The sequence below is a fragment of the Carya illinoinensis genome, chromosome 1 (assembly GCF_018687715.1).
Source record: "Carya illinoinensis cultivar Pawnee chromosome 1, C.illinoinensisPawnee_v1, whole genome shotgun sequence".
In the NCBI taxonomy this organism is placed as follows: domain Eukaryota; kingdom Viridiplantae; phylum Streptophyta; class Magnoliopsida; order Fagales; family Juglandaceae; genus Carya; species Carya illinoinensis.
The window spans coordinates 51,804,021-51,876,109 of NC_056752.1; the positions used below are offsets into that span (position 1 = coordinate 51,804,021).

The window sequence follows — 72,089 nt, forward strand, 5'->3', positions numbered from 1 at the left end:
TTTTTTAATTATTTTTTGTTTACATTTTCATAATTATTTAAATTATTTTTAAAATTGTTACTTAAAACTATAATAAATATGAATATGAAAAAATGTAAATAATTAGAGGAAGAAATTATTTTATTTATCAAAATAAGTTATTTATAAAAAATTATTTAAAGACGAATAGTGACTTCTCATATTTTGAGAGTTATTATCCATATCCAAAATTTTTTCCCGAAAATAAAGAATGCAGATCAAGAAGGATTAAGGTCAAAAATTTAAATATTTTTCTAAACAGTTCTTCTAGATGCAGTCGTTTGCAGGAGTTTACATAGAGTCGGCTGATGTGGATAATCAAAAAATTAAATATTTTTCTAAACAGTTATTTTAGATGTAATTATTTGAAGGAGTCTGCGTACAGTCGACTGACGTGAATGATGTCACATCAAAATTAAAAAAGACAAAAACAAACAAAAAAATAAATCCGAACATACAGAGTTCATCAAAGAATAATACGCATAGAGCCTTCAATCCAAAGCCTTCGTCCATGGCATTTTCTTCCAAATTTCATCGCAAACACATAGGATTTTCATGACATTTGCAAATATGCTAGTTGAGAAAGAAATGATTTTTTCCATTTGATTGACGAGGTATTTTCTTTCCTATTTTATTGAGTTTTCTCCATTTTTTTATATATATTTTGTTAAATGGGATTTTCATAGTAGGAGATTTTTTTCCTTTATTTTTTTCGTTCACATGGAATGAAATTGTAAATGCAGTATTCTTCAACTTTCATTTTTTTCCTTCCCTTCATATAGGATTTTCATGGTAGTGGATTTTTTTAATTTTTGAAAAACTGTAAATACAGTCATCAACCTTCAATTTTTTCCTTCAAATGGGATTTCCATGGTCGGATGTTTTTGGAAGACTGTAAACAGTTTTCTTTCAAACGAGATCTCCTTCTAATTTTTTTTATTTTTTGTTTGTCCTTCACTTTGCTGCATTCCAAATTAAATAAAAGGAATGGAATGGTTTCACTCTGGACCAATGTAGACGAGACACTACAAGACGTCTGTTAAAGCCGACTGCATTAGAGTTTTCGTTTTCCAAAATTTAAGAGAATAGTGACTTTAGGGAAAAACGAAAAGTCAGATAAAGAAAAGAAGGATATGCCATTCAAAGTTAGTTAGAAGAAGGATTAAATTTTTTATTTTTTATATTTTTAAAAAAAGAAACTAAGAAAAGTTCAAAAATAAAAATAAAAAAGAAGTTAAATCAATAGTGCGCCACGAGGCTACTGGGCCGTTCTCTAGACTTTTTCTTCTAAGAATCTTTCTTGAAAGCATATGATATTGTTTTACCATATGTATATTAGGTGAGACTAGTAGGAAGTGGCATGAATATATATATATATATATATAAATATTTTAACTATAAATAAATTAAGTAGAAATAATTTTATAAATTAAGAATAAAATTATTTTTAGAATAAAATAATTTAACAATAAGATAAAGCAACCTTAATTTGTTATATATATATACACACACTTCAAAAGCTGTGCCTTTAATTAATGAAGCAATAAAGGTTTCGGTCGGACCTTGCGGTTCACGTTGATGTGGGCAGTGAAACCAAACTCGCCTTAAAATTGATTTTGGAGATTCAGTCGGGACTCAAATTTCAAGCTTTTCTAGAACGTAAAAGGTTTTCACATAAATTATTTCAGCAGCATTCTTTATCTTTCATTGGACTTGACAGAGTGTGTTTAGATCAAGAAACTAGAATGGTCTGGGGCACCTTTTTGTTGAAAAAACTTGTAGTATTCTGCATAAATCATACAACCACCCATTTTATAACTTATTCAGTTCTGGTTGATCTCATTTTTATAGGACCATAAATTCATATGGTCTTGGGAAGTTTTGCAAGAGATGGACTTATAACTTATCTTAGAGCATCCACATTAATTTTATCAAAATCATCTTTAAAATTTGATAAAAAGTATAAGTTTTTCATAAATCTAAAACATTCATATCCATAATCCCACGTTAAATTAACTATTGGATTCATCAAAATAATAATATAATATTATTTTTTTAATAATAATATAATTTTTTTTTCATATTTTATAATTAAACTAACTATATGTACATTAATAATTTAATTTGATATTTAAATTATTGATTTCCAACTAATTTTTGCAACTAACTATTTGTGATGTATTAGTTTAAGGAATGCATAATTTTTGCAATGATTTCCAACTAATTATCATTGCTCTACTTCCTTGATCTCAAATACTTGATCTATGAATAAACTACACAAATGCAAGCTTCTATATGACAAAATAAGGACGTATACATCATAATAAATCAATTCTCCTGTATGATAGTGCAAGTACCTGGAAGCTAGAATGGAGAAACCAAAATAAATCCATAAATTCAGCCAGTGCTCATCCAACAACTGGAGTTAATAAATGAATAACAAATCCAGAATCTTAAGTTAATAAATTCAGACTCAAGTCATAAATCAAGTAAATAACAAAGACTATTATTCATCCTTAATAAAAGCTCCAAAATATAACTTCCATTCAAATTTTCCTTTCCACAAACAGCTCCAAAATACAAGTTAATAAATAGCCCACAAACACTTCCAGTTATACAAGATACTTCACAAGTTTTCTAACCACAAACTGCACCAAAATACAAGCTACTTAACAAGTTTTCTAACCACAAACTGCATCAAAATACAAGCTACTTGACAGGTTATTGTAAAACTTTCTAAACCAATTATGCAGTTATAGGATTGCTGACATTATTCATTTCAACCTTTGAAACATGATGCTTTTGGTATATATGGAGCCTCCCTGCATATGGATAGACAACCAAAAAGGATGTTGGAAGCGTGAAATATATATACCATGCATAGTTCACAAGTGTCAAGCTAACAATATATGTTTAAAATGCCAAGCTAAATTGTAATTGCACAACTCTACATATGGAGATTGTTGCTTGGAGTTGAGATAAGGTAAAAATCAAATCTTTTAGATATACTTACGAAAATAATTTGTAATAATCAAATAAAAGATTCTTGATTTGATTTCATCTCTAACAATAAAAGATTCTTGGGTTTTGTCACTTGTCTTTTTTTTTTTTTTGGATATGAAAGTGAAATCTATGTAAGCTCTTCCCGATGAGAAAGCTCCTCTGTTCAAAATGCACAATGCACTGCTAATTATCAAACTGCGCTAATTATACCATTCAGTATTTTCAGAGACACCCAATTTTTTGGTTTGCCAAACAACCGGTAGTGAATGCTTGTGGAGTTATAAAAAGAATTGGCTCTTTGTTTCAAATCCTAGCAGCGAAAGGAAGTAATTTTTTAGCTATATATGTTTGAGATGCGCCGTTATGGTACACAATATATGTTTTGAGCAAGAGAATGCTATCTTTTAATGCAAACACTGAAAACAAAACTGTCTTATGTTAGATCACAGAAGGACGTATAAATGAATCCCTTAGGTTAAATCAGATCACTAAACCTGGTGAAAAAAAAAAAAAAAAAAAAAAAAAATCCCTTAGGATGCCTAGTATCAACCTGGGGGGGGGGGGGGGGGGGGGGGGGGGGGCATGAAACCATGGGTTCCTCAACCTCTACAGTAAGCTTGCAAATGGGAGCCCCCATGCTTTTCCTGAATTGTGAAATCCATTTCTATGCACCCATTTCAGATTAGTAAACTCTTCCTCATTGGGATCAGAAATTACAGAAACCTAAATACTTTGACACACTGAGAGAGAGGGAGAGATAGTACCGTTACAGAGAAGAAATTATAGCAACCCAGTAAATCACTATGCTTCTACGTGAAGAAAAGAGAAGTGGAAGAATCCGTAAGGTTACCGTTACAGAGAGAAATAGAGAAAGGGGGAGAGCAAAAAACAGGGGAGGAAAATGAGAAGAAACCTTACCGATTTTGAGGAGAGAAACCATGTGTTTGATCTGATTTTGAGTGAAGGAGAAGAAGAGATGAAGAATCTGTGCTCGATCGAGAGAGAGAGAGAGAGAGAGAGAGAGAGAGAGAGAGTAGGGAGAAAGACGCGGGGAGGAAAGGAGAGAGAGCGAGAGATGAAATAAAATAAACCTATTCGTATTAAAATTACAATAAAATATATAGATGAAGGTATAATAGTAGTCTTTCAAATTTGAAGGAAAATGAAGAAATACTGTAGCTCAAAACTTGAGATAGAAGCTTTTACCGAATCCAATGAAGGTGAATTTCATCTATATTTATCAAATTTTGAAGATACATTAACTTTTGATGAAGCCAATACTAGTGCTCTTAGGGTGTCTGGTTTGGTGAGCCACGTCGGCATAGAAACGCCTCGACCCACATCTCTATACGTACTTTTCTCTTTCTTTAGAAACAGCCGGAGCAAATACTTGACTAGAGAAAAAAATAATACATCCAATCAATCAGCCTACTCCTATCCCTTGCGTTTGCGGAAAAAGAACAGTAACAAGCATTTCTAGTACTTCTATCAAAATGATTACATCCATAGGGAACATTTTATCATAATGATCAAAGTAGTGGAGGCTGGACATTTAAATTAAAGGCTCGAGTCTATCATCTTTCAACTTTCGATAGCAGCATCAACGTCCAAATATGGTACATACTTAGAACCAACTCGAGTCAGTATTTATCAAGTTTGTTGAAGTGGTGGAGCTTTTACGACAGTAAAGTGGTACAAAAATGTGGAAACCAGCATGACAAAAGATAAATCGATATGGATGGGAAAACATGTTTCAGTAGTTACTCTTTCAGAAAGCAGTATTTCTTATTTAACAACAGTAAGCAACCCATCTACTTTTCATGTTTGTCTACAACAAAATATTCTTCACATCATTTGAAATTTTTTCATCTCATTCTACATCATTGCCCTCTTTCTCAAGAGCGGTCTTACCATTGACCCCGGAAACGAGCTCAGCTTCAACTGTTTGAGAAGGTAAGCGCTCGTACATTCTGAACCTTGATGGAAGAAGCTTACAACGACCCAAAGTAAGAGTCTGCCTAAGCTTCTCATAATTCCATCTTTGCTGAATATAGATAGCAATTGCAAGAATAATTGCTGTCACTGGTATCGCAATATCCCCAAACTTTGAGTAAAAATCAAAACTTGGGTTGACAAACTCATGATCTTCGGCAAAGTATGGATTCCGAATGGGAGCTCTTACATAATCATAAATGTGGGGGAACAGTCTGACAGCTGTGATTCCAATGAAATAAAGTTTCCTGAGTGGTTTACAATCAATCTGCCACACAAAATTTCCAAGAAGTTGGGGGAGCAGGAAAAAATCTTGAACAAGACCCACATATTCTTCTAATACTGTTTCCCATTCCTGCAGCAAGTGGGAATTTCTTTTCAAGATTAGAGTATGTGTTTTTGCCCGGAGAGATCTCTGGCTGGTCTTCGTATTATGAATGATTAGAACAATCATGAACCCGATCACATGGATGCTGAAGGTGGTAATAAGTATGCGCTTATCACTGGGGACACGGTGCAGTTCTAAAGGGGGGGCTTGTGTTAATAATCTAATGCGAGATTTCCACACCTTCTGACAAAGCCTTAAAGTCAATATAAATGAGAACATTACAAGAAGCTTCACCGTGTAATCAATCATACGGAACCACTGATTATTCTCGAATTCATAAGATTGCATCTCATAAGAATCAGAAGCCATTCTCTTGAAAAGAGCTTCTGCCCCTGTGATCAGAGGAAGGCTATAACCAAGAGCTTGGATACCTAGCATGACAAGGGACACATAAGGAACAGAAACCAAATTATGCTTCATGTAAAACAGCTGGCTTGAAATGCAAGCTATTGCGAATGAAAGGGTCAAAATCTGGAGGATTCCCTCAACAGCCCTATGAGACAGGATGTCTTCCCGCTGCTTCCTGTACATAACTGGAAACGTTTGGAGCTTGATTATACTAAAGTGGAGGGGGTCATCTTCATTCCTTTTGCTGTTAATGGAAATCCTTGCCGTTGGATCCACTAACCAACGAGCCGTAGTGGGAGGGTATGACACGACCACCTCAATTAAACAGTCCATCCCAGCTTCAAGATCCATGCTTGCAAATAAGATCTTCCATGATGCTCGGACATCCCTGCAACCAACTAGATACATCTTCCCAACATGTGGATCATAAAGACCCTCCAAGAAAAGCACAGAAAAATTGTTATAAGCTTTTCCAGTAAGTGTGAGTTGTGCTGATACATTGAGAAGGAGCTGCTTTTCGGTGTATTCAGCCTTGGTGTGGTAAGGAGTCTCCGCTTCTGTGGTGGAACCATTTGACCAGTAGCGCCCAAACAAGGGACCAACTGAAAGAATTTCCAGTTGAACTTCAGTTTTTGGAAATCGAGGACTAGGAAATGGATCAGGAACTGCAGAGACATGAAGGGTGAGATCTTCTGAGAGAAGCGAAAGACTCACTAGGAATGCCTCTGTGTCTTCCAGTTTGGGGAATTGAAGCAAAGATTTCTTGATGACAGTTCCAAAGGTGAAGGGCTCATTCTTTTCTAGGATAGTACCGGCAGTATCAAGTTTTGAGTAGCTGTAATATGGATGGGAGGCTTTAAAATAATTCCACAACTCCGAAGGCTGCACTATCTTTTCAAATGATAATGGGAAGTATGATGCGTTGTTCTTATCAAGGCTGGAAAAACTCCCAAAAACAATGCTTCGTTGCTTTATGGAAAATGAGATAGGTACATACAAACAGATCCGGGAAGTACAGCCAGTCCCTTGACTACCAATGAGTCCAAGGCAGCCAACCATGCAAAGCTGCCCACTGGAAGACTTCCAAACACCCTCAGCAGCAACAGTCATGTTGCTAACCCCAGACCTCACTGCTGCAGTATATTGATTCTCCAATGGAGGAACAGCTCTAAACACAGCTGAAACCATTGCAGAACTGACATTTCCCCGTGCAGCTTTTTGCTCACACTTTAGATTCTGGATATATATTTTAACATCTTTGAAACCTCCATCTGTTGCTTTAATCTCCTTATCCGATATATATGGACCCAGCTTACTGCAAAATTCATCTGTGCCATTGCATCTCCAGTTTGGCACAACTGTGAAAGCTTGGTCCCGAGTAACTTCTTCAAGAATTTCACAAAAATGAGAACCTTTATAGACACTAATGCCACCATTCATCAAGCTATCCTGGAATGGGTATCGATCACACGCTTTGGACACAACCTTTTCAGAGGCAAACTCATAGTCCGTTGACGTGCCCAGCTGGGACAAAATTTCAACCTCATCAAAGTACTTAGGGTTGGATTTTGGGTTTAAACTTCTCATTTCCCCTCGGATCACCCGGCTTGTCAATGTGAATGTCATGGGAAAGCGAAGAACCAGCAGAATTCGATCATCTTGTAAAAGAGGAGGCTGGTCATAACGCGGAATAGAAACCTTCACCCATTCCCATGGATCGAGAGTATTGGGCTCCCTAGATGGCAACATTGCACTCCCCAACAAACACAACACCCTTTCCCCGCCATTTTTCTTGGATTCGGTGTAAATCCCTTCGAAGGCAATAGAGAGCTGGGAATGACCGGGCCATATCTGAAACTGTGGATTTCCATCAAACCCACTATCAGTAAATGAACCATCTCGTGTTATGCCCATACTTAACAACCCGCTGACACTCACTGACTTCCTAGATCGACGAGCATGATCGACATCCTTTACCCAAAAAGAAACCAAATTTAATGGATCCGGAGTATCAGATGAATTCTTCGGAACTTCTCTATCATCAAATGGCATAATTGGAGCCTTACCTACCTCCTGCCTCCAATCCCCATTAATAAAAAAGAGCTCTTTTTTAACACTATAAACCCTGCTTTCTTCAGGTCTCAATTCAGAGGCAGAAGATAGAACAGAAGCACATTCTTTTTTCACTTCGTCTATTCTATCATAATTGTAGTTTATGGGATCTGCTTCGAGGAGTTCTGGATTTGCATAACCAAATCCGAAAAACAATCCGCACACTGACCAGACAATAAAAGCAAACGATGCAACTTTCATGATTCCAATTACTCTGCCAGAAATTTCTATAAGACCAGTTCAGTTTTTGCAACAGAAATCACAAGCACAAACATAAACTTAGGTACTTAATTCGTTCCAGATGACCATGAAGAAGATTAGAGTAAATAAGAGCTATTTCAAAAGGTCAAATCCAAGTTCATAGTTTGGATGCGTATGGAGTCAAATTAATTTGACATTTTGCTTGAGGAAGGCTAACCTGAACTTGGAGTTGTTCCTTCGTGTCTTGCTGCTTAGATATCTCTGAATCTGAACCCACTGCCAAACTCTGGATCTTAGGCTTGTAAAACCGTATGGTACCCGTTAGAACTTTACCTCGGAGTCTGGATCTCGGGGAGACCGTGGAAGAGTGAAGTTGAAGTGGTTCTGGTGCAAGCGTCAAGTGTCTTCTACAGATGTTGAACACACGTCCGCACAACATTCCGAAGCGCGTGTGAATCAATCGAGCAAATGAGAAATTAAAGAAGATATCGACAAATATTTCACTATTTCTTTAAGATAAAAATTTAATAAAATTCTTATTATAATATAAGTTTTTAATATTATTATTTTAAAATTTTAAAAAATTAAATTATATAATATATTTTATAAAAAAATTTAAAAATTTATAATAATGATATTAGATAAAATAAAACACTTTTATCATCCAAACGAGTTTTAAATTTTAATAATTCAGCTCCAATCTTTCATAGAATAGAATAACTATTTTCTATAAACTACTAGTAGGAATGAAGCTATGTAATTCAAAATTTAATGTTGTCATATATTTATTCTTAATCAAGCTAGCAAGAAATTAATATAATATTTGATATTTAACCTACTTATAACAATAATATAGTCCCATAAGAATATTATGATTCTCCATTTAGAGGTATCTTTAAAATAATAATTCTAAAAGCTTCAATAGAACTCATAGAAAAATAAAACAAAAATTGATTTCCATTTTGGTTCTCAACAATTAATATTGAGTTGATTACGTTGGGTGGTTGATATACATGGATAAGGACTTAGCAGGGTGCTTGTTGGTGGGATGTCGTGGTCGACACGGACTTTCTAACGCGTGGGCAGTATGTTTTGAATCTTTTCTTAAAGATCTGAGGATAATTTAGACATTTCAAGTTTCCTATTTTAATTTCGACTAATCGTGACACTTGGGTTTTTTGTCCGCTTGATATGTTATTAGTGTTAGTTATAATATTTTTTTTTAATTTTAAATATTTTTAAAAAATAAAAAATATTAATACACTAATAATTATTTTTTTAATTATTAAATTAAAAATAATTAAAAGAAATAAATTAAATTAAATGAGTGATCGAATTGAAAGCACAGGACACAGAGCATAGTTTTTGTTACCTATTAAACGTGAGTGTAGTTCGGGTAGAATAAATTCGTTGACAGATAACCTAACGTAGGTCACGAGTAATTGCCAATCAACACCACTAAACTCTCGGGAAGCGGTAAGAATATAAAATAAATTACATATTTTATTTTGGCATTCATTTTATGTATTTATGCTCGAGTCTACAAAAACTTTAGAAAATTCAACTAGTAGAGATAAAAATCTATTTACAAGCATAATTGTACACTAATATGTGTATCAATTTAATGCGATTAATCAAAAAGTAAATTTTATTAAAAACAATACTAATTTAATTTTTAAATATAAAGAAATCAATATTAATACGTAAATTAATAAGTAATTTTGTTACTATATAGCAAAACTCCCTATTTTATAGGGAGCATGCATAGTCTATAAGCTTATTAATTCCTGTTTTGGATAGAAATACTCTTCTCATCTTATTTTATTTTAATATCTAAACATAAAAAATATAAATATTTTTTTATTTTTTATTTAATCATTATCTAAGCATTATAAATTTTCAAAACTTTCAAATAATACACTAAAACTAATTCAACATTATTAAATATCAAAACAAAAATAATACTAAAAAATTATATTCCAATAATATTTTAAATTTATAATATTTTTATTCAATTTTTTCTCTCATTTTTTAAAATTCTATCAAACATCTTAACTCAAACTATTTCACTATTATTTACTGATTATTTAATTATTATTCATATATTATCTCACTATCAATACGAGGACTAAGTTTAAGAAAATGATACTCCGACCAATAAAGTGTACACACAAAATGTAACAATTAGTATTTTTTTTCTCTTAAGTGTTTGTTATTATTTTTTTTTTTTGGTATTTTCTTTTTAAAGAAATATACACAAAAATGCTTTTAAAAAAATATAACACTGATCGTACCCTTCTTGGTTCGGATCCTCCGTGGATGTAGCATCATACTTTAAAGTTCATATTTCTGGTTTAAATTCCAGTGCTTTTAGAACAGTGAGCCATATCCTTCTGTGAAGGGTACAACACATAAATGTACCAGCATACTTATGTCTTGCAATCTTGGTGCTGCAGTTTTTGTTGTCTATGACGGGGTCCAGATTCTCTTACCAACTGCAATTTATGGCGAGTTATATTGGTTCCTCGACACGTGACACTTGAACCGAACCAAACACTGGTCTAAGCAATGGATCCAGTTTCATCATATGTAGAAAACTCGACTCCTAGTGTCTCTCTGCCTTTTTCTTGGCACATCTGGTGTCTCTGCAGGATAAGCCAATTCAATCCAAGCAAACTAATCGGAGACTGATTCAACATTTCTAGCTGCAGAATACACCACAGCAAGGTACTGGCCAGTGTTCGGCTCCAGTGATACTTCTCCACTGGTTTGCACCAAACCACTGTCCAAGGAAATTCTCCATAACATAAACCATGACTTGGATTAATAGCATGCCTACGTACAAGCTATTTCAAGTGAAAAATGACAATCACAAAACGTATGGGAAACCAAATAGGAAAGTTACAGAAAATGAGAAGGTCCCACAAACTAAATTACATTATGTGGGAATCGACCTGGCTCTACAAATGTCGTCCCTTCGAGGAGAAATCGTAAGATTGCGCAGCCTAAATAAACACAAGTTCTTAAGGAATTATGCCCGTAGTCTCATCATCATCTGAAGATTTGGAAAAAACAAAATTACCAGAACACTCCATTTGCCTCAGTTTTAATAGCAGGAAGAGCAAAATCCCACACCCAAACCCCAGAGCAGCACTAGAGCCGGTCAAAGAAACCGCAGCACAGACCAACATCACAAAAGATTCTTCCTTCGTGTTCATATCTCTACAAGCCATAGCCAACTCAATCCCAGCAAAAAGCAATAGCACCCCAAGAATCCCAATCGGAAAATGACCCAAAATCCTCCCAAACGAATTCCCAAACACCAATCCAAGAATCAGCTTCCCCATCCCCAAGAACACCACAGATAGGCCACTCCTACCCCCGAACCTGTACTGCCCTGCAAGCCCACCAGCGCCATGGCACACTGGCATTGCCCCAAACCAGCACCCTACAAAGTTCATAATCCCAACACTAACCGAAACCTTCATCGCCGAGGCCTCACGGTCAGGGAACAAGTCCCCGGACAATTTACACACCGCGATCACTGAATTCAATATGGATAACGGAATTTGTGGTATTGCTGCGCGAAGAAACCCGATCTTCCAGTCCTCCCACGTAATCCTTACCAAACTTATCTTCGACGGACCAAATTCAAGACCCTTGAAGGCCGAAGGGTCGCGAAGAAAACAAAGAAACATCCCGATCAAGAACACAATGAGGGCTGAAGGAATAGAAGAGAGAAGCTGTAACCTTTTAGACACTCGACGACGTCGAAAACTTTCGTTTTCAGATTCTTCGTTTACAATAGGATTGTCACCAGCGCCAGTGGTTACCACAAGAAATAGGAGAGCAAAGAGAGCAACAAGGACACCATCGAGTCCGAGCCAGGAACGAGGAGCTCCTGATTTGGAAGTGGCTAGGTCTTGGTCATAGCGGATGTATTTGATGGCGGAGAAGGCGAAAGAGAGGCCCTGAGAGAGCTGGACGCCGCGTACGACGGGAAGGGGAAGGAAGCGGCAGAGGAGGGACATGAGGCCAGTGGAGCCGAGGATGAGAAGAACGGCAGCTGTGGAGAGGCCGGCGGCAGCGAGCTGGGGGACCGAGAGGTGGGGGTACTCGGAGACGGCAACGGCGGCGATGGACTTCATGGGCTGGACGGGCATGGGGATGTCGAAGAGGAGGCCTGTGGCGACGTTGTAGAGGGCGGTGAAGACAAGAGTGGTGCCGAGATCAAGGTGGGAAACGAGGGTGAGCGTGAGGACGATGGGGATGTAGGTTCCCAGATCTCCCACGGCGCCAGAGAGCTCCGAGGAGAGGGTGGTCTTGAGGCGAAAGCGGCGGTGCCATGGGGTTGAAAGGAGAGGAGTGGTGGAGGTGCTTTGATCCATTGAGGCAGCGGAAGGAAAGGACATGGATGTTGCGATAATTGGATTTGCGGGTAGGTAGAATAAATAATAACAGGAAATGAAATTTGTAACAGATAAAAGGTTAAAAAACAGGTTTGAGTCACTGTCATTTACATAAGTAAAGTTTTATGTGCAGTATTTTTATAGACTCTTTTGTGCATTCTAATGATATAATTAGTTGTGTATTAAAAAAAATTAATCCAACCAATCATATCAGTGAAGTACGCAAAGAGTACGCAAAAATAACTGTACGTAACATTACTCTTCCTATAATTATAATGAATATATATGGCTTGGTGGAAGCATATACTGTTCTTCCCATCCCCTTCATCGAGAGGATATCCTCTCCGGTACGCAAGTGATGCATGGGGTGTAATCGGTCTTGTTTTATCTAATTTTAGATAAATTTTAAAATTGAATAGATATAAATTAGTTTTTAATCTTTAAGAATTAAGGTCGATCGATTTATCATCAAAATTAAAATTTTTAATTTTTTCATTTTTGGTCCGATTTGATTTTTTTTATTTATCATTTAGACACGTGGCATTTACATAAGTTGAGACTTGAAATCTAATTCTTTTAAGGCCTATTTGAAATTGTGTTAGGAGTATTAAAAAGTACTTAAATATTATTAAAATCTCTTTAATGAAAAAATTAAATTGTTTAGATGTTATATATTAAAATACTTTTAATCTCAAATAAGTTAAAAAATACGTTTGAAGAAAAGCATCATTTTAATACTTTTTTTCAAAAGTATTTTTTCAGATAATACAGAATGTAATTCGAATTTTAAAAAGATTGTCAATGGAAAAAAATATCTATACAAATTTAAGATAATTACAAGTTTTAAACTTTCAAGAATATGATCATAATTTTTAAAAATTCAAATAATCGTCATTTCTACCTCAGAAAGTATTTTTTTAATTTGTTTCCAAATAAAAATAAAATGTTTGAAAGTGTTTTAAACATATGATTACCAAACAGTAAATAACTTTTTAATAGTAGAACTTATTAGTTAAGTTATAAGTTATAGGTACTAAAGTTATAAGCTATGTTTCGCATCGCAATTCCAAACATGCACTAATACTTGTTCCCCACAAAAAAACTTCTCATTTTACGGTTATAAGTATAAAAAATAATATATATTATAATTTATTATGCTAAAAATGTATTTATCTTCTTTATATATATAATTTAATTTTATATTAATAATTTTATATTAATATTTATGTTTAAGATTAAGATTTTATATTATATTAATTAGAAATGTATCATATAATATATATAGAGCGGTACTACTCTGCCGCCTGAGTAGCATCGCTCATTGTTACTGTTAGTCATTTTGGATTTTTTTTTTCATTTTTTTCACATTTTTTAACATATTTAAATATTTTTTTAAAAAATATATATTAATACACTTAAAATCATTTATTTAATCATTGAGTAAAAAAAAAATTAAAATAACGAGCGGTACATTTTGGGTGGCCAAGTAGTGTTTCTCATATATATTTTATAATCTAAAAATTATTTTATAGAAAATTAAAAATATATATACTCATCTGATTTGGTTGGTCTCTAAAATATGAACATCGATACCAAATACCAGTTTGGTATGGACTGAACCGAACACGTTGATTTAGTTGGTTGAACCGGATTTCCGATTTACCTTTATACCCCAACCTATATTTGGTCCTTTAGTGAGCATCCTTAAAAGCGGCATCAAGTCCTTTAAACAATAGGGTTTATTTGAGAAATAAACAAGAGAATTCCGCCTAACTAATGATAGGGTATTCTTTTAATTAATAAGTCAAATAAATAAATGCCATTATTGGTTAGTCTGATTAATGTAACATATAAAACCATTTAACAGTTAAAATATACGACGGCGTAATTAAAAAATAGATAAAATGCTAAGATAAATGTTAACATTGTTGAATCCATTCTTATTGCATCGATTCCATCGGATAGAGTTACAAGGAGCAATTATTATAATGGGAAAGAAGCCAATCCACCTCAAATATATCATATAGTATATATGGATGCTCCTATAATTAGAGATAAAATTCACATATAGTAACTATCGAATAGGCTATTTTATTTTTTTAATTTTTTTTATCGTATATTTTTTATATTTTTTTTCACAACATCATTTAAAAATACTTTCTTAATTATTAAATAAAAAAAAAAAAGAATCGGTGCCTATCATCTGTTGCTTTTTTATATGGAAATAGCTTTATCCATCGTATATCACCATTACCATACAAAAAAGTGAATGCCATAATTATTCATGTCTTAACATAAATAGTGAATGCCATATTATTAATTTACACATCTGTCTCCTATATTAATTTCTTCCCTATTTATAACCATTCATAATGGCAATGAATACCGGATTTATGGTGTTAGATATTTCTTCCTGTACATTGAGTCTACGTCTTTTGAATCTGAGTTGGACAAATAAATAGATATTCTTCTTCTTCTTCTTTTTCATGAATTGAATGAATTTTGAGTAGCAGATTGGGCTGTTATTTTAGATAAACAAATTTACCAGTTATTTTAGATAATCACCAACACTTGGCATCATCAAATTACTTTCAATTTTGGTCTTTTATATCCTTAAACTTCTGTTTCTTCTCACATTAAAATTTTTCATTTATTGTCATTACTAAATTGGATAAAAAGGGTACACATTTAAGAATAATTTTCTATTTAAAAAAGATTTTGTCTATTATTAAAAAAATTAATTAATTTATATATAAATCTCATATTTACACTTTAAAAAAAATACACGAGATTTACATAATTTAAAATTTTAAATATCATTTCTTTATATTTAAATAGCTTATTGTTGTATCATTATTGTTTTGAACATTCATTCTACCTATGATCGGTGGTGAAAATTATTGGGTAATCGGCTGATGTAGATGAATTATACACAATTTTAAATATAACAATATTTTTTTATTATATTTAAACCCATCAAATAAAAAAAAATCAAAGTAAAATTTAAAATAATATTATTTTATTACATAATTGTATACAAATTGTTAATTAGAAGGAAGTTTATCATTTTCGGACTTCGAAATATTAAAAAAAATCAGAAACCACTTCTCTTCGGGGTCTGGAGTAGCTAGATTTCACACTTGCAGGTGACTGTATAGTATATTCCACTTGCTTTTGCAGGTCAAGAGCAATAGCAATAATTTATTTATTTTTATTTTTATTTTTAAATTTAAATAAACTTGTCTTAAAATCATTTATATTGGTTTATCTATTTTTATAATTTTAAATAATTATGAACAGTAATTATTCATCTTTAAAGATATCTTTTTCCTTTTTTAAATATTATTTTATTATTTTTTCTCTCTCATCCCAACTCTTTTTTTTCTCTATTTTTCTCTCTTTTCTTTTTTCTCTTCTCTCTCTTTATTATTTTATTATTATTTGATCAAAAAAATACATAATCTAATATAGTAATTTTTTTTCATATTCAAAATTAATCTTTAAAATATGTAATTTTACATATAAAAATAAAAAAATCCATTGTCAATGCTATAAGAAGCAATCGCAGATTTCACACTTGCTTATGCTTTTACAAATTTTAGATTTCACACTTGACTGGGCAGTAGACGAAAAATACAAAACGCTCGGAAATGAGTTTTTTTTTTAAGCCAGAGTATGTTTAAGCCATGCCTCCACCTGTTGCTATTCTAATTATCTGAATGAGAGATGAACCGATGACAACGAGGATGAAGAAGCCAAGAAGAACAAGACCGACGAGATACGTTTGCCGATATATTTAAGAAGGAAAAAAACAGTCTAAAAAGGCAGATCAAAACACCCCAATTAAGCATCTTCGTCTGCGCTTGAAATATCTCAGATTTCGTTTTTGCCTCGTCTTCGTCTTCGTCTTTGTGTGGGAGTGCCACTGGTTAGTCTTCGTCGGTGTTTTAAAACCTGGACTTTTCTATCCTCCATAGGCATCCTCTTCTTAAAGGTGAATCTGTAAATATGGATTTAGTAAAATCTTCCACCTACAAAGATGAATAGCTTATAGAAATAAGGAAAAATGTATAAACGATATAGCGGAAGAAGATTACAATATATATACACATCAGGTCAAAGTAACATGCAAAACACCTTTACCTAATTAAATTAAAGAAAATTTTAATTATAAGTACAACTAATATGTGCATTAATTTAATGTGATTAGTTAAAAAATAAATTTTATAGAAAACGGCACTAAATTAAATTTTGAATATGAAAGAATCAGTATTGGTACGCAGATTATTACACGACTTTACTTGTACATAACAAAACTCTTAAATTAAACAGTTGTTTTACAAAAATAATATGTTTTTTTATAAAACTTATAAACATAATTGATAGCATATATAGCTTAGAAGATACTGCTTCAACTTTTATGAAAGTAATATAATTAATAGAATATTACAAATAAACTTTAACAAACAAATTAATTATTATGATTAGTATTTTAATTCTTGCTGCACGTGCAGCAAGAATTTACCGAGAAACCATTAAGGGAAATATAAAATTTCTAACATACTTGTGATATCCCATATTTTTATATGTTTTAATTAAATAATTATTTTATTTATTAGTAATATTGGTTCTATTGTTTTAAATTTAACATGATTTTCATTGTATTATTTTATGATTACTAAATTATAAAATTTATTTTGACGTACTTTTTTTATATTAATTATTGTTTGGTATTTAAATTGCTCTCTATTTTAATTTATTTCATTGTTGTGCTTTATTGTTTTATTTTATTAATTTTTAGTTGTAGTATTTTTATTTGTTTTTTTTCTATTTTTTGTGTATTTTTATTTTATTGGACCTAGATTTTTCGAATAGGGTTTGTTTTTAGTGGATTTTGGACCCAGTTCGTTTGACTTTGTGAAGCCCAGTCTGTGGGCTTGATTTCAACCTAGCTCTCTCTATTTAGATAACTTCATAGACATTCGAGATAAGGGTTCAAGAAATGGAGGAAAAGGGAACCAAAAACTCGATAATTTTTGAATGGGACCCACACAGAAATGTCTGTAAAAAAAAAAGTAAAAAGAAATTCAAGTGAGTTTGATTTGGACATGACAGCCAGTTAATATTTTCCACGTAACAAGATCTAAACATTGGTGGCTGGGTCTAAATAAACGGATGGAAGAGAAGTCACCATCATGTCACTATAGCCGACATGGTTGACAAGATTGCACGTGGAGGTTTACATGGTTGTGGGGTCTATTAGATATATAGACAGAAAATAAGAACTATCGTTAGTGGCAGTTAGATAACCACTTATATAGTAGAAATATATATATATACATTTATATATATATATATATATATGTATATATGAAACTGTATAAAAGAAGCTTCATCAATGAGCTAAGATGGAGATGGATGGAGGGAGGGAGGGAGAGAGAGAGAGGGGGGGAAATGAAATTTAGAGGACAAAGAGGGGGAACGAAATGGGGAGGGAGAGGAAGTGGAAAAAAAAAAAACAAAAAAACATGTTGCAGATGATATGCACACATGGTTACATGCCGATTGCATTAGGTGGTTGTATCCATTATTTTTCTTTTACAATAAGGTGGTATTTTTCCCCCAACAATGTACTGGAATTTTTTTAAAAAAATTTGCCATTTTCATAAAGATGGTCCCAATATATATAAGGAAAATGCTAGGCAAATAGCTTGGAGCCACCGCTGTAAAAAAATTATTATTATTTTTATTTGTTATTTTACTTAGTGATTAAGAAAGTATTTTTTAATATGTTATGTATTTTTTTTAAAAAAATATCTAATAGTGTTAAAAAATACATCTAAAAAAAAGTTTTTGTAAAAAAATCTCATTTTACATTAAAGGTAGCTCCCAGTGGAAGTTGGGAATGGTAGCCGTAGCATAATCCTATATATAAATATCCCTTCGCATAAGATGGAGTTGGGAGTGGTAGCCGTAGCATGATCCTATATATAAATATCCATTCGCATAAGATACCATATATTTCTTTGTTTTACGCCATTTTAATTTATAATTTGATTTACTCATTTTTTATTTTTTGTAGAGTCATTGACACACTTGCAGTTTGAAGGTAACCAAAAAAAGTTGGGAGGTGATGGGAGGGGAGGGTCCCAATTTAGCAAGTGCCAAAAAAACAAAAAGGCACCAAAAGGTGGTTCAAGAATACTTGATGTCATGTACATGCAAGATGTTATTGCAAAATTAAAGCGGGCCCTAAGCCTTTCTATAGAGAGAATCTCTCTATAGAAAACCATCCATGCGTCATCACATAGGAAGGTCTGTTGTCGCCATGTCCAACGTTTTTGGGGTTAGCAACTTCGGCATCTTCAGGATGGATAGTCCGGCATACTCCTAGAGTGGCGGACATGCACCACTATAGCCTCCTTTGCTTCAGTGTATTTTGGATTCTAATGTTTTTTCCTAGTGTTTTTAAAGTCTTTGTAATTTTGTTGTGTTCTATTAATAGCGTTAGGTAACAACAAAAATAAATAAACTATTAGACTTGTTATCCATAGACTTGTTATCCATAACAGGAGAACCCTCTCTTTCTTTAGAGGATGGGGATGGTTTTCCCTCTCCTCATTTAAAAGATGGAGATTGGATACCTTCTCCTATTTTGAAGATTGAGATGATTATTTTTGTTTTTATAGAGTGTTATATTCTCAAACAAACCGAGATTGACATTTTTGTTTTTACAAAATATTAAATCTCAAAAGGTTTTTTTCATTAAAGAGCTTGTAGAAGTTAAGATAATGCATGTTATAAAGAAATTTGTGTGAGAAAAAGCTCTAAACAGATTAATAGTTTAGCTTGTAATATGAGTTTTTTTTTATATTTATCAGTCATAGCTTTAACTTCAATTTTATTGAATAAAATGAACTCTATTTCCTATAAAAATAGATGTTCTTGCAAAACACTAGTAACTTATAACTCATTTAGAAAAGTTGCAAGTAATAAGATAATAAAAATAGAATTAATATTAAAAATTTAAATTTTCAGATAAGTACCAATTTTTTTTCAAAAAATTTATACAGGGTTTTTTTCTTAATTAAATACTTATTGTATCGAAATCAAATTATAATTATCTTAAAACTATGTGACTGATTAAACTCATTTGGGATGGAGCATTGGTCATGAATGGGACAAGTACCACATAATGAAAAATCTTTTCCAATCTTAAGCCAAAATGGATAGCTGAGGGTAGGTAGCATGCCACGTGGGATCAAGATTCTTTAAAACTTTTTAACATTTATTAATGCATATTTGAATTCTTAAAATATAAGCAAATTCTAAATAAATTATTAGTATACACTTATTTTGTAGATCAAATCATATCATATGGACTATAGCTGTTGGAAAGTTTTTATATCATATATTATTCACATGGTATAATTTAATTTATAAAATTTAAATTTTAAAATATATCTTATAAATCAAATTATGTCATATAAATAGTATATTATAAAAATTTTTAAATAAAATTATCCCATCACGTAATATAGAGAATATATCATCTGCATTACCTGAAAAGTAAAATGACTTATATTCTAAATTTTTAAATTCAAACAACCCAACAAAATTCTAATCATGACATTAAGCACGTATCATCTAGAGGATTTGCCTGAATTCCATATAAGTAATCTAAAAACATCAATAGGTGAAAAGACATTAGAGAGTACACAACAAGAGATTGTTAACTTCTTTCCTTTCAATCCCTTCTTATTCTAGTACTATATGTAGTATTCAATCCTAAAATCTCTTATTCCATGATAAGAATCTTTTCCAGTTAAACCAATTGACATCTTCCAAACAAGAGAAAATGTCTTGAAAAATTGATGCCATTGGGGTCCATATGTTGGGTGTGACGCCCCCAAAATCCCCACGCCCGAACAGGGGGAAATTGAGACGTCCGGATGGTGACAACCCGGGTCACCACCCCAACGACGGGTGCCGAGTGTGTGCAAGGCAGCAAAAGTGTACAGAGAAACACGCAGCGGATAAGATAGTCATAACTAAGTACCAGAATTTTTCTTAACATAATACAAGCTGTTTAAAACGTACATAGATAAAATATTACATATACCACAAATACAGTTTTAAACAAATAAAAAGATAACATCAGCAACCCGGCGGAGCCGCATCCTCGGGCTCAGCCTCTTCCTCCTCAACCTCATCTTCTGCACCAAAAGCTACGGAACCACGAATGGTACCGCAGGTAAGTAAAACCCAAACACTACCAGATAAAAACACATATAACTCAAACAAGATGCATGAAACATGCCCAATGCACAAACCCGTAAAACACAAGTTTTCCACGCACGCCAAAAGACACATTTGACATCTCAAATCATTATCCAATTTTAACCGTATGCACCATGACCTCCCCTAGGGGTCATCCGCACACCCTGGCTCCAGTGTCACACCGCAGAGTACCGCCACGCATGTGACACCCAACGAGCGATGCCCAGTTCCGCGCCCCGCGCGTGCGTAGCCAAGCATCCTCTAGCCCTCGCCAGCGAAGGGCCACGGAGTCGGTGAGTAGGCCGATGCCCGGTTCCGCGCCCGGCGCGTTCGTAGCCAAGCACCCCCTAGTCCCGCTCCCATTATCGCTTTCGATAACTCAGGGGACATCACTCAGTTTATTCCGCTCCCGAGTGACCAGAGGAGCTCCACCGAGATAATAACCCATCCCGGCTTGGGCTCGTGATACACACGCACCCGCAACACACTCACGCCAAAACACAGGCTTTTCTCATAAACCCACAACACACGTGCATGCATCATGTAATGCCATAACAAAGCACATTAAAATGATCCAATCACATAAATCAAATAATCAAGCAACTCCATCCTCCATCCATCCGACCCCCGAAACTCCTCGGACTCAGTCCGGAATCAACAACCAACAACAGATAATAAATAAATTGAATGAGCAATATATATTTAAATCTGAAAATAGGGTTTGGAAAATACTTACAGCGCTATACGGCAATTTTAGAAAACACGAGGCGTTGCAAACGGCGGAAAAACAGCAACGTCACAGTGAAATTTCACTGTGGCCGTGGGTCCGAAAAACCCACTTTTGAACGGGGACAAACTGGGACACGGGATTGATAGGGAATGGTCTAGGGATGGTTGTGAAGCTATTGGAAGTGACGGACGGCCGTGGGTGGCGGCGGAATGGCCGGAAATGGCCGGATTACCCAAAACGGAAACTAAGCTCGTAGGAGCTGTTCCGGTGGTCGTTGGAGGCCGGAAATAGGTGGGTTAGGACGGCAAGGAGTCGGTGATGAAGTGGTGAAGAAATGGTGGCCGGAGGTGGAGCGACGGCGGCGGATCGGAGCAAAATCCGTGCGCCCTTTGGAAGCTTTTTCCGGCCAAATGGCCGGCCGGTTGGGGGTGGGTTTTGGAGGGAAGGTAGACCGGAAGGAGAGGAAGAGAATGGGACCGGTGGGAGGCCGAACGGTGGCCGGACGGCGGCGGTAGGGCTTAGGGAAGGTGACGCCGGCGTAGGGAGAGAGAGAGAAGAGAGAGAGAGCACGGGGGGGGGGTCCGAGCCGAGCGGGAGAGAGGAGAGAGAAAAGAAAGAGAAAAAGAAAAAGAAGAAAAAAGAATAGAAGGGAAAAAGAAAAAGGAAAAAGAGAAAAAGAAAAAAAAAAGATGTGAAAAGAAATGAGGTCCAGTCCTCATTCCGGGAAAAGAAACAAACCGCCAAAAAGATAAAAACCACAAAAACAACTAAAAGAAATAAAACACAACCTCAAATAAATTAAAATAAATTAAAAACCGACTTTAAAACCGCAACTAAAATAAAATAAAATATCTGATATATTAATTAAAATAAAAACAATTATTTCAGCGAAAATACACTTAAAAGCGGGTCATCACATTGGGACCCAATTTTAAAGCCCTCGGCTCCATTTCAAACGCAACATTTAGGTATTTTTTTTTTCTTTCTCCTTTCCTCTTTATTAGTTGCCATTTTAAAATTTATTATTTTCAATCACACTATTAATATAATATATTTCTTATGCTCGTTCATTTAAAACGATTTTTAAAAGTGCTGCATTAATAAAATATATATATATATATATATATATATATATATATATGCGACTAAATATGACAAAATATATGATGAAATAAACATTTAATAAAGATCAAATTGAGAGATAAACTCACAAAACTATTATATGCCACCAAACCCAATCTTGGCAAAAGTTGTGACAGAGCACTTGGAGGGCCCAAAATAATGAATTATTAGTGAAAAAGGGGACTTTCTGGTTGCTTTTATGTGTAGGTTAATTCCTTGTTCAAACTATAATGATTATAGATATCATTGCTTTATATTTTGATTTCAAATTGGGAAAAGGTCTAATGCACTCTACTTTGACCTCTCTCTTTATTGTACCCTCGAGTTCTATGTACCCTTTAATTGGGGGGGTAACAGAGACATCAAGGTACAAAATTTTGGATGTTAATAACCCTAGCTAGCTAGGTGGGTCGTCTTCATACCTTTATCGATGAAACAGATTCTCATTGTCCATGTCCCAATTATAGTCTCATTGCCTCCATGCCAATTAAAGATTTTATTCTCTAATTTTCTATGGAAAAGTTGGGATAACAGTAAGATCATAATCTATATTTCTATATAAATTTCATAATCATGCAACTTTAATTTCATAAAAATAAATCAAATATTTTATGTATCTTTAAATCATTAAAATAATTATGTGTATTGAGCATAAGAATATGAGTTGATTTTCAAAAAAAGTTGCAAAATCAGGACAAAGAGTAATATTATTGATTTTTTAAATAAAAATGCAACAAAAAATTTTGAAAAGAGTTTTATTACGTTCAAGTAAAGTCGCGTACTAATCTGTATAGTAATACTGATTTTTTCATACTTAAACTTTAAATTAATATTATTTTTAATAAAATCTACTTTTTGACCAATTATAATAGATTGATATATATATTAGTGAACAATTATATTTATAACTATATTTTTATTTTAAAAGAAGGGAAGAAAATAGAAAACATAAGGAATGAGACAAAATAGAGGTTGATAGTGATGTTCTACGCTATCTAGTATCTAGCCGTTGCACCCACTCCCACCGTTTGCCCACGTGGCACATAATTTGAAAGGTACCATTTAAAACCAAGATTAGACCGTTACCTTTCTTCCTTCAACGTAAGAAAAAGCTCTCTGCATCCACATCTGCCTCCAAGGAACAACTAGGAAACAATGGCTTTTGTGTATGCGTTCCCCGAAGAAGAAATAGCCGTCAACGAGAGCTTCGGGTACCCAAAAGCCTACGCTAAGCTCTGCCGCGACCGCCGTGTCTGTCCCTACGACCATGGCCCTCCGTTCACTTACATACCTTACGGTCTGGAGCAAGATGAGGTAAGAAAATGACCCTCTTTGATCCTTTGACTGGTGCCTAGAAAACGCATGAAAATAAAAAGTGATACAGAATGCTGAGTTTTTATAATGTCGGTCGCTTGGTTATTAGAAAATGGTAACTCTCAACATAAACAAGCAAATAGAAACACTCAGTTTTTAGATCTGCGGATAACGTCTTTATAATTCCCAAGTTTCGCTGGAAATTCAAACTTTTTTGTCTGTTATGTTCACTGAATTATGGATTTCAAATGAATTACGGGATTTTGGATCAGAATTTTGGGTCTTGTATATTGACTGAACTTTGGGTTCTAAATGAAATTCTGGCGCCCTCCTAAAATGTCTTAGTTTAAGCTGGTCTTTGTTATATCTTCTGGTTTTTCAGGAGTTGAGAGCAAGGGAATTGGATCAGGTGTTCCCAATCATCGACCCGAAAGCTAAACCAACTACAAAGCCCAAGATCTTTGTCAGTCTGTTGTGGAAGCAGCTCAACCACCTTGGGTAACTGCTTGAAATTTTCTACCATAAACCATGACAAAGACTCAATTCTGAGTTTCTGATTTTGGTTCTTTTCTCCAATTTAGGAATGCCGGCTTTGACCCTGCAGTGATTCGAGTTGACCCATATGGAAATGTTCTCTACTATCACGCTGATTCGGCTTCTCCTCTCGCTTGGGATATTGACCATTGGTTTCCTTGCTCGAGTATATAACTTGACTAACAATATCTCTCTCTCTCTCTCTCTCTCTCTCTCTCTCTCTCTCTCTCTCTCTCTCTCTCTCTCTCTCTCTCTCATATTTATTGGTCTTTTGGCTGAAAATGCAGGGGGAGGGTTAACGGTCCCAAGCAATCTGAGAATATTACAGTGGGAAGTCCGCAAGAAAAAACATAATAAGCTGGAGTTTTTAGTTCCATGGTGGGAATATCAGCTGGGAGTCTCAGTAAACCGGTTTTTGTCCATTTTTGCCTCCAAAAACTCAGATTTCAGGTGGGCATGTTTCATTATCCTCAGTTGCATGCGTTTCAAGATATAATAACATGGGTGGATAATTATTTTCTGGTTTCATACCTGGCAGGCACAGAGCATTTTCATTTTTGTTTTCTGAAGGTGAAAATGAAGAATTGAATGCTTCACAGAGAGTAGATTCGCATTCTTTTCCTCAACATTTCATTGAATCCAAAGAGAAAATGGGCCTTGCTCCCGCCGCGATTGTTTTATCTCGAAGGGAACCGTACGACACAACTTTAGCTTTAAAATCCCTGGATCACAACAGGCAGCTAAGGCCACAGTCCCCTGCAATTGGTAAGTAGAAGAATATCCAATAGGGTGACCTTATTCATTTGTATGCGGTGAGCTTTTCCATACCTAAAAATGCATTTCCTTCGATTGTATACAGTTGCAAGAAAAGCAAATCCTAATGTCCTGAAAGAAAATGAAAACCCGGATTTTGTTACGAACCCGTACCAAGCAATTGTCATGGCTAGAGATTCCTTAAAACAAAGAGAGGAAGCTTTAAAGATGCAGACAGAAATACAGAAACTAGATGACGAAGTAAATGAGTTGAAGCAAAAGAATGAAGAGGAAAGGCTCACAATCCAAGAACTAGAATTGGTGCTGATAAAACGCAGGAGAAGGGCAGAGAAGAGCAGGCGACTGGCAGAGGCACAACATTCATATAGGACCATGCTAGAGAAGATGATCCGAGATGCAATGCACCAGTAAGATCGATAAAACTCCTCATGAAAAAGAGGATGCTGCTATCAAATTCTCATAGAATTTAATTATGACAGATAATTTTGAATTGTTCCTTGTAGGAGTGTCATATATAAAGAACAGGTGAGATTGAATCAGGCTGCAACCAACGCACTCATGGCAAGACTTGAAGCACAGAAAGCCATTAGCGATGCCTCAGAGAATGAACTTCACAGGAAATATAAACAAAGGGATGAGATTGAGAAGCAGATTAGGCCTGACTGGGAGCAAGCTAGGAAGAGATCAAGAATGGATGATGCCTTACTTGAAGAGAGGGACAGTAGAACTGTTCTACATTTACCGAGGATCAAGCCAAGGACGCCTGTACACAAAGAATTAAGAGTATTCCTAGAGGAGGAACAAAGGGCATCTGAAGCTGGTTCATCGTTTAACGAAGAACGAAAGCAGAAAGAAATTGAGGAGGAAGTGAAAGTAGTACCTGCAACGAATATTACTATAGAAAAGCCCGAGGAACATAACAGATCCATTGTTGCCTTGGAGGATGAAAACCCACTTGAGGATCAGCTTCAGAAACTTGAAATAGGAGGGAAGAAACTCAACAACATTCAATTCCCACTTCCTCGAGAACCAGAAACAGAGGAAGATGAAGAGAGCAGAAAGCAGCGCGGAAAAGGAAACGTAGAAAAATGGCTCCAAATGCTGTTAGAGAATACTCAAGAAGAATTGGAGCCTCAAAATTCAAATGAAGACGAAAAGCGCAGCATTGACGGAATAATCAGAAAACAGAATTCCAAGTACTCGCAAAAAGAGAAACGGCCGATTATTGATGAGAATAATGGTGCGAAAGAGAGAGAAGAAATCACTGAGATGGAAGCTAGAAATATTCAGTCAGAAGAGAGAAGAGCGGGTGAAGTGGGTCGTATGGGTGAGAGAGTTGGAAGTAGTAGCTTTGAAGGGGGAAGGGAAAGAAGAGACCATAGTAATGGAAAGGAAAGAAAGCTAGTGAGGTCTGAGAGTGCGAGGGGCTTTCGGCGAATCCCATCTTCTCCAGCTCTGATCTTGGGTGGTATGAGAAAGGGAGTGGACTGCATGGGCAAGAAGCCGATCGTAAATGGGGATGAGGATAGTGATGGAGATCGTTCTGCAGGGAACAACAGTTTCATCAAGTCATCCATAAGGTCGATCAAGAAGGCTGTCAAAATATGAAACTCGACTAGTGGCTTATGCACGTGTCTATCTGCTTAATCTTTCATTGTATTTCTTTTATATTTTTTTCGGAGTGCTAGCAATTGCTCTTAAAGCTGAATAATTGTGTGAAATTTAGGTATTCTATTATTTTCTATTTGTCTATAAGAATGGTTTTGTTATATGTGTGAATAACATCTAGTTGTTTTACTAAATAAATTCGGTTTCAACAACTCCTGCGAAAATCCATTTTCAGTTTGGTGAAAATGTATTTTAGTTTATTTCCCTCCAGAAGCTTTTGAAGTTTTGTTGTCCTCAAGAATGCCTCGGATAGCATTAAATGACAATAAACTTATGTAAATTATCGATATCTCTCCTACTTAATGGCTTCCATCTCAAATTTCCTCGACTCAATTTAAGAAAATACCTGTTGTTAAGACGGTTTCATCAGCTAAAATAGAATCCAGTAATGCTAGAATGTGGATGTATTCTTCTCTCCCACCTCCTAAGATAACGAAGCATACAAAAGTAACACTTGTGATGACCACCAGCCACGATCACTAGGCGTAGCTGAGTGTTACAGACACTGCGAGAGGACAAATTGGGAGGAAGAAGTATTTCGATGTTGAGGTTATACCGCATCAGTGATTTACAAAAACATACGCTACATTCAACAGCCAGCCCCCCCACCTTTTACATATATCAAATCCAGAGAATGGACCTCAAAATGGCAATTCTTAAGGAAGAGTTAAAAAATGTTCGATTGGGAGTTTCCCTCAAAATTCCAATGTCATTTTCCTGATCTGAAGAGCAGTTTCTTCTCTCTTCACCCGACCGTCACACTAGAAAACATACATGTGTGATGTTCAAGCTGTTTTTTGTAAGCAAACTCTTGTGGTCTATTCTATTTTTCCTCCCAAGGATAACATTTTGGATATATAGGGCCACTCCATGATCCCTGGACCCATTAAACACCGCCGAGTGCAACCACCCTGAAGTTGTTACTGCTTCGTTTTATCACAAGTTAATACAACATCGACAATTCTTCCACCTTACCAGGCTTTCCGCAATAACCCTTATCGCCACAAGTACAGATGCCATCCTTGAAATGGTGGAACTGTTCAGTATCCCTCACAGATATCTCCCTGCGAACAACCTTAGATATAAATTTGAAAGTTTTGTGACAGCTCTGGCACATGTACAGATTCTTGGTCACCAAAATAGGCATTCCAGGGGCAGTAGTAATGAGCCCAAATGCAATGGCCAGTCTCTCACTGTGCCCACAAAAAATCTCAGCCTTTGAAGCTTCAACTTCATCCGTAGAACTCTTTTCAGGCTCACTGAAACCGACTGCCTTCATTTTCTCATAAAATCCATCCAAAACTGCTTTTAATTCATTTATTTGAGGATGGAATTCATCACCACTAAGGAAAGCATGAACTTTCCCCTTTACTTCCACCCAACTGCACCCAGGATCTACAGTTAGCCCATTCTGTCTCATTTCCCTTCTTACTTTTGCGACTTCATCCCATTTACCACTGTCAGCATAGAGATTACATAGAAGAATATAATACCCAACACTAGTTGTATCCTTTTCAAAGATATGATGTGCGGCAAGCTCCCCAAGCTCAACTTGGCGGTGGATCCTACATCCATTTAACAAGGCTCCCCATATTGCTGGATCAGGTTCTATTGGCATTTTCTGTATGAAGTCATGTGCATCCTCCAATTTCCCAGCACGACCAAGCAAATCAACAATGCATGCATAATGCTTCAGATTAGGGTTGATACAGTATTGATGTTGCATTCTATGGAAATATTCCAAACCTTGTGTCACCATACCAGATCTACTACAAGCACACAGTAGCGAAATAAAAGTTATATCATCTGGATTTACCGGGGCCTCCAACATCCTCTGGAATAGCTCCACAGCCTGCACTCCTTGCCCCCGCTCAGCATACCCTGTCAGCAGAATATTCCATGCTGCTACATCTTTTCTGAGTGTGTTAAATTGGTTCATTGCAGGTCCAATTCTTCCGCACCTTACATACATGTCCAAAAGTGCATTGGGAATAAAACCATCAAATCCAACTCCAGTCCTCAATGCATGGGCATGAATCTCTTTTCCACACATCAAAGCTCCTATCCTAGAACATGCAGATAGAACAGAAACTAAGGTAACAGAATTTGGCTTTAAACTGAGTTTCATTTGCCGGAAGAAAATCAAAGCTTCAAAGCTCCGATTGTTGATACGAAGGCCAAGGATGATTGAAGTCCAAGATATCACGTTCTTGTCAGGAATAGAATGGAAAACATCTAAAGCTTTGTCAATGCATTTACACTTGGAATACATATCAATGAGCGTGTTAGCAACTAAAACACATGAGATGAGCCCTTTCCTGTTAGCAAGCTCATGAAGTTTAATGCCCATATCCAAATCACCTAAACAAGTGCAAGCAGATAAAACACTGGCTATAGTGATCTCATCAGCCACGATTCCCTCTAGGTCCATCAATTGGTATGTTCTCACAGCTTTAGCAGGTAGCATGTTGTTCTCATAACCTGAAATCATCGCCGTCCATGACACCACGTCCTTCCTCTCCATTCTAGAAAAAACTTTTTCAGCATCCAACCATTGCCCAACACTTGAGTACATCTGAATTAAAGAATTACACACTGAAACACAGGCTGCAAACTCTGTTCTCATCACAAAACCATGGACCTGCCTTCCTAATCTCTCATCACCGAGACTCCCACAAGCAGAGATCACACTAGTCATTGTCATCAAGTCAGGATCGACAGAAAGTTCACGCATTAGAAAAAACAGCCTTAATCCTTCCAAACACTCCCCATTCTCAAAATAGCCCGAAATCATTGCATTCCAGGAAATCCTATCCTTTCTCGGCATTCTATCAAACACCAACCGTGCATTTGTAATATTGCCACATTTCACATACATAGTGATCAAAGCATTAATGACATTGACATCTGACTCAAATCCATATCTTAAGACGTGAACATGAACCTCCCTCCCCCTTGCCAAGTCCGGGATTCCCCCACAAGTCCTCAGAACGCAAGGAAAAGTATAGACATCAGGATGCACACCGACCCACAACATCCTATGATATAAATCCAATACTTCATCGAAAAACCCCGCCTTTGCATAGCCACCCACCAAAACGTTCCAAGAAAACACATTCCTCTCCTCCATCCTCCCAAAAACATACCAAGCATTACCCAAATCACCAAACCTCACAAACATACTCAACAAAGCATTGCCAAGTCTAACACTCAATCGAGTTATCGAATTCGACATGTAAGAGTACACTCTAGTCCCCTCCTCATATGCCCTTTTCCACTCACTAAGCCTTAGTAAAGCTATATAAGCATCTTCTTCTACGAAAAGCTGAAGCTCTTTCATTGAGTCCAAGTGCTTAAGAGCTTGTTCCAAGTTCCCAGCAAGGCATAGTTGATATATATCTGAGTTAGGATTGTAGGTGGTAATAGAGGAGGATGATGGGGAGGTTTTGAGGACTGGTACTTCTTGGGTTCGTTTGAAGGAAGGGTGGTGGTTTTGGGGATTGTGAGAGAAACTGAGGAGTTTGGAATTGTGGCTTTTGACAGATTGATGGTTGAGGTGTTCTGCGTGGAGAGGGATTGGAGAGGTTTTGGCAAAAGCAGCCATTTTTGCAGGTGCAGAAGCAGAGCATGGTTTCTCAGAGGTTTTGGCTGAGGTTTAACAGTTGGGGCATCTTGAAGTCGACAGATAAGAGTCAAATGGTATCGTTGCGCATTCTCCCATTTCATCCAGCCCTTGCGTTCAAACCCAATAAATGCCCATCTTATCCACACGAGGGTCTTGGATTCATTTTATATATATTTTTTATTATTTTAAATTTTAGAATTCCTATAAAACCTTTAAAAGATTCTTAAAATTTATAAAGACAACTTTTTTGAGGGAATAAATGGCTGAATAATATTATATAAAAAATATAAATATATCTCACTTTTCATAACATTTTATATAATTATATTTTAAAATGAGAGATATTTTTATTAAATACTTTATAAAAATAAGATTATTTTACAAAATTATTTTCATTAAAAAACATATATTATAAAATATATTGCGTAAGGTATTACTGTTCATATTACAGACAACTTCATCCATGTAGTACTTAAAAATATCGCAAAATAAGGACCATACTCTGAACTCATGTAATTGCTAATTGCAATGAATAGATTTTTTTTTTTTTTTCTTTTAAATATTTGCGGAAACACAATGATGGTCTGTACTTTCGACCATGCCTTGCTAAGGAGTAAGGAATAAAATAATAAAAAAAATCTATTCATCACTTATTTTATTATTATTTTATAATATATTATTAAATAATAAATTTACAAGTAAAATATAATAAATAGTATCTAATCATCTAATATTACATTATGAGATAATGATAAAATGATGAGAAAATAAATGATAAATAATATAAAAATTTTATGTGTAATCATTTTTGTATAGTCTTTTATACACTATATTTATATAATTAGTTATGTATTAAAAAAATTAATAGAACTAATTATATCAGTAAAATATATAAAGAGTTTATAAACATGATTATATATAATATTACTCTAAATAGTATTGCTCTAAAAAAGTTTTCAGTAAAAAACACATGCATACGGGGGAATAAAACATGTGATCAAGACTGAGGACTTTCGAGAAAATGCTTAGAAGAGTTCTAAAAATTGTTTAAATTAATACGAGACTTTGGAGTTCGGAGAAACTTTGAGGGTTTTGCTTGGATAACATGTGATACGATTTGTAATACAAAATTAGAAGATTTAAACTTATTTTAACTTGTTCGAATCAAAATGAAGACACGATTTATAAATAAATTAATAATAAGTCAATCTATTTAACACAAAATTAACTTGTTTTGAATCGTTTATTATTTCAAAATTAAAGTTTTATTATTGTTAGATTGTAATATTGATATTTTTAATTAGTATATTTATGTTTATATTGTAATTTTAGACCTGTATTCATATTTGTTATTGTATTGTTTGTAAAATTATTTTTATTATATGTTAAAATTTGAAAATGATTGATACATATTTTCTAAGTTATTGTAGTTATTAGTAAATATAGATTTTAACTTTTACGTAAAATTATGTTAATCATGTTAAATGAATTATGCATTTTAGTTTAATCAATTTACATTAAATAAACATGTTTAGATGAGTTATGTCATGTTAACATCTTTTTAATTAATTATTAAAATAGTTAAAATAAGTGACACGACACAATCTATTATATAAATGGATTAGGTTAAGGGTTGAAAGTTTAATACGTTTATTTTAATAGATTGAATTAGAGTTAACCTATATAATCAAATATTCATTACTTGACACGACACGAATACGATTCGAAAATACGACTTGTCACCCCTATGTTTGGCTATGCTATCATGATTTCAAAGTTTTACTCTTTCACCTCTTATAAAGCAATTTTATAAAATTAATCCTATTATAAAATAGATCATAACCCGTTAATTTATAAGTTTAATTTTTAATTTTTTCTTTATAGCACTAGCAATATTTATAATATATACATTTTTTTCGATTGATATTAATATTTTTTTATTTATACATAAGAAGCATACACAAGTCAGTAACAAGTTACCCAGCTCTGATATGACATTGCAACAGATGATTTCAACGTAATAATAAAATAAACAGTAAATATAATACAACCACATAGAAGCATTATAACTGATCTCCAACCCGTCTTCACTTTCAAGACATGGATTTCCTCCACTTGGGAGGATTCCGACCTCTCACCAACTTAGTTTTCATGTCCAAAGGTGTTTCTGGTCCGTAATTCACCGGTTCTTCAACCTCTTCGATCTTATCAACCACACTACCACTCTTGAATGAAGGCATTCCGAGCTTCTTCCAATTGAAAAAACCTCTCTTCTTCTCTCCAAGCCTCTCTATTTGTGCTTGCATGGTGTTGCACTGGTTTTGAAGCCTAATAACATCTTCCTTCAACCTCCTTATCTCCATCTGTTGAGTTGTCATTTCACGCTTTGAGTAGCATCGAGCTGGGGGGTCAATTCCTGGGCTCGGGCTCCGGATGCCGTTGAAGGAGCCACTCCAATCTACATGGCGACTAAGCTTATTTTGCTCGGAGAATAGCACTTGGATAACAGCTCGAACGGGTAAACGTTCGTTTTGTGCAGCGTGAAGGGATGCTTCCGATGAGAGTTTTCGGCTGTCAATCAGTGTACAGAGGCTTTTTCTTTCTTCTTTTGATGTGGCGGGATGTGCCTGCAACCAAAAGACATGTAATTAATTAGCGTCAATCGATCATGATGATTCATAGGCATGCATGAATGATGAAACCATGAACCAACCGCGGATGAATATATAAGAAATGCATATATAATAATTAGTTAGGTTCCATATCTTGTTTTTCTCTTTCTTTTTCTTTTTCTTTTTCTTTTTTATTTTTAAATCTAAACATGTATAGTATTTTTATTTTTATTTTACTTTATTATTATTACATGACGATATCATGCAAAATGCTGGCAATATATAGTGATGTGTCGTAAAGCATTATATATATATATAATATCCCAAATGGGCCAAATATGAATGAGTTGCCAGTTAGCCTTAGGTGGTAAGCAGTCCTCCATTCTCACATGATCACAAGAGGACAGCGCAAAAGCCAAATTTCGTAAATCAAAAATTTTATATGGAGTTATTTTGAGTGTTATTTTATGTATTTTAGTAATGTGATTGATTGTGTATTAAATAGTAAAATATATAATAAATATATAAAAATAATTATATATAATATTATTTTTCGTAAATTAATATAAACTGTTGCAATTAACATAATATAAATAAAAAATTTTATATATAGTCACTTTTACATATTTTGTTATATATTTTATTGATGTGATTAGTTATATATTAAAAAAAATTAATATAGTTGATTACATCAATAAAATATGCAAAAAATACACATAAATAAATATATATAACATTACTCATAATCTTAAGAATCCGGCCACGGATGAAGATCTTACGCAGGCAGATCATCCCTCTACCACCCAGATCATCACGATCATGATCGGCAAGATAGTTAATAGTTTTGTTTTGTTTGTTTTATTTATTTTGTTATAATAGTACTCTTTCTTGTTTTGTTTTATTTTATTTTTTCTGTCTTTTGGGTTAAATTTATTTTCATTAGTGATTACCAATATGAATAATGCTAATCCCACCCTGGTAGTTCGTCACTAGTTCCGCTTGGAGCTACTGTTCCTTTTTTTTTTTTTTTCTTTTAACTTTGTGATTAAGAAAATATTTTTTAATAATTTTATAATTTTTAAAAAATATATATATTGAAAAGTGTTAAAAAATACATGTAAAAAAAAAAAAATCTAAAAAACACACCAAAATAACTATCGGTGGCTGTAGACTTTAGTGCACGCCACCCTTGCCAATATATATGATTATTATATATACTGTAATTAGCAGGAAGAAGATATATTATAGTGGGGTTTTAATTATGGTCCGGACCATATATAATAATTAAAACCCCCCATGTTTCTAACTCCTAATAATTAAGTAATCTAGGCTAAATCAAAATCAGAATAAATCATATATATATATATATATATAATGTAACTTACTTTGAGATAAGTATCAATGGCTCGGTATAACCCATCGTCCGTGGCACGAGCATGGCCAGGGAGAGCTCCGGCAAGGGCAACAAGCTCCGCCAAGCTCATATTTGAATCCACGGCAGCCTCGGCGAGATAACAATCCACGAGCTTTGCCACCTTAATCAATGCATAGCCCGTCTTAGCAGCCTCATCCAAATGCATAAACCTCTTCACCAGCCGAATAACGAGCTCGACATCTAGCAAAGTCCCACAAGTGTGACTAAACGATGGTATCATTAGCTCTTTCAATGAAGCGTGGTCGAGTTGCCATGATATACGTTTCTCAAGCTCGGCCCGATATGTGGGCTCGACCCCAACCATATTGGCGGTGCGGAGGAGGCGGAGAAGGAAGTTACATGGGATGGAATCCTTTTCGGGAGGGAGAACACCCACTATGGTTTCCACAAAGAACCTTTTCTTCATCCATGAAGCCGTGACGCTTTCCGGAGATTCTTCAAAGTAATTTGCTAGGCTCTTTTCCATCACGTCCCCACAGGATAGGTCCGGCAGCCATTTGGAGGCGTAGTGAGTGATTATCGAACCGATCAGATCGTGTCGGACACCCTTGGCCTTAATGCCGGAGAGGGTTTTGACAAAGTAGTCCATGTCGAGGATACACGCATCGTCGAACCAGCATTCGGCCGCGAATTGGGATGGTTTCGCCGGGAAAGTGACGGATTCCGGTAACGATATCTTCTTCATTTTTGGTGCATAAGTTGGAGGAGGAGCAAACTAAGAAGGATATCCTTAACTAATGTACTATATTTGTGGGTGGCTTTCCGAGGGAGTTCATGTTGCATATAGACGGCTTGCAGGACCAGAATGGGGTGTTTGGCGATATAAAGATTTTTCTTACCGGTTGGATGGTTGGAGCTCGAGAGGGATAAGAGGGAGCTTCCACTTTTTGAGCTTCCAACTTAAGTCCCTTTCTGTCTTGGGTGTCGGGTGGTGCTATAATTGATTGGTTTTGTACATGTCAGAGGATGGAATATTAGCATTTAATAGTCTCTGTCCTCTCTCTCTCTCTCTAACCCAAGCGTTGAGGAGAGGAAGCTCGATAAACACTATTATGGATGATCTGCAGTGGGCGCAGAGCCATTATCCGGCTTCCTTTTTTTCCCCATATAATGGCAAATTCACTTTCCCTGTGAATCTGTGATCCTCAAAATGCATGTATTGAAATTCATTCACGAGTCAGTTATATATAGGTCATTATATATAGCCATATCGCTATGATACTATTTAATGGCACTCAAGATTAATTATCATTTTTCCCGAGAATGTACGAATGGGTGAAAAGGAGATGGGATGCCGCATGAATATGACAAATGTTTGTGCACCCTGCATGCTTCGACTAACACGTGAACTTCAGATTTTTGTTGGTTTTGTAGCAAACAATTGAGGCTGTGAGCGGAGATGGACCCACCGCCCCTTTTCTCCAGTCTAAGAGCATCATGTTGGTTTCAAAAGTTATTTTTAAAATTTGATGAAAAATATAAATTTTTGATAAATCTAAAATCTTCTTATTCATAATCTCATATTGAATTAATTATTAGATTCATCAAAATAATAATATAATATTATTTTTTAAATAATAATTTTTTTTTTATATTTTACAATTAAACTAACTATATATACATTAATAATTTAATTTGATATTTAAATTATTAATTTCTAACTAATTTCATTATTATGCCTAATAAATTAAAAAATATATACGTAAAAATTAAAAAAAGTCATCACTATGCCCAATAACATTCACACAAATTATGCAGAAGGTATGAAGGAAACTGAAAAAAGAAAAGGATAGCAGTTGGTCATTAAAATGTAATAAAATAATCTTTGATGAGTGTATAGTAACCCTTCAAATTTGAAGGAAAACTTAAAAACCTTGTAGCTCAAAACTTCTCATTATTTGGTTTGCTGACACCAATGCAGCTTTAATTTATACAAATTCATCATTTTATATATTTGACTTGATTTTTGACGAAGTCAATGCCAATACTCTAAACGTTCCTAAAACTTACTCCTCCCGATTCAATGACAGGGAATACCACCGGTAGTTTTGGGTTGATAATAGCTCAAGCAACATAACACAGGCATCTCAGGAAGCAAGAAACTTGTGCATATATATATATAGTACATATAGGGACTTTTATGCATATGTTAAACACGAACACAGGCATCTCAGGAAGCAAGAAACTTGTGCATATATATAGTACATATAGGGACTTTTATGCATATGGAAAACACGGGGATGAGTGTCTAAAATCGTGAGCTAGAGCTTTGCCCATCGATGCCAGCCGAAAGCATATTTCCAATTTTTTTGTTGGATTGCTTGATTGGATTTTGTGGTACATCGGAAGGAGACAGGAACCATTACTAGCTCTGAAGCTGCACAAATTGTGCCGGTTTTGGAGTTTTCACCAAAGGATCGAGTTTCCTGAACTTCGTAGTGGTGTAAGGGTACAGGGTTTTCACTCCTTTCAAGTCATGGGATAGAGGGGATCTCATGTTAAACCCCAAACGAAATATAAATAGGTTAAGAATACGGAGTCCAAAGATGAAAAGATCATCATATAAACTCAAGCGGTAGTTCTTATCGAATCGTGGGCATGAAATGAAAGTAACCTCTGTACAAGGTATCATCCATGCAACGTTTGCAGCAAGAAATTTTTGCACGAATACCAAAATAAAAGAAAGGAGTTCCAAAGAATTTCTAAAAGTACAGAAACTTTAAACTAAACGGATTATAAGCTCATTATATATGGAAAACAGGACTTCGAGGACAATCAGTCGCATACTTATTTGATACGTAGATAAAATTCTACAACAAATATTTCACCAAATACTGCTTCTCATCTGCTACACTAATTCCTCCTGTTAATCAACCTGGTAGGAGAACCATTATTAAATGTTTTGAGGGGTTGAGGTTCCAGATGAGCTGCCCATGGAGTCACCGGCCTTTGGATTCAGTGCTGACCCACTTGCAAGAGAACCATTCCCAGTTGCGTTTTCTGCCACAACTGGAATCTTCACAGCTGCTCTTTCCATCTCCTTCTCAAGCTCTTCCTCCCTCCGCAATGCAGTAAACTGTGTATCCAGTGACTTGGCTGCTGCTAACCATGCAAGAACAATTACCAAAAGTACACCCCCAAGGTAAGGAGTCGAATTGGCAAGTGACCCGAATGTTAAGATCATAAACTGCTGAATTAGAGCACCGCCAGACTTCCCCAATGGATTGCATACGACATCAATGGCTGCCTTTCCTTTAACCTAAAGCAATAAATAAATAGGCAGAGTGACAGACGGGCTCAGAGATGAACCTCAGCAAATATGATGTTTTTAAATAAAGTACTATGGTGAGTAATCAAATATTGAAAGAAGAAGGATACATAAGTATGCATTATCAGAGTTTTGTAAGGAAATTTCTGAAGTTTGAATCTCTTCAATTTTAGGCCATAAAGATTCCTAGAGTTCTTCCCTTTTCTTATTCACAGATGTAAGTTATTAGGACAAATTTAACTTCCAGACTAATTTTTTTAGCATCGCTGAAACCAGTCTAGGTCAATAATAAGAACCCTGAATAAATAGCAGGAAAAGTGTTCAAACCTTAGTTTCCTCATCCAACGGAATATAGGCCATCTCTTTGCAAGGGTCGAACAAGCTATACTTGGCACTCTTGCTGAATATGTTTTGCATGGCACCCACATATACAGCTGCAAGAAGAGGTGTGATCCCAAACTTCAAAAGAGAAGGTCCAAGTGGATCTCCAAATAATATCAGAGAAAAGAAACCGACTCCTGTCAGAAGCAGGACTGTGGGCGTGATCTTGGCAGCAACTCCCCATCCATATTTTTCAAATATGAACTGGCTTAGCAGCATCATCGTAAAAGTTGCTATTCCAGTGGCAGTTGAGAAGTCACCCATAAAGGAAGAATACTCATTTGGGCTTGGAAACTGCACAATTTAGAGTCAGAGACCCTTTAAGTATCAAGCCAATTCAGATGAAAAATTGGAACACTACTATCCATCATTAGTTCACCTGAGCTTTGAGCTTAGATTTCCATGTAACTTCAACAAGGTTGATGCTAATACCATAAGCAACCACCAAAGTGGCAAGATCCCTAATGTATCTTGAAGAAACCAAGAATTTCAAACTCTCCATTGTCCCCATTTTGGGCTTCTCCTGCAACCATGGAAAAATACATATCAGCGTATCTTTCATAGCTGCTTCAACCATGGGGGATCTATTTTGACCGCAACTACACCAAAACTGTGTGGGTGCATCTTATAAGACTTTCAAATCATACCTAAGAGTTATGATCAATACAAATGAAACAAGAATCATGGATCTGTCTTAATTAAAATAATGAGCAATGTGAGGAAACTATGGTGTAAATTGCAACAACAAAAACCCATTACAATTATTTTTTATTGGTAAAAATTTTATTTTATTGATTTAAGTAGCGCAGACCCAGTACACATGATATATATGAAAGAGAACACCTAATTAGAAGTTAGCAGACCAACCCAGCTAATAACAAACGAAATAGTGATACATCATATCAAGGTAGCTTTCTGACCAGTTCCGCAAGTAAGAAAGAGTGCCATGTTGAGCAGAAGTAAAGAAATAAATGACAAATCTTGCCAATATAAATGTCTAATATCAACATGCGACCGAAACAATGAACCTTAATAAACAGCAGGAGTTTCATTGCTAAAGATTACCTTCTTCTTCTTACTACGGGTTGGAAGAGGAACATAATTATTCACCCACCAGTATAGGAGACAGATTGTAAACCCCATCAACACCACAATGCTCATCATTGCTTTAAGGGAAATGGCCCAACCATCAACACCAGGACCTAAATTTTTCCTCAAATTTGAAAAATACTTTACTGTTCGACCTGAAAATATAAGAGCAACATTTGCCCCAAGACCAAACAGGGGATAAAATCTTTTTGCTTCCTCAACAGTAGTTATCTGCACAAACAACCAACAGCAGATTAGAGGACGACAGAAGACAGAATGTTAGGTATAATCAAAGAAAAATACATGCAATGTTATCCAATTCACATGAAGTCAAAGACCACCAGAAGAAATCAAAACTACACTCTATAATAGCTACAACATAGAATGAAACAAGAAGATTTAATTGGACTTGAATGTAAATTAAGATTGAAAATTTCCTCCTGTTTCAGCCTTTTGCACGATTTCATACTTCAGGGAGAGAGATTATCAATTATATTCAAACTCAAACTTCAGTGAGACTCTCCAGTTCCAAACTCAGCCACAGCCTCTGTTTCACAACTTATGAGACTGAGACAGAATAAGGTACATGGGTAATATTTAGGTCATGCCTATGTTATGTAAAATGAACGCAGCTATTTTTGTATTGAAAACTGCTAGACTCTTATATTTAAAACCACTGTTGAATAATGTAGGGAAAAGAATATATAGTGGAAAAGGCATTTATCACTCCATCACAAATGCTTCTTATTTGTATACCTAAGAAAAAAATAGTATCAGTAAGAGATATTTACAGCACGAAATAAATGCTTGTCATTTGCAGAATGAAGTAGAAGGTCCTCCCATAAATAGACTCGCAATTCTGTTCACTATCAGGGAGCCATTCTTTCCTTCTCTCTACATTTTTCCAATATAAGATGTACAGAATGTATAGATACTGTCACCCTAATCCATTTAAATAATAAGGAAATCAATAAGCACGAGAATTGCAAAAGAGAGCATTACCATGATACATCCATCAAGGGATCAACATTAGACGTGATTATCTTTAAAAACAAAACCTCGAAATAATGCAAGTATAAAAACTAGTATTCATAATACCTGAAACAAAATATCAGGTGATAATAACTTCACCTAAATATCTATTAACTAAGGTTCACAAGCATTAGTTACATCACACCGTGGAGGGGAATTTCCATCTCTTGTGCACCAAATAATTCTTGTTTCTTGAAAAAATGCAAAATCAAACTTTGATGATGATGCAGATTACAAGGCATAACTTGGAAGCCAACACCTTGAGCTCCAAAGTTATTTCATGTCCAGTTCAGATACAATATGTATCAGAGAATCGTCACATAAGCAAATGAAGGCATTTTTATACTAAGTCTACCTCAAAGGCAGGACCAGACATTATAGTCTCATTTGGAAAGGCATGAAACAGGGACAGATGTTTCACCGGGGATATATTATCATCAAGACTATCAAACAAGCTTCAGATTCATGCAACAAAAGATATCCTAGTTCATGCAACCCATTATATCATCCTAGCCTTGAAGAATCCCATATATCCAAAGAAACTAGACATCTCTAAAGTAACAAAAATTAGACATCGAGGGCCTAGAAAAAAAATTACAAAAAATACAACCGAAAAAAATAATTTAAAAACCAAATGAATAACAAGGTATTGTTGAATCTGGACAGCCAACTCATGAAGAAAATCTAGAGTATTCCATAGTGAAAAATTTGAAAATTCTCCCCTAGTAACGACCCGTGTAAAGATAGTGATATTCTCAGGCCCATAAAACATGTATACGGATAAAGAAAATGATACAATATAATAATTTAATCAAACATGGAACAGATATGAAATTACACAGCAAGCTATATGAGCAGATATGCTTTAGTGTTTGAGCAACTTATAGGAAAAAACTAATTACGAAATTGTAACACGAGAAACATTCATCGTATGTAAGGCGAGTATATAGTATACCGACCAAGTATACAGATTATCTGTACAAGTCTACTTCACGAGATAAGTTAATTACCTGATTGGCAAACCCCCAAAACAATACTGAAATCACCACACTACCCCAAAGTTCAGCCATAACATAGAACAAACAGAAGCTCCAGATCCTCATAATAGCAAGGGGACCGAGGAACCTGGGGCCAAGTATGTTGAGAAGCTTATCAGCAAACGCCTCTGGGTGTATATAATTGCTGAGAGGATACAGGAAAAATCCAAATGCCACAAAAAAGCCTATGAATGGGAGAATAACCGAATAGAAGAGAGCCTGCTTAGACAACACATTAGCCAGTTTGGTGTACAACAACATAAACCCAACAGCCATAGGCAAGTTCACCCAAGTTTTCAGAAACGGAATAATTTCTGCACTGCTCCCTTTGGCTGTCACGACCAATACATCCTTCGTGTCTCTGAGTATTGTATAGTTGAAAAGGATACAAAAGAACATCAACCCCAGTGGTATAATCTTCTTTAACGTCGTAATTTCAATACCCAAAATCTTTGGCTTCTCAATTTCTAATTCACCAGATGGTGGCTGCCCATCAGCTGCTGCTGCAGCCTCAGCCCGGCAGATAAACAAGTTTCTCTCTTTTTGACAAAACCCATGAGTTTTTGGGACAAACCCATTGAATTTTTCGAACCCATTCGAAGAGAGAGAAAACCCACCAGTGGTTTTAGCCTTTGGGGTGAAAAATCTATGCCTTAAGCCCTGTGATGGGGTTAAACCCCTGGCTCTGGGGCTTGGGGGTAGAGAGAGAAGCCATTTGGCCTTTAAAACAGCCTCCATGTCTCTCTTAATTCCCTTAAGAAAAACCCAAAACTTGGTATTTCAAGAGAACATGAAGAGGAACACGGATAGGAGAATGGGGAAAGAGAGATAAAGGTGGTCAGGAGAAAGATGGCTTTTTTTTTTTTTTCCTCAGAGTGCTGGAGTTGGGGTAGATACAAATATCATTTTATATCGATGAAGAATATAAACCCACCAAATCCCTGGAGGAAACGAGGAAGGAAGAAAAAGACAACAGTAACAAAAAGAGGCAAATGATAGTAAGAATATCAAATATGCTAACGTGGTCATTTATATGTTTTTACTTTTTTATTTTGTTTAATAATTAAAGAAGTGGTTATTAATGAATTTTTATTTTTTTTATTTTTTTTAATGATTAATGATGTTTAAAAAATATTAAATAAATAAAATAAATTTAAACTTATTAATTGTTAAATAAAAATTTAAAAATTAACAAAAAATAAAAAAGGACTTTCAAAAGGAATCTTATTTTTATTTTTTAAATTTCCGCGGAAGGGTTCATAAAGGGTCATAGCAATCGATTCAACGAAGAAGATAAATTTTCTTAGCTTAACGTGTCCCCGATACCATCAAAACCGTGGTTAAAGTCGAGCAAAGGAAAAAGTATCTCGAAAAGTATCTTCACAGGTGTGCAAGAGTACAAGGAGAAGAAGGCCCAAGATGACATGAAGTTCACCTCACTATTTTTAAGCGGTAAGAATTATAGTTTGAGATAACTACGAATGCGATCAACTCATTTAATTCTTTGTTTTTATTTTAATTCGACTAATTTCAATAATCTTAACTCCGGTCTTTTGTTTTTCTGATAAGAACTCGGTAAAAGAAAGATTTTACCACGAACAGGATGAACAAAATATATATACATATATATGAGAAGCCCTTTCAAAAGAAAAATACAAGCATACATTAGGGAGACTTGACATGGCCAAAGAACGTTTAGGAATCAAGAAGAATGTGCTTTAAAATAGAGGAGCAATCTGCATTGGTCTTCTTTTCTAGCTATGCCACGAGGAACATGCACTATAAGGTTGTGTCCACATCATATTGGGACATTGTACGAGTCTACGAGACCCGCCTGTTTTTTTATACTAACACAATTCAATTTACTATTGAATGGACTTTTTCCCTATGAAAAATATGGAGGGAATTGGTCTGTGTGGCAAAGTACGAGTTCTCCACGTTTGCATCTATTAGTCAACGTTTGCATTCTTTACTCCTCATTTTGTGGATGCCAATTCCAAATACAATACTGTCTTGCGCCTTTCACGGCTCTGTGCTTCCCTTTCTTCCAAGTTACAAATACGCTACAAAAAAAAATACATTTTTTATTTTTTGTTTTCCACATAATAAACTTGTCATTAATTAAACTTAATTGAGTCAATATTTTTATAATATATGCATAAAAAAATTACTCAAAATGTTAATTGCGTTGAGAATAAAAAATAACATTAATCATCCGATAATATTTATAGAAGTGTAGTTCTTTTATCTTCGTTTAAGTTCTTGAAATATATGTATATCTCAACAGTCTCCTGTTGGAATTCAAATACGACATTTCGTTGCTTTATAGTTGTGTCAATGCAAGTAGAGATGATTTTGTTTCTGTTTTGTTATACCCTGTCCTATTCGGGTTGTCGCTTAAATTTCACAAACGGGTGCTATAACTGTTTTCTTTGATCATTGCTTTGTCGTTTAGGGCCCTTTTGAGTACAGGGCACGCTTGTTACACGACAATCCTTTTTCGTCGTAACCTATTTAAGTTTCCTTTTATAGGTTATAGAGTCGTAGTTTAAATAACAAATGGGAAAAAATATATTGATATATATACATGAGTGATTAATTATATATGATCAATTTTTATTAAAATTAAAATTGAGGTGATTGGTATTTAGACATGAGAAATATTAAATACAGTATTAGAATATCTAAATCTCGTACATTCATTTAAAAAAAATAATGAAATCATTTTAAAATTTTATTTTTTAATTGTGAACATCACTTTATTTTAAAAGAAATACATGAGATTTATACATGTTAAAATTATATTTAACATTACTCGTATCCAAATATCAATCATCCCAATTTTAATCTTTTTTAAAGAGCCCTCATTTTTCGGAGTTTTCGAATGCTCTATACCCTTTTACGGTTTTGCCTTCATAATTTAGAAGTTTTATCTTTCATTCTTTATTTTTATTATAATCTCTATAGAAGGCATATTTTAGATGACTCTCTTGTTAAAATTGTAAACATATACCATTAATTTAAATATATTATATTAATATATATAATTAAAAATAAGAAAAAGGAGTACACTTATTTTTAAAATATTAATATTTAACTAAAGAGTTAGAAAGGACAAAATATGCTATTATATAAATATTACTCTTTTAAAAATAAGAAAATACCAAGAAAACAGTATTGGCGAGGTTTATTGAATTTACTAAAAATGTATTATTAACAAACTAACAAAATTGGAGAAGTGGTACATTAATGAATTCATTAAATTTATTTATAATAAAATTTATTTTACAATTTTATATATTATATCGAAGTGAATCAAATTATAAATAGATTTAAAAATATAAAAATTGTAGGCTAAATAACTTTTTTAAAAAATGAAATCGTAAAAAAAAAAAAAAAAAAAAAAAAAAAAAAAACAACCCCGTAAATATCTCTGGCGACGTCACATGCCATCACATGTTCTCTCGCTCGCTCAGAATGGAGTGGCGGAACTGGTGTTGGCCATCGCGGTGGAGGATTGTACACGTTTCTAAAAGGTGAAGGATCTGGTCACCACTCACCTCGAGATTGTACACATATTCTCACGAAGCCCCACGCACCGGACAAAACTGTCTTACTACGTGCCCACTTTCAACACGTCATTGTATCCTATTAGAAAAATTCTAAACATAAAGTCCTTACAATTTATTTTTTATTTTTTTTATTTTTACCAAATATTTTCTATAAAAATAATGAATAGAAAAATTAAATTAATTTAAAAAAAATAAATGTAAAAAAATTTAAAAAATAAAAAAAATAAGATGTGTGATGTACAAGACTTATGAGTAACAAAAATCATCCCATTAAGCCTCCGCTTTTAACTTTTTGGGTCCCAGCCAGTATTTTTGTTGAGTTCTATTATATCACTTCTAATAGTTTATCGATCATATATTTTTTAAGAGTAATATTATATATTATATTCTTATTTTATTTTTATTTTATTAAATATAATATAATTTATTTATTATAATTAAATGATAAAAAATATATAATAAATAATTATTTAATAATAATAAATATATCACATCATATTTAATCAAATAAAAATAAAATAATAGTATGGTATATATAATTTTTCATCTTTTAAAATATATCATCAAAATCTACTTTTTCTATTTTATTTATTAACTTTTACAATATACCACACATCAACTTATTTATTTTGTCTTTATATTATTTAAATATTATATTTTTTATTTTTTTTATTCATTTCAAATATTTTTTCTGACTACTAATGATATCTTTATATCTTTTGATATTTGTAATATCTCCTAATATAGAATTTCATATAATTATATTATATTTTAAATTAATCCAAATTCATAAGCTAGATTAAAATATAAATTAATTCAAAAATAAAAATAATATATTATATAATAAAAATATTCTCAAACTGTATTATGAGAAAATTCATTCTTAATAGTTGTAAAAAAATATTCTTAAGATATTTAGAATGTTGAATGAGGGGAAAGAGAAATAAAATAAAAATATTTAGACCGATGTACAGTATCCTTTATATGTAGATGGATCACTGTAGCATAATATAAACTAATTTTAAAATACAAAATCTAATGTAGTAATATTTTAAGAACATATCTTTAAATTTTGAAAGAAAATATATTCTAGAAGAGCCATTAGGAGTGATATTATATGAACTTTTGCTTAATATTTTTTGTGCAACGCAAATTAGTTAAAATAATTAATTTTTTAAAAAATAATTAAATTAATCATATCAATAAAATAAATAAAAATATATATAAAAATAACTACACATAAATTTTTAATTTTTTAAAAATAATACTACTGTATTAGAATGCTCAGATTTTGTGCAATCACTTTTTTTAAAAATAAAATATATTATTAAAAAAATTAAGTTTTTGTATATAAATATTATATATATTTTTAAAAAACGATTATGTGCTACTTGTAGTCTTGCACACTAAATATAAATATTACATATTTATTTATTTAAAAATATTGCAATTACAAACAAATCGTATAAAAATAATCTAACGAAATTACATACTTTCATATAATTTGTTAGATCTATTTTATAATATAAATAATTTGATAATTTAACAAATCACGTCCAATTATATTAATTTATAAATTTATTTTTATATAATTACTTTATAGTTAAAATATATTTACTTTTTATTTTTTGGTCACAGCCACTATTGCATCTGCTATGAGGATTATTGTCCCATTTTTAATATTTTTACAGGTTTGACGAAAATTCATTTGGGATATCATATCAGGGAACAAATTCCATAAGCATTAATATTTTCTTATTAATGAGTAAAATGGAATTGTTGAAAAATGAATTTGCTTCGAGAGCTGAGCTGCTGATGCTCTCACGTCCATAAGAACGGTTAAGTTTTCAAAGGGAGCAATAATATTTGTTGCATAAATATTTTAAAAAAATAAATAAATATGAGATTGTGCAAAGTTTGTATATTCTATAATTATATTTAGCATTATTTTAAAAGTGATATATCTTTTGAGTAAAGTGCTATCCACCCATGTGCCAGTGGACCCCTTATCTATCCTGCCCACTCCAATAGTGCTTATAGCCCACTAGGCCCAAAAAATATTGTTAGGGTCAATAGTAACTAGAAGCACTTTCTTTAACCTAAATTGTAAATTTAAACTTATAAATATGACCATAATATCTTAATAACATAGTTTTTAAATCTTCTAGTGTATATTTTGTGCAAGTTATATTGTGGCTTAATGTAACATTTATATAGAAAGTCAAAACAATACAAATATCTCAATTAAGCAATGTGAAAACTATTGTATTACCTTACTATCCTTATTTATATGAAAAAATATGTATATAAATAGGTGGAGTAAGGTATGGGACGAGCCCTACTGGGGCAGTCCACCCCTCGCCTCCCCAGGGATTCCTTCTAGGTGGGACGGGCTACTATGCGAGGGTAGGGAGGATAAGCGCGGAATAGCGGGGTGCGGGCCTCTATTGCCCACCTCTATTTTTGAGTTGTTTGAAATATTATTACTTTTTCTTCTTAATTATAGAGATTGAAACTCTTCACATACCATAGGCAATAATGGGCATGGTCCTTAATAGGATTAGGTCAAATTTATGAGGATCTAAAGAATCCCATAAATTTACTAGGGATTTGATGGAGTTAACACAAAATAATACATTCCAAATAGAGAAATAAACTGGAATAAATTATTCTAAAGCCTAAGAACAACTGCCTTGCTGGTTGGACCTAAGAAATTTCATCAATAAATTAAGAAAACATAGCCAAAAAAAACTTTAGAGCTAGCTTTACTTTTTTATTTTTTTAAAAAAATATCATCATTCATTTATCAAGAAAACCTTACATTCATGACCGCATATATGCTGAAATATCTCCATATTAACCATTTGAAATTCTACCAATACACTACTAAATTAGTACGTATTTCACTACCATTAATACTCTCTATAAACAAACGTTTAAAAGATAACATTATGCTTAAACTGAGACTTAACCTTACCATTCATAAAAAGGAAGAACACAACTTCTAAGGATAAATCGTCCAAGAGATAAACTCTTTTTTTAAACTATGCAATAAAGAAACAAAAACAAAAAAAGATAAATTACAATTTGGTATTTGTATCTCGATTCACTTAACTATACAACAAAAAAAATAAACAAGAGCGAAAAAACCAGCTTCGCTAAACTTTAGGTGTTCGTAATTTCGTATCACAATTCACAACTTTCTTATTTTCTCTCCTCCATGTCCATGCCCATGCCCATGTTACATAGGGTAGCCTGACGCTGACATTGATTTTTTTTTGCGTATATGATTCGTCGATCATGGACGCGAGATACTTTACAAGCATTTTGATTTTAATCCGCCGAGGTTCGTTAATTGACATCGGGCATCGGAATCCCTAAACAGTCGCATGATTTTGTAGACTTTCGATATTTTTGTTTGGGTTGGGACGTAGAGTTGTGCTATTATATCATGTATAAGAAAATTACTGAGAGATACATAAAAGTTAATATATAAATTAATATAAATTTATGTGATAAGTTAGTAATTTATTTTTATAAAATTTTCTTATAATTAAAGCATTTATCTTCAAACAGCCTGGACGTAATCATGATATGAAAGATGAACATTTATTAGTCTTTGCTAGTTGGAAATTTCTCATCTAGCACCAAGTATGTAGCGAGAAGAGGATAGTCAGAGTCCTATCTAGATTTATATTTAACTAAAATCTACAAAGATTATTAAAATCTGTAAAAAAGAAAAAATATACATTGATTCAATACGGCTTAGTGCGTAACAAGATGGAATCAAACATAATTGCAACAATGTTTGCATGTCAAATGCGTTACCAAAGTTAAATATATGAAAAAAGGAATCATACGATAGCTATAAAAGTGAGATTGTTCTTAAAAAAAAAAAAAACACACATAATTAGTATTTAAATGCATTCGGAGCCAAAAAAGCACACACAGAAGACAAGGTAATTGAATTCTTACATGGAATACAACATTAGAGTTCATCACTTTATTACATTTGTTTTTTTTATCATATCTCTCTCTTCTTCCTCTGTTTTTTATTTTTTTTCAAAAGAAGTAAAACACACACGTGGCATTTTAAGGAAGGGGATTTTTGGATCCGTACCTCTCAACTCTCTCGTCGATCCACTCCCTCATATCCTTCAATACAAGATTAGCATTCTCATCCGGCTCCCCCTGTACCAACGAGTGGTACATTCCGTCGTAAAGCTTCAAGCTTTTATCCTCGCTCGCTGCCTTCTCGTAGAGCATCTCCGACGAGGTCGGGCACGTCACCCCATCTGATGTCCCGTGCACCGTCAAAAATGGCGCCGTTACCTTCCCGAAATTATCCTGTATGTACTGGCACACACGAGCCAGCTCCCTCATAGTTCCCACTCTTGGCTTTCCCGTGTACCTCATAGGATTCGACGCTATAATCTTTAATTTTTCCGGATCCTTGATCGCTTTTCCGACCATCTTGTTGTCCGGCATGGCCGCCCACGTGTCGGCGATCCCGAAAAGCATACCGTACACGAATAACCGGACTTTGCTGGGCTTCATGTTCTCCGGCATGACGAATAGTGGGGCCGAGAAGATCAAGCCCGTCCACGTGTCGGGTTCCGATTGAAAGTACATTAGCATGGTCGCGGCTCCACCCATTGACTCGCCGAAGAGAAAGGCGGGGAGGTTTTTATAGGGTTCGCTGCGGCGGGTATGTAGGAAGAAGGAAAGGGACGTAGCGGCGACCTTTTCCATGTCACCGAGGTAGCAGCGGAGACCTTCGGATCTTCCGTGGCCGAGGAGATCGGCGGCGAAAACGGCGTAACCCCAATTGGCGTAGCTGATGCAGATCTTCTGGAAGAGCCAGCCGGTGTCGGAGCCATAGCCGTGGGTCATGAAGACTGAGGCTTTGACATTTTGTGTATTCAAGGGAAGGAAGCTTTGGGTGAAGATCTTGCCGTTGGGGGTGTCGAAGTAGGACTTGGTGTTCCGCACGCCCTGCGAGCTGTAATACTCTTCCTCGGGCATGTGGCCCCAGAAATTTGGGGGCGTCTCAGGAGCCGCATGTTCCGACGGCATGGCAATGAAAATTTCGATAAATTTTTAGCTGGGAAAATTGCAGAGAGCCAGTATGCGATGTTTGTAAGTACAAAGAAGGTAATCGGAAGTTCTGTTATACTAAGATTGGGCGTGGTTTTGGAGAGAGAGATAGAGATGGGTTTCACCAACCATGTTGTAGGTTGGGTAGGGCCCAGTGGAGGTGGGTGGGTTAGTGGGGAGAGTCGCCGGAGTTGGTGGATTCATTCTTTAATCCTCTTTTCCTTGGAGGTGGGGCCTAATGTTAAAGGGTTGGTAGTTTGGATAACCTTTCTGATCGATGGTGATCAGATGAGGTTAGGTTTACTTGAGCTTTCGATTGCAATCACTCCCTTCTTTATTCGTTTGTTTGTTTGTTTTTTTTTTTTTTTTCTCTCTCAACAAAGATGAAATTGACTCTAAAAATAGAATGTAAATGTCTTTCCTTCCATTTTAAAAGAGTAACAAAGAGTTTTGTTATATACAAATCTAATATGATTTATCATTTGATAATGTTTACTATTACAGAGAGTCTATCAATCCCTGATTGTTTCGTGGGAAAAGAGAGATTATTTTCAAAATTTTCCTTCTGGTTGGGCTCACCCTCAATTTCAAAGCCAACCGAGATTTTTCTTTTACTAGACAAAAATAGGATAATGCTAGACTTTTCTATCAACCGAGACGTTGTTTGTTTTGGAGATCTTTGTAGTAATCACCAATAGAAAGGCCAAATTAGATTTTGACATGGCTAAGTGAGTGCATGATTTGGGTCTAAATTAGTAGCTAAATTAAATTATATCATAGCATTATTTTGCTAGTAATTTTAGCAAAGCACGGGAAAATGTCAAGAACGAGAAGCAAAAAGATAGATAATCCTGGTCTATGACTCTATGTATTGTGTCATTAATAATTTGTTTCCATGGGTAGCCTAGCTGGAGTACGTAGAACAACCTCGATCAACTCAGTGATCTACAATATTCAGTCAGGTTACTACACTGATGGTTCAAGGTGATTGATTATATATACGAGCATCAGTAAACGTTAAAGGATTTACATCATCATGTGTCACCACCCACTGATCACTCTGTTTTTTACATTATTAAGACCAAAAACTGAGGATCGGAGATCGTTTAATTTTCTCTAACTATATATGATTCATCAAACGGGTCGCATGCAATCTAATAAATGGGCATGGACTTCTGATCCAAATGGGCCTGCATATATATTTCATGGTCCAGGCCGCAATGGAGCTGCTCATTCCTTTACTCTTGCGACATACTCCATGTGGCAGTGCTCCGACTCATGAAGTATGAGTATGACAAGTACTACTAATGATGTATTGAAGTTGAGTCTTCAGGAATCCCTCAATATAATTGAGGAGGTGCCTAATTAATTTTCCGAAATGACCGGTCGGTCTCATTGTTAATTGCTAACTATCTCTATTAATCTTGATGCATGTTCTTACCCATTCTTTGACTAATTGGTTGACGAGATAATCGATCAGAGATTAATCTAGTACTTTACTAAGGGAGAGACTTGGAGCCGATCGGGTGTCAAACAATCTTTTACACCAGCAAATCACCACTGGCCACATACGACTTTTAAGCAACGTACATTGAGTATACACCTACATGCAATGCAATAGATCACAATATAATTTTTAGTCATTTGCATCTCTCTCTCTCTCTCTCTCTCTCTCTCTCTCCTCCACCTATTCTCGTCGGCCTCCTCCCCTATTCTATTGAAAACAGTCTTCTCCTCCCTCCACCCCCATCGTCCCTTCGAAGCCCCTATCGGCCTCCATCGATTGAAGAATATTTATAACTCTTTGAGGTTAGAAACTCAATCTATAATTTAATCAGAAAAACTAAATTTTGACTTGGCAATATCAATCTCCAAATCACACAGCTTCAATTATCATCATATGACAATATCGGCCTCCATATTTCTTTTAAAATATGGCAATATCGAGCTCCAAATCACAGATCTCTAATCACACAGCTTCAATTATCATTATATTCCAAAAAAACAGAGAAAAAATCGTAACAAGGTACAAGGCTACGAGCTCATCCAACACTGATATGATCTGTAAGGACTGTAACAAGCCGATTGCTAAAACAACATGCAATGCTATATAAGCATTTCTGACGCTTGGGTTCTCGAAGACCAAAGATGGGTCTACGGTCACATCCTTTCCTCTATTGCCTAACTCCTCCCTATAGTACAGAATCTGGCGCTGCCTCATGTACAAGGCTTCGACGTTGGTGAGGACCCCATGAGGAAGGTCAGATCAAAGAGGAGGCTGAAGTGGGTCTTCTTCTTCATCTCATATGAGACATTTGAGTTTCCAAAAGCCAATCTCGTTTCCACTCATTTCTCTGTAATGACTCGAGCTTGGAAACGCATAATCGGTGTTCAAGAAATGTTCACTTTGATATTTGAAGAAAATGTGGAGAGAGGTGGTTCACGACGATTCTGAGTGGTGATTCACCATGGACGCTGATGGAATGGAGATTCGGGGGTAGGGGAAGAGCAGCAAATCAAGGAAAGGGAATTGAGAAGTTGAAAGGGACGGGGAAGAGTAGAGAATCGGGGAGAGGAGAGGAGATGAAAGGAATAACATATGATTCCATGAGGTAGGATCCATTGAAAGACAAATACATCTCGCAGATGTTGCAATTCTATTGGCTGGGGTGAAAACAGGGATTACACCCAATCGCTCCTAAGCTTTTCTCCTTTAGTAATTTTGGAGAACATGAGGTTGTTCATTTTTTGGTATACATGAATAATTAATGATACATATATATATACTAGTTGGCACTCAACGTGCAAGGCATGTTTCTCTAGTAGGAAGGAAAAAAATATTGTATCTAATGAAAAATATGTTCATTAGATACAATATTACCAGATAACTATCAAAATTTCCTAAAATAAAGACCAATGCTTGAATAAATAAAATGCATGAAAAGATAATAATGATAGTAATAATTAATTTCTATTACTAAAGTATTAAGTCAAAGACAAATAAGTTAAAGATACAAATTTGGAGGAATTGAAATTAGAGTTTTATTGAAATTACAATTTTTTCCTAACAGGAACATAATCAAATAATCAAACAGTCTCAAGCATGAGCCAAATAAGATGCACTAATAACAAGGTTGGGCATAGTTGTTGATACTTGGGGGTGAATGCAACTACAAAGCTCAGCAGCAAGTTTTCGTACATCATCAAATTCAAATTTATGAAATGCCCTAAAATAAATAATAGAAGAAATAAGTAGAAATAAGTACATCTCATTCAATATACTGAAGCAACTGAGGTTATTCATGTGAATCAACCTGTTTAGAAGGAGAGCAGGAACACTGTCATGATTGTTGATATCTTGATCCACTGAAATTTTCCCAAATAACAAACAAAGATTTTACAAATGAACTGTAACTAAAAAATTTGTAAAATGAGAAGCTTCAATTGGGATTTAGAGAACATTCATGGGGGAGATGAATGAAATTATTAGATCTAAAATATCATCTCTTAAATACAATTAGTATTTCAGATTCATATTACGGTTTTGTAAGAAAGTGTGCATTATTAAAGGAAAAATAAAATGAAACACATAGAAGATCTAACAGAAGATAGAAACACAAATATGAATATTTGTAAAATATTATTTTATTATCTCGAAGCAAAATTACAGAAATTTGAGACTCTTCGCCTCAATCTTTAAACGCTCTTATTTTTCAAAAATCTGCATGCTCTTCCTATTTAAAGGAGTAGGCAATCGAAAAGAAGATTTAAGCAAGGATTTTAAATCTCTATTCTCTCGCTTTAATACTTCTATCTTCATGTTGGATTCCAGAAGAAGTTGCTGAAGGATAGAAATATTTTCATGGAGTTTGTCAACCTCACCAGTCCTGGATTGTAGTCGCTGAAAATATGCGACAATGGTTTATGAGTATCGGGTATCGAGACTCACAAGCTCGTAGATAATTTCATTATCTGACTTATTAGTCAGATCATTATTGGATTGCATTATAGCACCTACGGAAGAAATAGAAACAACTGGTGAACGAGATGCAGAATACCTCATATATTGGTAATGAGAAGATTGCTGAGCCATTGCAAAATGAGAAAGCAGAAAGAGATTGCAAAGTAAGAATGCAGACTAATTTCAGAAAAGTGAAGAAGATAAGATGCGAAAGAAAATGAACTGAAAAATTTTTTTATAGAGAAAATTATGACGAATCATCTCTCATGAAGTATTTCTCTACAAGAGACAAGAGTGATGCAGTATCATAGCTACGGACCCTGACAGCTACAGAAGAACAATGTAGTATCATAGCTGCGACGCTTGATAACTACAGAAAAGTAATGTAGTGTCATAGCTATGCGGCGCTTGACAGCTCCAGAAGACCTGTAAAAATCCTACGGATCAGAGTTGTCTGGTCTAAAACAGAGGGCCACCGCTCTTGTTAAGAGAGAGAGAGAGAGAGAGGTTAATGACTTAATTTTGATGAATTCTTTACTAAGTATGTTATTTAGAAGAACACTTAAAGTATATCATTTATGTTTTTCTAAAACAATCGAGAGTTTACCACTGAAACCGAAGATGTTAGACATGGGTACAGCTGAAAAAATCCCGGGAGGTCGAATTCGCATCATTTTCCATCAGAAAACCCTCCAAACAGAGCAAAAAAGAGAAAACCAAAGAAGACAACGGCCAAAATCTCTTCGTACAGAGCTTTATCAACAAAAACGGAAACCCACATGCAAATTCTTTGAGATAGGGCAAAAAAAAGTAGAGAAAATAAGTGAGAGGAAAGAGAAGGTGAGGAGCAAAATGATAGGAGTCGGGGTGGGTCAATAGAGAACACTTTTATTTCGTGAGAGGAATGTGGGAGGTTTGTGTACGTGACAATACACACAAGGGAAACCCACATGCAATGTATTTGTGCTAAGAAGTGGATTCTCTCCCACCAAATGAAAACCAGGCGTCCTTAAAGCAGTTTTCGGTTTTGCTTTTTGGTGAATTACGACTTGTTTGGATGCTCGACTAAGTCTGTATTCGACCCGTTAGATCCCTAGATTAACTACTCTACTTGTAACACCATCAACATGATATAACATTATATTTAATAAATTACGCTACCTGTTCATTATTAATCAATCATTCAATTACAGTATTGGTATTTAGTCTTAACAAAAAAAATATAAAAACATTAATTATGATTGATTAAAGATTGCAAAAAATAAAAAATAAAAATTGTGCTTAAACTTCTAAGTTAAAGAAAGAAAATGAGAGAGAAGTCAACAGAAAAATAACTGAACGGTTTCCATTAATTTTTTACAATTTTCAATTCAACACGTCAATCAGTTTTGGATTCTTTCTTGACAACCTCACCTATTTTCTCATCAAATCTAACTACTCTCTCATTAAAAGTCTCTACAATCTTCAACTACTAAATGAGATATATAATACTTTCAAAGGATAATTAATTATATATATATATTTATATGTGTGTGTGTGTGTGTGTGTGTGTGTGTGTGTTGTCTTTCCAATGGAAACGAAACAAGTATTAAGAAAGACAGTATGTTGATAAGGTAGCAGCTAGCTAGATGTAATTAATGATGTTATTAGCTATACATGATGATGATATGATCAAAAGGAAACGATCAGTCGATAGATCATCACGGATGATTTTTTTTTTTTTGTGGGGTAATATTATATCATATATATCATTTTCAAAATAATCGTCGATCGTAAATTTCAAGATGTAGGTCCCCCCAACTATTTTTGTATCCCTCCTCTGTCTCAACGTCTGCATCCTCTCTTGATCTCTTCAACATTTGATTTCAACATTCTTTTGTATCGATGATTATACGATGAGTCTCGTACACCACATATTTGATATTTTTATTTTTTAAATTTTTTTAAAATTTTTTTAGATTTATTTTTTTAATTAATTTAATTTTTTTATTTATTATTCATATACTAAATATTTAATAAAAATTAAAAAAATTAAAAAAATAGATGATATGTAGTATATTGAATGATGGATTTATATTTAAAATTATATATATATGCAGGCGCACGTGCAATTTTATTTTTTTATTTTTTTAATTCTCTTTTTCACACTAAGTACTGAGCAAGCTACTTACTTGGCATTGGCAAGAGGTAGATCAATTAATTAAACTCACTATAGGAATTAAGAAACTCATACATATATGCATCACAGCTGGATGTTGCTAGGTAGCTAGCTAGCTTGCATGTGCAGTATACTATTACCTTTGATAGTTGAAAACTTGAAAATTAATTAATTAATTAATGGTGATGGGGGATGATTAGGAGTGATGTAGTAATAGTAGTGGAATCAAGGTTAACGACAACCAAGGCATCAACTCATTATAGTGGTTGGCCGATTTTTTTAAAATTTTTTATTCTTAATCATGTCTACTTTTTCCCTAATTTGTCGTTGTTTTCTGCTCTTGCCGATTGATTTTCCATATTTTAAGTTCTGATTTCGAGTGAAACTGAAGTTGATTCGGCAATATTGATTTCAACTACTTTTTTTAATGATCAGACCATTGACATAGACGATTTAAACTGCAGCCCAAGAAGATAAGGCATTGGCCTATATATAAATATATATATACATATATTATTTACATATTTGCGGTGTCCAATCTTTCAGCAATCATACAAAATGACAAGATGACAACGCCCCCCGCGTATAGAAAAAAACGTATGTGAAGACAGCAAGCATCACTTGGATGATCAACCTGATCCCAACTTCGAGTCCCTCACGTCTATGATTCTTGCGGTAGCTTTCGCTTAACAACAAAATTAAGTGGTACCCATCTCTTAAATTTCATTTCTTTAATTGTTTATGATCTGTAGCTACCTAACCCGATTCAGCTGTTCAAACTTTGACTTTCTATGCAAATTTACGCTAGTTTTAATACTGATAGACAACAACATCCATGAGAAAATTGATATATATATATACAATTGGGGTCGTCCTCCATGCCTAGATTCCTAAAAACCAAGCTCACCTCTTCCTCGAATGCATAGGCGTACAGGTCCCACCCCTGCACATAGTACAGCGTTTGCAAGTCTATCTTCTGCGACTATATAACATGATTAAGTAGCAGTAGTAGTAGTATAGTACTGCCCTAGCTGCTGGCCTGCATCTTTTTAATTCCCTTATTGGTTTCAATTATTTCTCATTTCTTTGGTGGGTGTGGTGTCTCATTGTTGCTGTTGAAGATGAGACAGATCATCCACGCAATTCAAATAAGAGCATATTAATTTAATTAACTTCAGGCTTACGTAATTAATAAACATGTAATTAACTTTAATTGATGGTTGGTGCATGATTAAGTTTTAGATTCCCCACTATGAAATTCGCGGGTCACCTACTGATCATGATCAACTCAATTCATTATTAATTATTATTCATGTTATGCAAGAAAAATATATACTTTTATATTAATTAGCTCTAAAAATCATTAATATTTTTATAAATAAAATCGTATTCAATCTTTTCTGATACAGTTTTTTGCTCAATAATTGCGCACCGTAAGCATCAATTTATATATCAAGCTATTATATATAGCAGCCCCACTTGCGATATTTTAGACTAATCTTTTATGTTTGACACAAACCCATGGCTGGCTAATTTAAATTCTCATCAGTGTCGTTGGGTCCTTTTTTAGTTACTATTAGACTCAGTGACCCTACGGAGCATTTCCACATACACAAAGAAGGCATATGTGGCACTGCACCAGTCGAAGACCCAACAACAAAATTCCCAATGTACAAACAATAGACACCAAAATTTTGTAAAATATAATAATAGAGAATTAGTTAGCATTTTCTCTCAAATTTTGTAATAGAAAGTATTCCTTTTATTCATTCTCTTAACATGTATAAATATATGCAAATCATTAATGAAAAGTTCACGTTGAATTGGTAAAATCCTGTTTGCGTAACAGTTTTAGTTTGGTGTGTAAGTGCTATGCAATTATTTTGAAAAAATAAATAAATAAAATATCTACATAAAAAGAAATTAATTTTTTAATGTGAACACTATTATTTTTCCAAGCGACTGCATAATATTTGTAGACTTCACGATTATTTATAGCATTATCTTTCTGAAGAAAAATAAAAACCAAAAAAAGTAAAGTTCAGTTGGATCTACACTCATGATCCTACGATTAAATTAATTGTCATAGACTCATAATGTGTCTTAAAAAATTTCTTATTGTGGGAGCAAAGATATGGAGAAGGCATTATTGAGATTTTTCTTTTGTTTTTTTTATTAATCATTGTCTTTTTTTAGTGACCACATATTGCCCGTGGGAATCATTAAATATGAAATCCATGCTGTCATGATAAAGTACTTTGAAATCAAGCCAACAATGATTCGGACAAATATCAATAATCAAAATAGACAAAATAAATATATAAATAAATAGTAGATTAGGATAATTAATTCTTTATTAATTCTTTAGAAACGTATCAAAGGTTCATGTTGTAGCTGAATCTGCTTCAAATTGACAGGCAATATATACATTAGAAAAGTGATATTAAGGATGCCATCTTGCCAAAAGGTGGTAACTTCGGGGTTAAAGTAATTTTAAATAGCGGATAAACCCGCTATCATATAATAACAGAAGTTTCACGAACTCTATATACACAGACAACCTAGATACATGAAAGCTATCTAATTCATTGATATAGAAAATGGAGTTTTCTATTATGATTATTGACTTAGGCATCAAAGGTGTTCCGTTGATAAAACTGCTGTCATATAATAACAAAAGTCTCACAAACTCTACATACAAAGACAATCTAGATATTTAAAAGCTATCTGATATAGAAAATAGGTTTCTCCTTGTGATTACTGATTTAGATATCAGAAATATTTTTCACAACTTTCAAGACACTCAATTATTTGATTGCATGTGATCGTATGCGAATAGCGATGAAACACGTCCATAACCGTTTGTAAAATACTTATTTCAAAATATATGGCCACCCTTAGTTTAATGCAATTAATATCTGCTTTAAAAATTATCTCATTGTTGGACCAATAAAATAAAGTCATATGGAAAAGGATTTGTGATTTTTTTAATGAGTTATTATCGACTTTTTATTTTATTGCCACATTTTGCATGTGAGGATTAAATATGTAACTATTGTTGTCCTTACATTATAACTTGACATTCAAATCGAGGGTAGAACATTATTTTATCAATAGAAGTTGCTATTACGTACTCAAAATTTCTGTACTCCATGGACACATTAATATCATATCCAAAAAAAAAAAAGAAAAAATCGTAAACAACAATCTAGATTTATATATGTATTATCAAGAATAGTAATAAATTTAAATGATTGAATGAGTTATATCTTATCTATTTAATATGGATTTAAAAATATAATTTAATCAATATCAGATGCTTTTAATTTATGGAGGCCCAAATAACAGGACCCATGTGCTTGTTCAGATAATTCATGTATCATCGTCTCATAGCAACGACTTTGATGGAGGTTTTCATATGGTGACGAATGACTAAAAGACACATGCGAGAAGAAAAAAAACACACAGCTATTAATCGTACATTGTTACAAAACTAAAAGAGAAATAGTTAAAAATACAACTATTTTTTGGCATGTGGTCAACATGATTAATTCCTTCTAGATTGATATTATTCATCATGTATCCTATAGCCAAAAGATTTTGGGGAAGTATACTTGTTATTGGCATCTCTCAGACACAAAGCGAGAGAGAGATTAATTCTTAGTGGAGAAGTGAATGATTGAATTATTGAGCACAAGCACATTTTTTCTGCATTTCACCAACTCTTTCTTTAGAGTCATTTTCAGGACTTGCTTTTTGTAAGATGAAAAATAAAACAAAGTCGCGCGTCTTATTTAACTGGAACGAGCCTTTAAAGTTTTTAAGTTGCCACACAAAAAGGTGTTGGTTCATTTTATTTATGAATGCAATTAATCAATTCACCCATATAATTGAATCCACCACTCTAGCGACTCTCACTCACTAACCCACTCAAAATCACTATCAATCAATCATTCAATTACAGTATTAATTTTTTAAAAAAGAGCGTAGGGCACTTAATTCATGAGCTAGAGAACCCCTAGCTAGCCTTGAATCATGGGTCCACGATGCATAGCGTAGAAAAATTATGGTGAGGGTGAGAGGAGGTCTAATCAAATCATGAAAAAGAAACACAGCATGAGTTAAGTGATAAGCATAATTTCCCATCAGATTATAACATGAAAATGCGGATGTATAATATTGAGGTGGTTTTATTTATTTGTGATATTTTTGCAATATTCGATGATCATCATCGGTGCCAAACAACATCATTTGACTGGTGTGCTTTTGTTAAATTCGATCACCTTACAATCTTGATTAATTTTATAAGATTCTTTCTTTCGATTCTTTTTCATCAAACCTGATTAATTAATGGACCCTCTTTTTATAAGTTATTCGTTTCGATCAATAACCATGCATTATCTTTGCGATTCACCAAAGATAATCTCTACATTAAATAAAGTTATCAAAAGATCTCCCGACAAAATATAAAGCATGAAACTAATCCTGCTGTTAACCTTGTCTTTAGAAGAAGAAGTTAAAGAGGTGCATTATTTTGCAGTTTTTTAAAATAATGCATGTTGACGTTCTATTATCTCTTCTATTATTTTTTTTTTTAAAAAAAAGTATTTATCTATAAAAAGATCTAAATTCACAAATTGATATAATTTTATATAATACGTTAGATCTATTTTATAATAAAAAAAACTTTATAATCTAATCCACCTCATAAAACTACGTTGAATTTACATTTGTGAGATTTGTTGCGGCTAAAGTATTTATAGTTTTTAAGATAAATGATAGCTGCAGTTTTGAGTGTGTAAACGCCGCTTGTAAAAAAGTGAATAAATATGAGATCTATATAAAAAAAATTAATTTTTTAATAATAGATCATAATCTTTTTCAAAACGATTATACGACACTTACGCATTTCAGGAATATATGCATGATTACTCGATTTTTAAATAAGTTTTAAAACAGTGATTCGATCTGCTGTAGGTATCTTATCACCATCATTAAGAAAGTGAAAAGAATGAAAATGGGGTCGCGGTTGTTTTCTTTGTGAAAAGCATCTGCCTTTGATAATGATTTTGCACCTTCTACAAGATGTTGACCCCACCAAATTTTGACATTATTAACCAACTCCATTGAATAATCGAGATTTCTGGTTTATGCATTTTCCCCCCACTCACATGGGATTTAGCATCCGGTTTATTATAAGTTGATTGTAATGATCCAATGAAATCATATATGTATATATGTTGATTTGATTACTGCTTTTTGAAAAACATATAGTTCATTGATATGAAATTTGAATTAGTTAGCAGATAAATTGTCATCTTCATTGAAATGATCGAAATCTAATTTGTGTGAAAAGAAGATGATAGAATAATTAACGCACATACACGCACACATATGCGCGTGTGTATATATAGATATATTAAAAAGTAAGAGTTATTGAATTATTGAATTATTAAAAAGTAACAGTCTCGTCTCATCTCTTTGCCCCATATTCTCTCTTCTTCTCCTTTTTCTTTAGAGAGCTCTCTCTCTCTCTCTCTCTCTCTCTCTCTCTCTCTCTCTCTCTCTCTCTCTCTCTCTCTCTCTCTCTCCCTGTGTGTTTTTGAAGCATCTTAGAGGGCATCGATGGACTCTAGCCCAGGCCACCCCCGACCCCACCACCACTGCAACACCAACACCAACAACAACACCCCTTTCTGGCGATGACACCGAGGGAATCCGAGCCACGATTTTCTCTCAGTAACCTCTCTCTTCTCCCTCAAGGCATGGCTCTCTGTTATAGTCAACGGTTTGAGAAGAAAGGTTGAGTCTTGGAGGTTTCAGGAAGGAACAAGACACTGAGACGATATGAGATTGTATCAAACAATTAGAGGCCTCAAATGAATCAGCAAATAAAAAAAAGGATGAAGATTTCAAAAATCTACAGAAAATTTTGTTTCCTCGAAAAAAATTAAAGAAAAAACCTCTATGCAGAGTACAGGTACTGGTTATAAAATTATGGGATCTAGTAGTTCAGGGGCTAAATATTTAAGGAAGAATCTATGCATGCATTCCTTGATTCCTACCAACGAAGAATGAAAAAAACAAAAAGGGTATAATAATAGAGAATCATAAAGGAAATGGGCAAGAGTCTCTCTGCTATCTAGCTGTGTAGCAGACCAAAACAGTACCACATTTTTGAAGCCGATTGAAATGTCATGCTTAACAGAACACTGTAAAAGCTACTCACTCTGAGCTCCTATTCGTCTCAATTATGTCCCCTGTTTACAGCTGCTGCTCCTGCACCATCTCCACCAACATATACTCTCTCTCTCTCTCTCTCTGATCCCTCTCTCCATAAAATCCCTCCTCTCCATCAAACTCGCAAGTACCAAAGCTAGCCATCCTACTCTTCATCCTCATCCTCTTGATCTTCTTCAACGTTCTTGTAAAAAAAAAAAGCAACCTTTCATAGCTATCCAGACACTGATCACAACCACCCAAAATGTCTTCCGACTCCGGAGAGCACCGTAGGCAAACCAAGGCAGCCCACATCCCCGGAGCCCCACCACCGGAACAAGAACAACTTCCGTGCCCGCGCTGTGACTCCACCAACACCAAGTTCTGTTACTACAACAACTACAACTTCTCTAAGCCCCGCCACTTCTGCAAGTCCTGCCGCCGCTACTGGACTCACGGCGGCACCCTCTGAGACATACCCGTTGGCGGCAGCTCCCGCAAGAAGACCAAGCGCTCTCGCACCGTCACGGCCTCCACCGCTACTTCCCAGGTAGACCAGTTACCAGCCTCCCCTTTCCTGCTGCCCCTCACGCCCAACCAGAGTTCGTCCATACATTTTGGGGGTGATGGGAAGGAACAAGACGAAATGACAAGAATCTGGTTTGAAGTCTTTTGGTAAAAAAGGTGATGTGAAGTGCAGTGGGATCGTAGCCGTTGGATCATGCACTGGACTTCATCGGCGAAGGAGAAGGAGAAGGAGGAGGAGAAGAAGAAGAGCTGCTCTTTTTCTTCTCGTCGCCCGAATCCAACGACGAGGAATCATGATGGCCGACACCGGGTATCTTCTCCGATATCTTCTCAATCAAAGACTCCTGCTTCGGCTCCTCGCGGTGATACTCATCAGCCATGGCTTTCTAATTCAACGAAACCCTACCTCGTTTTCAGATCTCCGCCACGGCCGATCCAAAAACCCTCACGCTGAATGTTTTGAAACCAATAGAAACTCTCGAGACTCGAGTCACTCTCTCTAAGCTCTGTGGAGGCTATATACGGTGAAGAAGAGGAACTGATAGAATTAATCTGGACCGTTAAAATGGCAAGAATTCGTAAAACTGTAGGATGGAAACCCAACAAAGATCAAGTTAGCTTAACATCAATGGGTGAGGAGGAGTTGAAAAGCAAAAGGACATGGAGTTGAAATTACCACGATTTTCAAGCCAATCGGAGTAATATTTTCCTTCTTCTGCAAACAAAAATCACAGATCATCAAATCTATAAACAAAATAATACATAGATTCTAAAACGGAGAGAGAGAGAGAGAGAGAGAGAGAGAGAGAGAGAGAGAGAGAGAGAGAGAGAGACGAATGAAAAACTATCACTGACACAACCTCACTAAAGACCAAAACATCCTTATATAAACGGATACAAAAGAAGAAAACAAAAAGTTAAAAAAGTAACTATACAATAAATACGGAAGAAAAAAACGGAATGTGTGAATTCACTACTTATTCTTGTAGAAACGAGATTGGCGCTTATTATTACAGAGAGATATGCCATATGAATGCATATTATATAAATAAGGTCTTTTTCAACATTAATTATATATATGTCATTTGAATGCATATTATATATATAAGGTCTTTTTCAACATTAATTATATATAGCTAGTGAATAGTCACGACCGGCAATATCAATAACTGAGTACCGTATTATATATGCGTCCACTCTCATGTGGTCCTCTAGATCTAGATCTCATGTTAGGGAAGGGTCCTCTCATTAATTATTCCGAAGAAAGAAAAAGGTAATGAAATTTGCCGGTTTCCATGGGAAGCGGCAACGGACACCAGATAAGTGCATGAATAATATTAATTTACAACCGCACATTACAGCACACCCACATACGTTCAAAGGATTTAGATATTTGTGTATAATTATTCCTAAGCCAACTTGACTTTGACGAGGATCAGTTTGATTAATATATATACATGCATGCAGCATGTTTCCATGAAATTAATAAGTTGAACTCGGGCGTGTTTGATAATTATTCTAGTAACTCTCTAGGACTCAAACTATATATATTTAGTATCTAATTAATAATTTATAGGTGTCGTCGTCATTCTTATAACCACACAAGTAGATATGAACTTCTCGATTATATATATATATTTGGTTTGAAATTTGTTCACCCAAATGAAATGATCACTTCTTTACATAATACGAGGCCAGAGGAAATCAATCAATATTGTTTTGCTCTTACCAGAAATAAACATTGACTTGATTGGTCTTAAACAAAAAGAAAAAAAGATTCATGATTTGATTGGTCTTGGCAGCTTCAATCAAATCGAGCAATTGATCGATTGTCATAAGGAGGCTGCTAGCTCCATCTTTCTGAACTTTCTCGTTGTAATCTACCTAGAAAAGAAAATCCTCGATGTCGTAGGCTAGGCATCTTCATACGGAATATAAATTAGAGGAATAAAACATGATTCCTATATTTTCGTCAAGTTGTAGCAAGCTTTTTGTTATATGCATGCTTGGTAATTCTTTATTATCTATTTTAAACAAAAGGAAAAAAAAAAAATGCATGGAGTTCATGAGGCCATGCATGCATGCAGCATCCGGAGAGCGCGCCATTGAATTGAAAGGGCTAGCTACTTAAACTTATCATGCATTTCAGCCTAACTTTGTCGGGTTTTCTGTTTTGGTCCTTTGCTTTGTCTCGTATTTATTTTTTTATACTTCCCACACGTTTACTTAATTAATATATGATTTATTATTTTTATCTTTTTATTTTAAAACATGCAAATTTAAAAGAACATATGATTTGATAAAAATAAGTGGTAAAAGGCTTATACCTAGAATTTCTGAAAGAATAATGCTAGGCATGTTGTTGAGAGCTACCTCTCCCAGATTTTTTTTTTTCTCTTTATGATTAAGAAATTTTTTTTTTAAATATTATTGTAAATTTTATATTTTTTTAATATTTAAAAATATTAAAAAATGATATTAAAAAAAAAAAAAAACAAAACCTAGCGGGAGCTCCCAGCCGGAGCCCCCAGCTAGCGGTGGCTATAGAAGGCCCCTTTCTGAAGAAGTCTTGCTGTTTCACTGCTGTGTTCTCAAAACCTAACCTGACGACATGCCTTTTCTCACTCCGCCCGTAGAACAAAAACAAAAAGGGATGAAAGGTAGCTTTAATGTGACGCCCCCAAATTTCGTTTGGGATCGGACGGACATTTGAAGTGTCGAGACATGCAACACAAGGTTACTTACCCCCGTTCATGACATATAAGATGCAATGTTCCTAACATGCATCTAACATTATGCAATATTCGCAGTGGATAATTTTTTTCTTTAACAATATTATGCACCAAATTGAAAATATCCCAAATACTTAAAACATACTTCATACATAAAGACCCATTGAATAGATCACAACACTAGTCCAAAATGGTTATGATCCAAAAAGTACTAAAGATGCAACTCCATTGTACAAGTAGTAATTTACGTTAACTACTATATTAACATTGACGTCGCACCGTCGCTAGTCAACTGTGTCTAGTTGATCAGCTCCTGATTCTCCTTCAGGTCCTGTAACAAGATCTACCATTCGGGGGGAATGGTAGTTGGGACTACCAAAGGGAGATTTGATTACAAATCTCAGTAAGTTAATAAAAAACTTCCACACAAGCTAATGATGCATGCATGACAGTAAAAGCATAAATGCATAATCAAATTCATAAGTAATTAAAGCATAACTTGGCATACAACATAGCATAATTGACATAACTTAAATTGAAACATGAACTGAACTTGACTTGACATGAACTTGATCTGAAACTTGACTTAACATGAAAAATACATACTCCACAGTTGTTGTGGCCCCATGTATTCTACGTGTAAATAGATACTCCACAGTTATTGTGGCCCCATATATTCTACACAAACTTGACTTAACATGAAAAATACATACTTCACAGTTGTTGTGGCCCCATGTATTCTACGGAAACTTATTCTTTAACTGCTTAAATACATACTCCACAGTTGTTGTGGCCCCATGTATTCTACGTGTCACAATTGCTGTGTCTCACGTAGTGTATGCGTTACAATTGCTGTGACCCCATACATAAATAATCAAGATGAAACGTGACTGGAATACGAAAGGACTGAAACCCTGACGTAACATAACGAGACTTGAACATAACTTGAAATACATGACTAACTTGAGATAGAAATATTTCGTAACATGGCATAACATATAATAGACAACATATTTAACATGACATACTTGCAACAGTGAATATTACATGACTTGACATACATGTAATAGATGGAATACTTAGCATGATGTACTTGGAATGTACAGCAATACATGACAGAATATATTATGTAACAGATAAAAACTGATGACAGAATAAATTCTGTATAACAAATAATTACGTGATGACTTGGCATGACATGACATATATTATAACACACATACATACACTGTAGTTCCTTTACTTAGCACACATACACAGTAGACTGCTAGTAAGTTAAAAGCTAACTTACTTCGATCTTCGCGTTTCTTATAAAGCTTCAAGTGCGATCACGAGGAACTGTAATTAGTGATTCTAAAAGTTAGAACTAAATCACTAATAATTTGAAATATGGAAAATACTAACTTAAAGAGTAAAATTTTCATTTTACTCTCTACATGTGGGAAAATGACCGTTTTACCCATAACTTAAGGATTTTGCATACTAACTCCAAAAGTTTCCAAAATTTACATTCCTCATGTAAATTTTGTCCTAAACTTAAATATCAACTCAGAAAAATTTAAAACAAAACACAACTATGAAGAACACACTATGGCCGAAACATCCATAGGCCATTTCCCTTGATTTTTGTTGCAATTCCTTCCAATTTCAAAACTCATGCTTAAACCAAAATTTTGCAACAAACATCTTCTAATCCTAAGTTCAAAACCATACTTAAAACATTCATTTAGAAAAAGCTAATAATTAACACCAAACTTTTTTTGTAAAAAGATCCAAGCACTTGAATCACAAGTTTTGACCTTAAATCAAAACATCTCCAAGAATTTCAAAAATCAAATCTTACTTCTAACATATTCATAATATCATCCTAACATCAACCATGCTTTAAATTATCAAACTAAAATCACCAAAATCACAAAATAACATTTGGAGTTTTTGGTTTTACACTTAGTCCAAAAACAGAAACTTTTTCCTCAACTAGTTTTGATAAATCTCTTGATCTATGACTTATAAATATATGATCTTCAAACCAAACCATCACATGGTTTAAAAAGATGTCCTAAAACATATATAAGCTTCTAATTCAAGATCACATGGTTAGAAATTAATCAAAACATAAATTTAGCCAAGAATATCCACACTTTGGCTTATTGGAATATCTCTTCGCATAAAATTTCATATCTTTGAAACTAACATCAAATATCTTCAAAATAATAATATAACATGTATATAAGATACTTAGGATCCTCCAATAAAATTATTAAAGTCATTAGAATAGGTTTAGACCACCAAAGAGTTAAACTTTCTCAAAACAGAAACTGTTTTTCTTCTTCCAGTTTCTAAGTTTCTAAATCTAAGAAAATCTTTCATCAAAACCTTTAATCATGCAAAAATCCTCAACCAATAGTCACATATACATGTTAACAATACTCCATAAAAATTTCAGACCAATATCTATCCATTAGCTTGGTCAAAAACTCCAAACTATAACATATTCTCCAGTTTATCTCCCAGAATGACCTTTCTATAGTTTACACAATATTTGACTGACCAAATGATCTTCAAATGGGGCAAATAAGATATCCATGTAAACTATACTAAAAAAGGAACAACTTATATGAAGGAGACTTTATGATAAAACACTTACAAAAGTTTCGAAATGGGTGTGCAAAAGACCTCCTAAAAGCTGTCTAAGAGAGAGTGTTTGATATTCTTTCAATGGAAAGTGTAAATGAAGATAATTTCATGGGGAGAGGTGGCTGGAGATACTTATGGATGAGATATGGAAGAGATGAGGCTGGAGTTGAGAGTTGAGTGTAGTTTTCTCCTACCCAAAATATCTATAAAAGATTATCTCATAATATTCTATCCAATAGTATCTACAAAAATCAACTTAAGATATTTTTATCTAATAATATATATAAAAATCAACTCAAAATATTTTTACCCAATAATATTCATGAAAATTACCTCAAGATATTTCTTTTTATTCAATAATATCTATAGTTTTGAACAGACGTTTTGTCCAAAAATATGAAAAAATATTATTGCGCCATAAGACTTTAAATAACCCTCCGAGTCTAATGGCACAAACCATAATACATTTTGACACTTCTAACTATCTCCAATAATCAAAAACACACTTCTGATACCATAGTAAATAATAACACTAACTATGTAGTTAGACAAAAACCTATACGATTAATGGATTCGTGAAAACTTATGGGGTTTTCACGAGATTCTTAAAGTTAATAGAAATTTCACAATTGAATTTCTAGCGGGCTGTTACATTTATCGTCTAATTTAACACTTAAGAAATAACATAACCATAATGATCATTAGAGTTGTCACATAATGATTGGTTTACTCGGCAACATTTTATTTATTTTCGAAACTATACAGGGAAGGCAATATTAAGAGCACAAATAAAAGTTATTTTCTTGGGTCTCTAAAACAAAACTTTGAATTGATGGGTGGTACTGACAGATCTCCATGCGATAAGTTTTCTTTCAGCTGCTCTGATCAAATCAAGCAATGGATAGATACAATTGTCATGAGGCTCCCATGCACTGTCTCGTTGTAATCTACTATAAAAGAAAATCCTCGATGCATGCATGCATGGTGCATGGAGGCATGCATCGTACGTATATACGGAAGGTAAAGAAAAACGATTCTTATGTTTTCGTCGGGTTGTAGCTAGCAAGCTGTATTGCTTAAAATGATCTGTACTATCTTTTCGAAAGAAACAAAAAACACACACACAAGCACGTATGGAGCCCGGCAGGCCATATAGCATCAGGACCGCAAATTGAAATGAAAACTGGGGACGAGTCAAGCATATCTTGCTGCTGAGCTTACTTTGTCCTGTTATACATCTGGTTTCGTCCTTTAATTTGCCCTCTCTCTCTCTCTCTCTCTCTCTCTCTCTCTCTCTCTCTCTCATTATTATTATTATTATTTTATGGGGTACTCTAATTTACTATTGAGCAAAAAGTATCGAATTCTTTTTTATTTTTTAAACAAGTATCGAATTCTTTTGGTACAACAGAAAGATCAATAACTACTTCTGTTCTGGTAATCATATAACTTCCAGTTGATCTCCACAGTGTCTTATTTTGAACAATGTACTCCACTCGTCGTACTAAACCTGTCGTATGTGGCTTTAAAGGACGATTCTAAACTGTATCAAATTATGTAAAAAACACGATCGAGGAGACTGACCATTGCCTTTTCTTAGTCCGGAAAAAGTAAATAATTAAAGAGGAAAAAAAGAGCTCTTCTTTTCTTCTGATTATAGCTTTCGCTTTGTCTAACCTGAATTAAGGCAAGCACAAATCAGATTACACCCTCTCTTGATTTCCCAAGTTTGAAGATACATACACACACACACATATATATATTTATATAAGATCAAGCTTCTTTATTTAAACCTGATTGCAGTACTTTCGGGTTTGATAATATTTGGGCATTAATTAGATTACACCGTCATGCCTATCAAACCAAGCACAATTTCCATTCTTTTCCCATAATTAGCTAGATAAACTAAGTACTCGGTCTAGAGTTTAGGTCTAGAGTTTAATAAACTGGTTATGCTAGCTATGTATTGAACCAGACCATTTGAGTATAGAGCGGAATAAGTACACTCCATATTTGATAATAAGAGCAAACATATTTGGTTGTGGTTGCAGCCGTACGTCAAATAACACTTTTCCTGTCCATCACGAGAAAGGTTCTTTTACTGATAAGATGTATAATAATCAGATTAGGCCCTTTTGGGACACACAGCTTTAAAATTGAGTTCTTCTGTAATAGCTAATATAAGACTAATTAAGTTCACTAAAAAATAAATGGATTTTTGTGATTAAAATTCTGTGATTAAAATGATTATTTTTGAAATTTTTTTATTAGAAATGATATTTTTATTCACAAAATTTTGATCATAAAAATTCGTTTCTCTTATAGTGATTCTACCTGGTTAACATTAATTCCATGTCGGGACTGAGAAAAGAAAATCCATGTGAGACTTGATACTCGTACATGAAATCTCCTTTTAAACTCAACCTAACTAGATAGCTACCAACTTGATTGTGAAGGCGTTGCAATGATGCTAAGTCTCAAATTGGTTTCGTAGGTACGTACGTACTAGATTAAATAAAGTCTTATAACTTAATATGCGAGTCTAACGGGCTGGCACTACAACAAAAAATATTTTTTGGGACGAAAATTTTCGTCCCAAAATATATAGATTTCGTTCCGAAAGATTTTTTGGGACAAAAAAATTTTGTCTCAAGGTCGTCCCAACATCACTGTCCCAGAAGATATATTGGGACGAAAATCACAATTTCGTCCCAAAATATATCTTTTGGAACGATTTTGAAATTGACCGTTCGATACCGTTCGAACGATGGATGTTTTTGTCACGGTTTAAATTCGTTCTAGAATAGCGTTCGAATACTTCTCATATAACGTTCGAACGTTAACGTCTCTTTTGAACGGTTATCAAGATACGTTCAAACGCTAAGTAGAAATACGTTCGAAGGTTAAATGAGACGATCGAACGGTATAAGAGTTCGAACGGTGATGATCAACGTTCGAACGATATGGTAATGTCATGCGTTTGAACGGTTTTTTGAGAATCTGGTATCGTTCGAACGGTTTGCGCATTGTTGTTTGAACGGTACATTATCGTTTGAACGGCATGCCTATTAATGTTCGAACGTGACTCGGTCGTTCGAATGGATATTATTTTTATTAAAACCAATAATTATAAAAAAATTAAATAGACATCCATATTATTTGAAAAACATAAATTAGGAACTGTTTAATTACTCACAAAAGTTTTATAATAAGTGCGAAGAAATAAATAACCATAAAACTAGCATTGTTCATACATAATTAGATAATGTCATAAGCTAGACGTAAAAAACCATCAGTTAGTTGGAGGCCTGTACTGTTGCATAAGCTGTTGCATTTGGAGTTGCATATCTCTCCTGAACTGTGCTTGTTCTTCTTCATGTTGTTTGAGGCGCATCTCCATGTCTCCTTGTCTCGCCAATTGAGCCTCTAACTCTTGTTGTTTTGCAACCAATTCTTCAATTCTACGATTCGCATTCTCTTGAGCTATAGAGGCAGACCCGGAAGAAGAGGAAGAGGGAGAAGGTTTTACACAGCAACCCAAACCCCTCAAATATCCTGAACGTTCACCTAGAACTTGTGTAAAAATCTCAACATCTGTATTTGAGGAATTTTGATCTGACGCAGATTCAGCACGCAGGGCAACCATTTTATCCTACACATAAGATAAAGAGTTAATATCATCATAAATATTCAAATATATTTATTTAAAACAAATTATAATACTTACATAATTTTCACGGGCATCAGGATGACTCCACTCTCCATTACGATTAGTATGTGATGCAGCATATAATTTTGTCAGATCATAATTGG

The 72,089-nt window shown here is 34.3% G+C and overlaps 7 protein-coding genes across 9 annotated transcripts; 1 reads left to right on the plus strand and 6 right to left on the minus strand.

The window, feature by feature from the left end:
- Positions 1-4,756: 4,756 nt before the first annotated feature.
- LOC122282888 lies at positions 4,757-8,466 on the minus strand. 3 transcript variants are annotated; one of them, XM_043094956.1, is made up of 2 exons: positions 8,280-8,466; positions 4,757-8,075 (listed from the first exon to the last, which is right to left on the minus strand). In XM_043094956.1, exon 2 carries the CDS (start codon positions 8,060-8,062, stop codon positions 4,892-4,894), a length of 3,171 nt encoding a protein of 1,056 aa, XP_042950890.1. In that variant the 5' UTR covers positions 8,063-8,075; positions 8,280-8,466; the 3' UTR covers positions 4,757-4,891. The 3 variants fall into 3 exon arrangements, with proteins under 3 accessions (XP_042950890.1, XP_042950882.1, XP_042950898.1); XM_043094948.1 differs by having other exon boundaries at positions 4,757-8,088; XM_043094964.1 differs by having other exon boundaries at positions 4,757-8,025; positions 8,280-8,465.
- A 2,398-nt stretch (positions 8,467-10,864) lies between these two features.
- Positions 10,865-12,508, minus strand: LOC122282907 (molybdate transporter 2). Its single transcript, XM_043094976.1, has one exon. It carries the CDS (start codon positions 12,472-12,474, stop codon positions 11,086-11,088), a length of 1,389 nt encoding a protein of 462 aa, XP_042950910.1. The 5' UTR covers positions 12,475-12,508; the 3' UTR covers positions 10,865-11,085.
- An 11,177-nt stretch (positions 12,509-23,685) lies between these two features.
- Positions 23,686-27,045, plus strand: LOC122282914 (trichohyalin). The gene is made up of 7 exons (XM_043094984.1): positions 23,686-23,917; positions 24,300-24,415; positions 24,499-24,617; positions 24,739-24,901; positions 24,990-25,216; positions 25,311-25,632; positions 25,729-27,045. Exons 1-7 carry the CDS (start codon positions 23,759-23,761, stop codon positions 26,831-26,833), a joined length of 2,211 nt encoding a protein of 736 aa, XP_042950918.1. The 5' UTR covers positions 23,686-23,758; the 3' UTR covers positions 26,834-27,045.
- A 195-nt stretch (positions 27,046-27,240) lies between these two features.
- LOC122282919 (pentatricopeptide repeat-containing protein At1g15510, chloroplastic) lies at positions 27,241-30,642 on the minus strand. Its single transcript, XM_043094998.1, has one exon. It carries the CDS (start codon positions 30,495-30,497, stop codon positions 27,837-27,839), a length of 2,661 nt encoding a protein of 886 aa, XP_042950932.1. The 5' UTR covers positions 30,498-30,642; the 3' UTR covers positions 27,241-27,836.
- Positions 30,643-32,487: 1,845 nt separating this feature from the next.
- Positions 32,488-35,688, minus strand: LOC122282928 (root phototropism protein 3-like). The gene is made up of 2 exons (XM_043095011.1): positions 34,516-35,688; positions 32,488-33,145 (listed from the first exon to the last, which is right to left on the minus strand). The coding sequence occupies exons 1-2, from the start codon at positions 35,248-35,250 to the stop codon at positions 32,612-32,614; spliced, it is 1,269 nt and encodes a 422-aa protein (XP_042950945.1). The 5' UTR covers positions 35,251-35,688; the 3' UTR covers positions 32,488-32,611.
- Positions 35,689-37,283: 1,595 nt separating this feature from the next.
- LOC122282933 (plastidic ATP/ADP-transporter-like) lies at positions 37,284-42,278 on the minus strand. Its single transcript, XM_043095023.1, has 5 exons — positions 41,346-42,278; positions 39,280-39,534; positions 38,594-38,737; positions 38,161-38,508; positions 37,284-37,824 (listed from the first exon to the last, which is right to left on the minus strand). Exons 1-5 carry the CDS (start codon positions 42,108-42,110, stop codon positions 37,459-37,461), a joined length of 1,878 nt encoding a protein of 625 aa, XP_042950957.1. The 5' UTR covers positions 42,111-42,278; the 3' UTR covers positions 37,284-37,458.
- Positions 42,279-48,894: 6,616 nt separating this feature from the next.
- On the minus strand, positions 48,895-50,222 carry LOC122282942 (caffeoylshikimate esterase). The gene has a single exon (XM_043095034.1). The coding sequence runs from the start codon at positions 50,018-50,020 to the stop codon at positions 49,037-49,039; it is 984 nt and encodes a 327-aa protein (XP_042950968.1). The 5' UTR covers positions 50,021-50,222; the 3' UTR covers positions 48,895-49,036.
- Between the last annotated feature and the right edge of the window lie 21,867 nt (positions 50,223-72,089).

What these genes read in the sequence shown, in the direction of transcription:
- LOC122282914 (XM_043094984.1), top strand. Translation starts at nt 23,759, where the DNA reads ATGGCTTTTGTGTATGCGTTCCCCGAAGAAGAAATAGCCGTCAACGAG. An exon ending in TCCAAAAACTCAGATTTCAG is followed by an intron (nt 24,902 to 24,989) that starts GTGGGCATGTTT and finishes CATACCTGGCAG; the next exon opens with GCACAGAGCATTTTCATTTT. An exon ending in ATCCGAGATGCAATGCACCA is followed by an intron (nt 25,633 to 25,728) that starts GTAAGATCGATA and finishes TGTTCCTTGTAG; the next exon opens with GAGTGTCATATATAAAGAAC.
- LOC122282933 (XM_043095023.1), bottom strand. Translation starts at nt 42,110, where the DNA reads ATGGAGGCTGTTTTAAAGGCCAAATGGCTTCTCTCTCTACCCCCAAGC. An exon ending in TTTGGGGGTTTGCCAATCAG is followed by an intron (nt 39,535 to 41,345) that starts GTAATTAACTTA and finishes TTGTTTGTGCAG; the next exon opens with ATAACTACTGTTGAGGAAGC. An exon ending in CGTTGGATGAGGAAACTAAG is followed by an intron (nt 37,825 to 38,160) that starts GTTTGAACACTT and finishes TTATTGCTTTAG; the next exon opens with GTTAAAGGAAAGGCAGCCAT.
- LOC122282907 (XM_043094976.1), bottom strand. Translation starts at nt 12,474, where the DNA reads ATGTCCTTTCCTTCCGCTGCCTCAATGGATCAAAGCACCTCCACCACT.
- LOC122282942 (XM_043095034.1), bottom strand. Translation starts at nt 50,020, where the DNA reads ATGCCGTCGGAACATGCGGCTCCTGAGACGCCCCCAAATTTCTGGGGC.
- LOC122282919 (XM_043094998.1), bottom strand. Translation starts at nt 30,497, where the DNA reads ATGGCTGCTTTTGCCAAAACCTCTCCAATCCCTCTCCACGCAGAACAC.
- LOC122282888 (XM_043094956.1), bottom strand. Translation starts at nt 8,062, where the DNA reads ATGAAAGTTGCATCGTTTGCTTTTATTGTCTGGTCAGTGTGCGGATTG.
- LOC122282928 (XM_043095011.1), bottom strand. Translation starts at nt 35,250, where the DNA reads ATGAAGAAGATATCGTTACCGGAATCCGTCACTTTCCCGGCGAAACCA. An exon ending in CCATTGATACTTATCTCAAA is followed by an intron (nt 33,146 to 34,515) that starts GTAAGTTACATT and finishes TTTTGGTTGCAG; the next exon opens with GCACATCCCGCCACATCAAA.